This window comes from Myotis yumanensis, unplaced genomic scaffold, assembly GCF_028538775.1.
Source record: "Myotis yumanensis isolate MYYU_CA2020_CCGP unplaced genomic scaffold, mMyoYum1.0.hap1 SCAF_18, whole genome shotgun sequence".
NCBI classification, from domain to species: Eukaryota; Metazoa; Chordata; class Mammalia; order Chiroptera; family Vespertilionidae; genus Myotis; species Myotis yumanensis.
This window is the reverse complement of record NW_027223769.1, coordinates 823,986-896,074: the sequence shown is the minus strand read 5'-3', so window position 1 is coordinate 896,074 and position 72,089 is coordinate 823,986. Positions and strand designations below refer to the sequence as shown.

Here is a 72,089-nt window from a genome sequence, read left to right as displayed (position 1 = left end):
ACCTCAGATCCTGAGTTCTCCCGTCCCATCCTGCTGAGGAAGTTCCCCTTGCTCCCCAGGACATCATGGGGGGTGAGATGTTCAGGGACTACAGGCAGGTGTCCAACAGACCAGGGACCGTGGGTTTGGGAGTCATCCTCTGATTCCTCTGAGGTCAGTGTGAGCTCTCTTTTCCCATGGTAGTACCTCTACCTGGTCTGAAAGATCCAGAGTTCCCTCCAGGTCAGTGCTTTGTGAGAAGACAAAGGTCAGAGGCTGCTGTCCAGGCCCCAGGAATATGAGACATCACTCACAAGTTGGAAATGGGGAGGCCTGTGATTTTCTGGGAATGAAGAAAGGTCTGACTCTTCACTTTTAGTTGGTCCTATCTCCCTCCACCCTGATTGTGTGATGGGGTCATACCCTCACACTTGTGGCCTCCTTCCATGCTGATACAAATGTCTTCGTGCATATAAGGAACATAGTTTGACCACTAGTGTCACACAGGGTGACAGGCTTCCATTGGGTGGTTTCCCTCATCCATTTAATGAGTGTCTACTGAACATCTGTGATGTGTCAGACCTGGGATGGGCCCTGGGAACTGAGAGAACAGGACATAGGTGGGACCTGTGCTCATGGAGTTTACCTTGTAACAAAGACAGGGTCTCAGAGAAATCACACCACTAAGGAGTTAATTATAATCCAGAGAAGAGCCACCAAGAAAGAGTTGTATGTACTTGACTCTCAGCTTGTCTAGGGATCACAGAGGTCACTTCTGAGAAAGTGACCTCTTGCTGGACATGAAGCATGAGTGGCCATTCACCCTTTGGACAGAGGGTCATGGGGAAGAGCTGCCTGCAGAGGACTGGACATTGGTGGGCAGAAGCCTGGCTGGATGGAGGAGCTTTTAAAGTCCAGTGTGGGCAGTGTGAAGAGTGAGAAGGAATGTGGACTGTGTAATGCTGGTGAGGTTGGAACCTGCTGGGCTGTGGGTGCTGCTGAGGTGGGGTCAGCAGACACCTGAGGAGGCTGCAGGCTGTGGAGTAGCTCACCCCCATTTGATAGAAACGTGTAAGAAAAAAAGTCACGATACAGTTTTGAATTTTCTATTCAACTTATACTTTAAGCAATATTTCAAATGTGTATAGTAAAATTTTAACATATTTACTCAGGTTTAGTTGGCATGAAATAACCTTACCATATTGAAAGTATACAATTTATTAAGCTATGCCGAATGCATGCACCAGAGAAGTTGTTACAATGAAGAAAATGAGCATGTTCTTCACTCTTAAAGCCTACTCGGGCCTTTTATAACCTCCTCACTTTGTCCCTTCTCCACTCCTTCCAACTCATATCTGCTTTCAGTCATTATTGATGACTTTGCATTTTCTGCAGTTTTAATAATTTGAACCATAGAATATGTAACTCTGGGCAAATGTTGGCTTCTAGAATCAATGCCATCATCATGAAATAGTTCTTTCCTTTTTAATCCCTCAGATCTATTCCATTGTAGGATGCACCAAACTTCTTTAGCCATTCGCTCATTCATGGACATTTGTGTTGGTTCCCATTTTGGGCTATTACAAGTAAACCAGGCACTAACATTTGTGCAGCAAGTCTTTAGCACAGAAATAGGTGCATGTAAAAGCAATGCAGGGGCAGAAAATGGAAGTCAGGGACGTGACACAGGAAGTCTGGTTTCAAGGTCCCACTGCCATAGCCCCACCCAGAGGGAAAGAAACACCGGCTTCTTCACATAAAGCTCTGTCTGCAGAGCCCTCCCACCAGGAGCAGGAATCACAACCCCTTCTCCCTCCCAGAGTCCTAACTACACACAAGTGCATGTCAGAGGCTGAAATTAATTCACACCTGTCTTCCCAGTCATTAGAAGGGGGAAGGGTGGTATTTAAACTTTCAATCCCTCTGGTATAGGAGGAAATATAGAAAGGGGTGGAGCATAGATATCAAGTGCCAATAGACAATATATGGCATGGTTTTGTCCACTTGCAGGCTCTGTGACTCTGGGCAAGTGATCTCACCTCAAAACGCCTCATTTTCCTCATGTGATTTCATAGAAAGATATTTCCTGGTTCTTAGAATAGAGGATTTTAAATTCTTGAAATTTTCTGAGTGATATGTGCAACAAGAGTGTCTTTTGTCCCGATGAGGCAACTCCTGACAGGCCTCTGGATTGTTGCAGGGTGAGGACCAGTTGCCATAAAGGCCAAATCTTGATTAGAATCCTGGAATTTTCAGCTGCCAATGTAAGAAACATTTAAACCTGTAGAGAATTTTTATGAGTTTGAGTCAAACTGACGACAATTGCCAGGAAACAAAATCTCAACGAAATGTGGCAGTTTTCCACCTCATGTTATACATTATAATCAAAGCAGGAGACATAAGGGGTCAAATAAAATCCATTGGTGATAGATTAGGAAGGTGGGAGAAAGCAAAACAGGGAAATCTCTGAGATTGGATAATAAGTAAAACAAATAGACACATACTTCTTTTACATTGGTTGATAGAGGATAGTTAACAGTTAACATTTAACATGATGACAATAGCAATTAGGGGTTCTGTCACTTCTCCTCTGTGCAGTGAGGGTCCGGAAAAATGAAAAAATTTTCCTGATATTACAAAAGTAAGTTATCACGAATGCAAAAAGACAATAGACATGTTCCATTAATGTAAAGATTCAGCTTTGTCAGGACAAAACCCCTAAAACAAAATTACCTACCATGACTCACTTTTAGTTAGAAATTTATCATGTCAGGCCATCCTATGTGCTTGCTTTAGGTCTCAAATTTTGCAAATCACACTATGCAGGCCTCCTCTAAGCTTGTCAGCTTTAGTATGTGGCCCCTTTTTCATCCACACCTTCCTCTTTGGGTCATAAATCAAATGGAATGATTTACTGATGACCAACCTTTTGGTTGGAAAATGTGGTCCCATGTTGCTAGAAAGGCTTTTCGCTAGGAAGTCTTAGTTTATCTAGCTGAACAAAGGACCATTGGGGATAGGACAAGACTGTAACCCTGGATGGAAGTCAAGGTCAAATTTTCTCAAAAGTGAAAAGCAGGTCAATGGGAGCCAGTCAGGTTCCACTGGTCTTCATTAAGAAAAATACTTTGGCCCTGACCAGTGTCTCTAAGTGATTAGAGTATCAGCCTGCAGTTCATTGTTAAGGTCATGTGTCTGGGTTGTAGGTTCAATCCTTGGTCCCAAACAGGATGCATGCAGGAAACAGCCAATCATGTTTCTCTCATATCGATGTTCCTCTTTCTCTCTTTTATTCTCTCCCCCTCCCTCCCTACTCTCTCCCTTCTACTCTCTCTAAAAATCAATGGAAACAATATCCTTAGGTTAGAAATTAAATTAAAAAAAACAATAAAAAATAAGGAAAAACATGTTGGGTCATTCCTAACCTATAAGCTATCCTGATCCAAATTTTGCTGTCTGTCTCATTTCTATGTATTTTGCATCTAGTATAACATTTGCTAATAGTTTGATGGAACACTATACACCTCTTCAGTTTTCACAATCTGATCATAAGATGCGTTCCCATTTATAATGGTCCACTTATTTCCCATTGAAAAGACTCAAGGGTCATTCATTATTAATCTGATTCCTGCTGGTTGTGCAATTTGGAACTGTAATCATATTTGGGGACAAGGCTGTAAGAACCCAATGGTGTATATTACAATTACCATCTAAAAATTTCATAGACCAGGAAGACAGTAAGATTGTCATAAGTAAATTTCTTGTGCTTCAGCTGCAGTTATAGAGGACCATGTTTTTATAGTTACTTCAGCTTCATTTGAATTAATATGGTTAGTAGTCTTTGTTGGGTTAGGGTGTAAGCATATCTCCATAATTAGGTTCTGACATTTCTACATAAAATTTCTCAATATTTCTTTTCCAGTAACCTATAAAGCTTCCCTTGTTTTCCGTTAGCCTCTTTTACTCTTTCAAAAATAATGAACTTGTTAGGTCAAACTACTTACTTTTAACTTCTCTTAAAAACACCCAGTCCATACATCAAAATAAAAAGCTTTTGCACAGCAAAGGAAACCATCAACAAAACAAAAAGAACACCCACTACATGGGAGAACATATTTACCAATGATATCACCTGATAAGGGTTTAATCTCCAACATTTACAGGGAACTCACGAAACTTAACAGTAGGAAGATAATCAATCCAATCAAAAAATGGGCAACGGACATAGTTAAACACTTTTCGAAAGAGGACATACAGAAAGCCAAAGTCATTAATTATACGAGAGATGCAAATCAAAACGACAATGTGGTATCATCTCACACCTGTCAGAATGGCTATCATCAACAAATCAACAAACAACAAGTGTTGGAGAGGATGTGGAGAAAAACGAACCCTTCTGCACTGCTGATGGGAATGCAGAATGGTGAAGCCACTGTGGAGAACAGTATGGAGCTTCCTCAAAAAAACTAAAAATGGAACTCCCATTTGACCCAGTGATCCCACTTCTAGGAATACATCCCAAGAAATGAGAAACACCAATTAGAAAAGATATATGCACCCCTATGTTCATAGTATCACAATTCCCCATAGCTAAGATTTGGAAACAGCCTAAGTGCCCATCAGCAGATGAGTGGATTAGAAAACTGTGGTATATCTACACAGTGAAATACCATGCTGTCATAAAAAGAAGGACCTCTTGCCTTTTGAAACAGCATGGATGGAACTGGAGAGCATTATGCTAAGTGAAATAAGCCAGTCAGAGTAAGATAAATACCACATGATGTCACTCATTTGTGGATTATAGAGAACTACATAGACTGATGTACAGAGACAGGCCCAAAGACAGAGAAACAGCAATTAGACTATCAATCCCCAGAGGGAAAGTAGGGGAGGGAGGGGCTAAGGGGAAGAGATCAACCAAAGGACTTGTATCCATACATATAAGCCAAACCAATTGACATGACAACAGGGGGATGAGAGCATGACTAGGGAGGAGAGGATGGGGTTTAATAGTAAGGACACATTTGTAATACCTTAACTAATAAAGAATTTAAAAAAATAAAAACACCCAGTCCAGCTGGCATGGCTCAGTGGTTGAGTGTCAACCTTTGAACCAAGAGATCACTGTTCAATTCCCAATCAGGGCAGTTGCCTAGGTTGTGGGCTCAACCCCCAGTGTAGGGTGTGCAAAGGATAGCCAATCAATGATTCTCTCTCATCATTGATGTTTCTATCTCTCTCTCCCCTTCCCTTCCTCTCTGAAATCAATAAATATATTTTTAAAGAACACTCCCAGATCCCTTTCCTTCTTTTTGCAATAGCATTCTCTCTACATTTCAAAATGTTATCAAAAATAAAAGCCAGGCCCTGAGCGAATTTGCAAAAGACCAGCTGGTAGTGTACATGTACTTTACTTCATGCAGGAAAGATTTCAGAATATGAGTCCAGGTGATTTTGAGACTACGTTTATTATTGCTGGGGACAGTAAAACAAGGAAGGGCCTGGGATACAAGAAGCAGAGGGAGAGAGACAAGGTGTGGCAGCTTCAGCTCTCTAGAAACTTTATGGGAGAGAAGGGAGCCTATACAGGGCTGCTGTCAGCTCACTGGAGAGTCAGAGGCAAGGTGAATTGGGAACAAGTTCAGGGGGTTAGCCCAAGATGAGCTATTGTTTCCCTGCTTGCAAATCTCCTGGGTACCACTTAGAGATTAGGTGAAAAAAAAATCACTGGAAAATGAGATTTGAGTGGATGTGCTCCAAGAGGGGCACATGCTGGCTTCTTTGTCTTGAGGGGTTCTATCTACTTCTCAAAGGTGGGGACTTAGGGGAGGTCTCAGGGAATATCTCAATAAGATATTTATAAGCATTTCCAGGTTTGCAATTTCAGATCATGGTCTCTACTGATTGGTCAACAGCAGAACAGGGTATGACCAATGGTAGGCCACCCTGAAGGCAAAGTCTAGGAACAGTTTTGCCCATTGCTAGGTACCCGAGGATTTCTGCCCTGGTGACCTTCTTCATCTGGCTGTAAATTGCTAGGCCAGGTTACTCAGCTATCTGTCTCAGTTTCCCCATTCCACATGCCAAGGAATATTCCTAGCTTCTTACTACAATTTGACTACATTTTTTGTGAATGACTTTCAAATATTTCTGACAGACTAGTGATGTGTCAAATGAACCAGTCACTAATATTCTTAAAACGGAAGGCTTCTAGTAAATAAGGTTCTTATTTGTTTTTGTTTTTGTTTTTTTTTTTTTGAAAGGTTCTTATTTATACAGGACAAAATTTTTCCAGTTGAGCTACAGGTGGCAGAAAAAAAGGGATGTTCAACAGAATAGAGTCACCATGGGGTTAACAGCCACTTACACCAGAGGGGGGAAATGGAAGGATCAGGGAAAGACTTCAGCTTCCTTAATACCCTCACATACGCCCTGGATCTGAAATTCTGGAATTCTTCTCTTGTCCTCACCTCAGGGAGTTCTGGGCTAGGAGAGGTTTGTGAACTTCCTCAGAAGGATGAGTACAAAAAGATTGAAGGAAAAAGCAACAAAGAAATTGCTTCTTTAAAATCCATCCTCATGAACAACAGCACCAAAATTAGAAGATTTAATTTTGTTAACTGTCCATACTACTCCAAGCAATCTGCATTTTCAATAAAATATATTGTAATCCCAAAGGCATTTTTAAATAAATAAAAATATCATTCTTAATTCATATGATACCCTGAGAGTCAAAACAATCTTAAAAAATCTCCAAGTTTCCTGATTTCAAAACACACTTCAAAGCTAAAGTAAGAGTAGAGTGATACTGACATAAAGATAGACATACAGACCAATGGAACAGAATAGAGAGCCTGAAATAAACACCCATTATATTATCAAATAATCCTCAAGGAAGGTGCCAAGACCACCCAAAGGGGAAAAGACAGACTTCCACAAAAGGTATTGGGAAGATTGGATATTCTCAAGTAAAAGAATCTTATACGGCATATAAAAATTAATTCAAAATGTATTAAAGATCGCCTGAACCAGTTTGTCTCAGTGGATAGAGCATCAGCCTGCAGACTGAATGGTCCCAGGTTTTATTCCGGTCAAGGGCATTTACCTTGGTTGCAGGCACATCCCCAGTAGGGGGTGTGCAGGAGGCAGCTGATTAATGTTTCTCTCTCATAGATGTTTCCAACTATCCCTCTCCTTTCCTCTCTGTAAAAAATAAATAAAATATATTTTTTAAAAAATATATTAAAGATCTAAATGTAATACCAAAAACCATAACACTCACAGAATAGTCAGGGGAAAAAGTTCCTGACATTGTAGTTTACAATAGTATCTTGTATATGATATCAAAAGCTCAGGGAACAAAGAAAAATAGAAAATGAGCTACAGCCCACCCAGCATGGCTCAGTGGTTGAGCATCAAACTATTAATCAGGAGATTGACTTTAACTCCCAGTCAGGGCACATGCCAGGTTGTGGGCTCCATCCCCAGTAGGGAACTTGCAAGAGGAAGCTGATCAATGATTCTCTCTCATCATTGATGTTTCTATCTCTCTTTCCCTCTTCCTTGCTATCTAATATCAATAAAAATATATTTCAAAAGAATATGGGGCTACATTAAACTTAAAAACTATTGGCCATCCAAAAAACAATCATCTGAGTGAAAAATAAACCTTGAGCATAAGAAAAAGTATTTGAAAATTTATATATATATATATCTTATTTAATAAAGGGGGAATATGCAAATTGACCATCAACCCGTAACTGTCAAGATGGCTGAGCCCACAGCTGAGCCAGGGATTCCATAATACAAGATGGCTGCACCCACAGCAGAGGCCGAGTTCCTGTGATGAGCCTTAAGGAGCAATCAGCAGGGACCTGAGGCTGCGTGGCACTGGGCCAGGGGCAGGGGCACTGAGTCCGTACCTCCTGCCAAGCAGGGCTTGATGGGAACTCAGGCCACGTCCCCCATCTGACAGGGCTTGACAGGGGACCTCAGGCCTTGCACCAGCACCAGGTTGAGTTACCTGAGGCCATGCCCCCCCCCATCCAGCAGGGCTTGATGGGGATTGGGCCAGCTGGATTTGTATCTAGCCCAATGGGGGTGGGGCTGGCCAGGTCTGGGTCTTCTGCGATTTTGAGACACATGTGAGTGGGCAGGGACTTGACTCTGGTTCCTGTGGCGAGCCCCAGGCTCTTACAGGAGGAAGATTTTTACATACATTTTAATAATTTTTTTTATCTCTGACACTTCTATTATAAAGGCAAATATCATATTAAAATATTTTCTCTAATTAATTCCCTTTTAATATGCACAAATTTTGTGCACTGGTTCACTAGTACATATATCTCTTAAGAGGTACATCTAGGGTATATAAGAAACCCTACAATTCAACAATAATAAAGAGACCAACTTGCCTGATTAAAAAATGGTCAAAACACTATCATAGACATTTTTCTAAAGACATACAAATGGTCAAAAAGCTTATTAAAAGATGCCCAACATCATTTTTCATTAAAGAAATCAAATCCAAACAAAAATGCTATGGAAGACAGTATGGAGTTTCCTCAAAAAGCTGGAAATGGAACTTCCATTTGACCCTGTGATCCCACTTCTAGGAATATATCCCAAGAAAACAGAAACACCAATCAGAAAGGATATATGCACCCATATGTTCATAGCAGCACAATTCACCATAGCTATGATCTGGAAACAGCCTAAGTGCCCATCAGTAGATGAATGGATTAGAAAACAGTGGTACATCTACACGATGGAATACTATGCTGCTGTAAAAAAGAAGGAACTCTTACCATTTGCAACAGCATGGATGGAACTGGAGAGCATTATGCTAAGTGAAATAAGCCAGTCAATGAAGGAAAAATACCACATGATCTCACTCATTCATGGATAATAAAGACCATTACAAACTTTTGAACAATAATAGATACAGAGGCAGAGCTGCCTCAAACTGATTGTCAAACTGCAGTGGGAAGGCCAGAGAGGGTTGGGGGGCAGAAGGGAGGGGAGTAAGAGATCAACCGAAGGACTTGTATGCATGCATATAAGCATAACTAATGGACATAAGACACTGGGGGGTAAGGGCACGGGATTGTCAAGGGCGGGGGGTGGGGGAAGGACACATATGTAATACCGTTTGTAATACTTATTATAATATTTTTTAAAAGAATAAAAAAATAAAAAATAAAAAATAAATAAGATAAAATAAAAAAAGAGAGAAAGGAGAGATGAGATTAGAATTGTGCCTGGGTTGGGGCAGCCTAAGGAAGGCCTGGAAAAACAGGTCAGACAACTGGATCTCTGTAGAAAATAAAAAGGTGTTAAAAGAAAATAAATAAATAAATAAATAAGATAAAACAAAAGCAAAAAAAAAATCCAAACAAAAATGAAATATCCCTTCATACCCATTAGGATGGTCTTGCAACTTTGCCAAATTCATTTATTAGATTTAGCTTTTTGGTTGAATCCTGTGGGTTCTCTATGTACCATATCATTCATCTGTAAATAATGACAGCTTTACTTATTCCCTTTCAATTTGAGTGCCTGTTATTTCTTCTTGTTGTCTGATCACTGTAGCTAGAAATTCCAGTGCTGTGCTGAATAAGAGTGGTGAAAGCAGATATCCCTGTCTTTTTTCTGATCATAAGGGAAACACTTTAAATTTTTGCCCATTCAGTATAAAGTGATGGTGGGTTTTTCAAATATGGCCTTTATTATATTGATGTATGTTCTCTTTATTCCCACTTTGTTGAGAGTTTTTATCATAACTTGGTTCTGGATTTTATTGAATGGCTTTTTGGCATCTATTGATATGATCATGTGATTTTTATACTTTATTTTGTTTATGTTATGTAACACATTTATTGAATTGCAAAGTTTATATAGACCTTGCATCTCCAGAATAAATCTCACTTTATCATGGCTTTTTATTTTAAAATGTATTACTGGATTTGATATGTTAATATTTTGTTGAGTATGTTAGCATGTCTGTTCATCAGGGATATTAACCTATAATTTTCTTTCTTTGTTGTGTTTTTACCTTGTTTTGATACTAGGATAATTTTGGCCTCATGAAAGAGCTTGGGAATCTTCCCTCTTCAATATTTTGTAATTGCTTTAGGAGGCTTTTTTTTCTTGAATGTTCAGTAAAACTCATCTATGAAAGCTTCTGATCTCAGGATATTTTCTTCTTGGAATTTTTTTAGAAAAATTGAATTACTGTTTTGCTTTCATTAGTTGTTAGTGGTGCTTTCAGGTGTCTATTTCCTCCTGATTCAATTTTAAAAGATTGTATGCTTCTAGGAAGTTTTCCATTTTGCCAAGGTGGACTATTTTGTTGGCACATAGTTGTTAATGATATTCTCTTACAATCATTGGTATTTCTGTGATGTTAGTGGTTGCCTCCCCCCTTTCATTTCGGATTGGACTTATTTGGATCCTCTCTCTTTGTTTTGTGATGAGTCTGGTTAAAGGTCAATCAATCTTGTTTATCCTTTCAAAGATCCAGCTTTTGTTTTCATTGTCTTTTGTTCTTTTTAGAGTCTATGTAGTTTATTTCTGTTCTGATCTTTATTATTTTCTTCCTTCTATTTACTCTGGAGTTTTTCTGCTGTACTTTTTCCAGCTGTTTTAGGTGTAGGGTAATATTCTTTATGGGAGATTTTTCTTGCTTCTTGAGGTAGGCCTGTAATGCCATGCAGCACAGGTTTTGCTGTGTCCCATAGATTTTGGGTCATTATGTGTTCATTTTTGTTTGTTTCCAGAAAATTTTTGACTTCTTCCTGGATCTCTTGGTTATCCATTCATTATTTAATAATATGCTATTTAGCCTGCATGTGCTTGAATATTTTTGAAATTTTAAATAATTTATTTTTTATTTTTCCATCACCTTTTATCTCCTCTGTGCCTTCTTCCACCTCCACTCATTCGCCTCTACCCCACAATCACCACATTGTTGTCTATATCAAGGAGTTCTTCCTCCCCCCCCCCTTTTTCCTTTATTGATCAATCCCTCTCCCACCCCCTGAGCTGTCTGCCTGCTCTCTATTTATGAGTCACAGTTTTTTTTTCTATTTTGTAATTGTTTTATTGCTTAAAGTATTATAAAGAGTGTTACACATGTCTCCTTTTATTCCTGCCCTTTTCAATCCCCTGGCCTTTCCTACCCCCCAGTGTCTTACGTCCATTGGTTATGCTTATATGCATGCATACAAGTCCTTCGGTTGATCTCTTACTCCCCTCCCTTCTGCCCCCCAACCCTCCCTGTCCTTCCTGCTGTAGTTGGACAGTCAGTTAGAGGCTGCTCTACCTCTGTATCTATTTTTGTTCATTTGGTTATAATGTTCTTTATTATCCATAAATGAGTGAGATCATGTGGTATTTTTCCTTCATTGACAGGCTTATTTCACTTAGCATAATGCTCTCCAGTTCCATCCATGCTGTTTCAAATGGTAAGAATTCCTTCTTTTTTAAAGAAGCATAGTATTCCATCATGTGGATGTACCACAGTTTTGTGATCCATTCATCTACTGATGGGCACTTAGGTTGTTTCCAGATCTTAGCTATGGTGAATTGTGCTGCTATCAACATAGGGTGCATATATCCTGTCAGATTGGGGTTTCTGTTTTCTTGGGATATATTCCTAGAAGTGGGATCCCAGAGTCAAATGGGAGTTCCATTTTTAGTGTTTTGAGGAAACTCCATACTGTCTTCCATAGTGGCTGCACCAGTCTGCATTCCCACCAGCAATGCACGAGTGTTCCTTTTTCTCTACATCCTCTCCAGCACTTGTCATTTGTGGATATGTTGATGATGGCCATTCTGACAGGTGTGAGATGGTACCTAATTGTTGTTTTGATTTGCATCTCTCAGATGATTAGTGACTTGGAGCAAGTTTTCATATGTCTCTTGGCTTTCTGAATGTCCTCTTTTGAAAGGTGTCTATTTAGGTCCTTTGCCCATTTTTTGATTAGATTGTTTATCTTCCTTTTTTTAAGTTGTATGAGTTCCCTATAAATTTTGGAGATTAGGCCCTTATCAGATATAACATTGACAAATATGTTTTCCCACCCAGTGGGCTTTCTTCTTGTTTTGTTGATGGTTTCTTTTGCTGTGCAGAAGCTTTTTATTTTGATGTAGTCCCATTTGTTTATTTTCTCTTTAGTTTCCAATGCCCTAGGATCTGTATCACTGAAGAAATTGCTTCGGCATATGTCTGAAATTTTGTTGCCTTTGGATTATTCTAGAATTTTTATGGTTTCCCGTCATACATTTAATTCCATTATCCATTTTGAGTTTATTTTTGTGTATGGTGTAAGTTGGTGGTCTAGTTTCATTTTTTGCATGTATCATCCAATTTTCCCAACACCATTTATTAAAGAGACTATCTTGGTTCCATTGTATGTTCTTGCCTCCTTTGTCAAATATTAATTGAGCATATTGGTTTGGGTCGATTTCTGGGCTCTCTATTCTATTCCATTGATCTATATGTCTGTCCTTGTGCCAATACCAAGCAGTTTTGAGAACAGTGGCTTTGTAATACAGCTTGATATCTGGTATTAAGATCCCACCTACTTTGTTCTCTCTCAGGATTCCTGCAAATATTCGGGGTCTTTTTACATTCCAGATGAATTTTTGGAGAGTTTGTTATAGGCCTGTGCAGTATGCTGTTGGTATTTTCATGGGAAGTGCATTGAATTTACAGATTGCTTTGGGTAGAATGGACATTTTAATGATGTTGATTCTACCAATCCAAGAACATGGTATGTTCTTCCATCTCTTTATGTCTTCCTCTATCTCTTTTTTCAATGTCCTGTAGTTTTCTGAGTAGAGGTCTTTTACCTCCTTAGTTAAGTTTATTCCTAGTTATCTTAATTTTTTTGGTGCAATGGTAAATGGGATTGCTTATTAGTCTTTCTTTCTGTAAGTTCACTATTGGTGTATAGAAATGCCATAGAATTCTTGGTGTTAATTTTGTATCCTGCTACATTGCCAAATTCATTTATTAAGTCTAATAGTTTTGTGATGGAGTCTTTAGGGTTTTTTATGTATAATATCATGTAATCTGCAAATAAAGACAGTTTTACTTCTTCTTTTCCAATTTGGATGCCTTTTATTTCTTCTTCTTGTCTAATTGCAATGGCTAATACTTCCAGGACTATGTTGAACAGGAGTGGTGAGAGTGGGCATCCCTGTGTTTTTCCTTTTCTTAGTGGAAATGGTGTTAGTTTTTGTCCATTGAGTATGATGTTGGCTGTGGGTTTATCATATATAGCTTTGATTATGTTGAGGTATGATCCTTCTATTCCCACCTTGCTGAGAGTTTTTATCAAAAATGGGTGTTGGATTTTGTCAAATTCTTTTTCTGCATCAACTGATATGACTATGTGTTTTTTTCTTTCAATTTGTTTTTGTGATGTATCACGATTATTGATTTGTGGATATTGTACCATCCTTGCATCCCTGGGATAAATCCTACTTGGTCATAGTGTATGATCTTTCTGATGTACTGCTGGATCCGATTTGGTAAGATTTTGTTGAGGATTTTGGCATCTATGTTCATGAGGGATATTGGCCTGTAATTCTCTTTCTTTGTGTTGTCTTTACCTAGTTTTGGTATTAGGGTGATGATGGCTTCATAGAATGAGCTTGAAAGTATTCCTTCCTCTTGAATTTTTTGTAGTAGTCTGAGGAGGATAGGTTTTAGTTCTTCCTTCAATATTTGGTAAAACTCCCCTGTGAAGCTTTTGTTTGCTGGAAGGTTTTGATGACCGCTTCAATTTCTTCCATAGTTATTGGCCTGTTGAGATTTTTAGATTCTTCCTGATTGAGTTTTGGAATGTTGTATTTTTCTAGAAATATGTCCATTTCCTCCAGGTTGTCAAATTTGTTGGAGTAGAGTTGTCCGTACTATTGTTTAACAATCTTTTGTATTTCTGTGGGTCTGTTGTTATTTCATCTACATCATTCCTTAGTTTGTTTATTTGGGTCTTCTCCTTTGATTCTTGGTAAGCCAGGCTAGAGGTTCATCAATCTTGTTTATCCTTTCAAAGAACCAGCTCTTGGTTTTCATTTATTTTATGTATTGTTTTTTTTTGTTGTTGTTTTTTTTTTGTCTCTATGTCATTTATTTCTGCTCTAATCTTTATTATCTCCTTCCTTCTACTCACTCTTGGTTTTCTTGTTGGTCTCTTTCTAATTCTTTGAGTTGTAGAGTTGGATGACTTATTATTATTTTTTGTTTTTTTGAGATAAACCTGTAGATCTATAATCTTCCCTCTCAGGATTGCTTTCATTGTGTCCCATAGATTTTGGATTGATGTTTTTTCATTGTCATTACTTTCCAGGATGTTTTTAATTTCTTCTTTGATCTCATTGGTAACCCAATCAATATTTAATAACATGCTATTCAACTTCCAAGTGTTTTTGGTATTTTGGATTGTTTTTATTGTAGTTTATTTCTAATATTATGCCATCGTGGTCTGAGAAGATGCTTGGTATAATTTCAAACATCTTGAATTTGGAGAGACTTTGTTTGTGACCCAATATGTGGTCTATTTTTGAATATGTCCAATGATCCCTTGAGAAAAATAAATATTCCGTGGCTTTGGGGTGAAGTGTTCTGAAGATGTCAATTAAGTCCATCTGATCTAGTGAGTCATTTAGGATTGCTGTTTCTTTGCTGATTGTTTGTCTAGAGAATCTATCCAGTGATGTCAGTGGTGTATTAAAGTCCCCTACTATGATTGTATTGTTGTCAATTTCTCCTTTGATATCCTTGAGGAGTTTTTTTTTATGTGTTTGGGTGTTCCTGCATTGGGTGCATATATGTTTATCCGGGATATATCTTCTTGTTGTATTGACCCCTTTATTATTATGAAGTGGCCTTCCTTATTTCTTGTTATGGCCTTCACTTTGAAGTCTATTTTGTCCGATATAAGTATTGCTACCCCAGCTTTTATTTTCATTTCCATTTGCCTGAAAGATATTTTTCCATTCCTTTACTTTCAGTCTGTGTGAGTCCCTTCTTCTGAGGTGGTTCTCTTGTAGACAGTAAATGTATGGGTCATGTTTTTTTTTTATCCATTGAGCCACTCGAAGTCTTTTGATTGGAGCATTTAGTCCATTTATGTTTAAAGTTATTATTGAAAGGTACTTTTTTGTAGCCATTTCTACTTTTTGTGCCTCTTTTCTTTCTTAGCTTTTTATTTCTTCTTTTTACACCAGTTCCTTTAGCATTTCTTGCATTGCCGGCTTGGTAGTGATAAACTCCCTTAACCTTTTTTTGTATGTGAAGCTTCTTATTTTCCCATCAATTTTGAACGATAGTCTTGCTGGATAGAGTATTCTTGGATTCAGTCCTTTGAAAATTCATCACTTTGTAAATTTTCATCCATTCTTTTCAGGCCTGATGTGTTTCTGTTGAGAAATCATTTGATAATCTAATGGGAGATCCCTTGTATGTAACTTTCCGTCACTCTTCTTGCAGCCTGTAAGATTCTCTCTTTGTCCTGAACATTTTTTTAAATATATTTTATTGATTTTTCACAGAGAGGAAGGGAGAGAGATAGAGAGCTAGAAGCATCGATGAGAGAGAAACATCGACCAGCTGCCTCCTGCATATCTCCTCCTGGGGATGTGCCCGCAACCCAGGTACATGCCCTTGACTGGAATTGAACCTGGGACCTTTCAGTCCACAAGCCGACGCTCTATCCACTGAGCCAAACTGGTTTAGGCTGTCCTGAACATTTGCCATGGTAATTATGATGTGTGTTGGTGTGGGTCTTTTTTGGTTCACCTTGTTTGGGACTCTCTGTGCTTGTGTGACTTTTTTCTTCCCTACCTCAGGGAAGTTTTCTGATATTATTTCTTCAAATAGGTTTTCTAACCCTTGTTCCTCTTTCTGTTGTTCTGGTTCCCCTATTATTCGTATGTTGTTTCATTTCATGTTGTCCCATAGCTCCCTTAGGCTCTCCTCCTGTCTTTTCATTTTTTTCTCCAATTGCAGTTCAGTTTGGCTGTGTTTTGCTTCCCTGTCTTCTAATTCACTAATTCGGTCCTCCGCGCCTCCTAGTCTACTGTTGAAACTTTCAATGGTGTTTTTTATTGCAGCTATATCACTCTTCATTTCTTCTTGGTTCTTACCTAAGTTATTGATTTTTTCAATCATTTCAGTTTGATTCTTCCATAAGTTGTTGATTTTTTTTCATCTGTTTCTTCTTGATTCATGCATAAGTTGTTGAATTTTTCCTCCATCCAGTTTATGCACTGTAGGACCCTTAATCTGAATTCTTTTTCTGTCATGTTTCATGCCTCTGTTTCACTTAGCTGCTTTTCAGATGAGTCCTTTTCTTTCCTTTGGGGGTTTATTTGTCTACCCATGTTTGATCTCACCGACATATCTAGACATTGAGTCATTCAGTGGCTGCTCCTTGGGTGGCATTGCCTCCTCGGGCTGCGGTTTCTCCTCGGGCGGTTGTGGTAGCAGCTCCTCCTCATTTGGCAGCAGCTCCTCTGGTGGGTGCTGTTCACAGCTCTGGTGGCTTCTCAGCTTTTTTTTTTTTTTTTTTTTACTATACTTGATTTCTACTTTCATGCCTTTGTGATCCAGTAAGATGCTTGATATGATTTCTATCTTCTTGAATTTGTGAAGACTTGCCCTAACAAAGTGGTTCTCAACCTGTGGGTCGCAACTCCTTTGGGGGTCAAACGACCCTTTCATAGCAGTCACCTAAGACTATCGAAAAACACATATATAATTACATATTGTTTTTGTGATTAATCACTATGTTTTAATTATCTCCAATTTGTAACAAGAAATTGGGGGTCACCACATCATGAGGAAATGTATTAAAGGGTCACGGCATTAGTAAGATTGAGAACCACTGCCTAACATGTAGTCTATCTATAAGAATTTTCCATGTGCACTTCAGCAAAATATACATTTTTCTGCTTTGGGATGAAATGTTCTGTAAATATTGATTTAATCTATCTGATCTAGTGTATCAGTTAAGGTCTCAGGTTTCCTTTTGATTGTTTGTTTGGAAGATCTATCTATCGACAGTGGGGTGTTTAAGTCTCCTACCTTCCCTGTATTGCTGTTGATCTCTCCTTTAAAGTCTACTAAAATTTTAAAAGATATTTAGGTGTTCCTATATTGGGAGGATATATATTTATAATGGTTCACCTCTTGTTGGATCAATCCCTTTAGAATTATGTAGTGACTTCTTTCTCTCTTTTATGGTCTATGTTTTGAAGTCTACTTTGTGAGATATAAGTATTGCTTCACCAGCTATATTTTTTGTTTTTATTTGCATGGAATATTTTTCCATCCCTTAACTTTTAGCCTATGCATAATTTTTATGATGAGGTGGGTATCTTGTATACAGCATATAAATATGGGCCATATTTCCTTATCCATTCAGCTACCCTTCATCTTTTTATTGGAGCCTCTAATCCATTTACATTTAAGGTTATTACTGATAGGTACTTATTGCAACATTTTTTATGATTATGTTCCTTTCTCTCTCTCTCTCTCTCTCTCTCTCTCTCTCTCTCTCTATATATATATATATATATATATATATATATAAATATATATATAATTTCTTGGAATGTCTCCAGTGTGGATTGTTTGGCTGTTCCTATTGTAACTGGGACTTCATTGATGTTGGCACTTTCATGGGTGAGATTCACCCTTAGGCTGGTTGACTATGAGGCTCAACCTTGACCAATGTGTGCAAACTGCCATGCATGTGCAGTCTCAAGGTGTCTTGATGGACTCAGTGACACGATCATTAACCCTTCAGGCTGTGTGTTTAAAGGGGTCAAACTTTATCGCCATGTATGAGCTGCTGTGCAGGGGATGGCCATTCAAGGTGGAGTTATTCCCAGCAGGGTCTGGAACCTGGCAGAATCCACCTTTGTGTGCGCCATTTGTGGGCCTAGTTGAATTGAACTCTGGTGTGGTCCTTCTGGGTGGGTTTCAGATGCAAGAGGCTCTCAGACATTGGTGTACATGTGTGTAGTTACTTCTCTGATAGCTGTTTGTGTCTATGGCTACTAGTGGACCCCCTCCTTGGGGTTTACACAGTCAGGCACTCAAAGATGGGAAATTAGTCTCTGCTTCAAAGCTAAACTTCTCAGTCTCCACCAGAGACACCAACTCTTGTTTCCTGTAAGGGGGCTTGCTGCTGCTTCAGTTTGGATAGGGCCTTCAGTCTCCTCTGCAGGAGCAGGTTCACCAGCCTGGTCTCAGGGGGATAGATCAGAAGAGTCTTTGGTTGAAGATGTTGTGGTCCCAGCCCACAGGAGGGGGCTAAGAACTTCCACTCAGCCCCTGGGGGTGTCACATATTGAATGTCTCTCTCTGAGCCATTCTCCCATCCCCCATAGGACTGCACCCAGTAGACCTATCTAGGAATTCACAAGGCTGAACTAAACACTTTCTTGTTGAGGGTGTTGTCTGCAGGCTGCAGGATTGAAGGTGGTGGACTCTATTTCTTCTTGGGCTGCCTGGCAATACTTACAAGGAGCTCAGATAAGCCTCCCCAAAATGCATCACAAAGCCAAGCACAGGCCACCTGTCTCCCCAATAAAAGCCTACCTAGGGAATATAGCCCCCAAATCCCAAAGTTGTGTGGCACTGATGCCTTTATGCCACCAGACCAAGCTGGAAGGGGTGGAAAATCAGCCCTGCACGAGACTCCAATCTCTCCTCACAGCAGGTCCCAGCAAGGTGGGGGCCAACATTCCCATCTCCACTAGAGCTCTGAACTCTGCAGTGTGGGCCAAAAATCCCAGACCTGCACTGATCCCCCAGGCTATCAACCCAACAGTCCGAGTAGCTCCACAGGTGGGGGGAGGGTTTCTAACCCTGTGCTGGAGGTGGGAGTGACCTTTCCTCTTTCCCCAAGCAAACAATTTAGTCATTCACTGGGCCTCTGCACAATGTCTTCCATGAATGTAGAGGGTCCCTCAAAGTCACTGCTGGGTGCAGCCTGCAGACCCTTCCACTGAACTCAAACATGGCAGTACAGCCTCTCCAATAGTCAGAGCCCAGAGCAAACTTCTCAGACTGGGGCTGCTAACAATAGGAGCACCCCTTCACTGGGAAGGTGCAGTCCATGTCCCCCAGGCAGACAGAGTCCCCCTGTCTCCCCGTGTCTGATGCTACATGGGCTCTTTTTTCCATCTCTGCTGCTCTGGTTTGGGGATCCCCACACTGCCAGCAGGAGGGAGCTTTGCAGCTGTTATATCCCTCTGATGAGGGAGAAGCAATCAACAAATGAACAAGCAGCATTTCTAAAGGGGTGTGAAGGAGAGAGGGAGTGTTTGGATTGGGATTTATTTTCTTATATAAAATTAGAGATCAGGTGCATAAAATCCATGCTCTCAGGGTGGAGGGGTCCCTCAGCTCGGATTGCCAAGCGGCGCAGGCCAGGCCAACTGACCTCACTGGTGCATGATCAGGGCCTGGGAGGGACACTGGAGATTGGCCAGCCCAGGAGGGACTGAGGGAGGGCTCCAGGGCATGTCTGGCCCATCTCACTCAACCCCAATCAGCTGGACCCCAGCAGCAAGCTAACCTACCAGTCAGAGCATCTGCCCCCCTGGTGGTCAGTGCATGTCATACCGAGTGATTGAGTGGCCTTAGGATATCATTAGCATATTAAGCTTTGATTGGTTGAACAGATGACCAGAGGATTGGACAGTTAGCATATTATCCTTTATTATATAGGATGGTCAAGGAAATGCTCAAAGACTATGTGACATTTGAACAAGACCTAGAAGAGGGATAAAGGGGTCATGTAGGTCTTTGGAGAAAGATTATTTTAGAGAGAGAAAATGGCCAAGGCACAGACTCTGAGCCAGGAGGATGCTTGCTATCTTTGAAGGTCAGAACGCCACTGTGGCCAGAATAGATGAGATGAGGCAAATGGCATGAGAAGTGTAGACAGGGACCAGACGTTTTAGGGCTCCACTAACAAAGGGTGATCTGCAAGGAGATAAAGAGCCTGGGACAGAAAGTAGACCAACCACATCGCTCAGTGTCCTGTTTATTTCACCTGATATGTTCTTCATTGCAAAACTTTCTCAAATAAAGAACTGAGTTGTTTGATCTTCTGGTGCAAACTCCCTGTCTTTTGCTGACCAGCCTTTTGAGCAGCACTAATGTGGGACCTTGTGGGCTGTGATTGAGCTGTGAGTGACAGGAGGGCTTTGGGAAGAAAAGGGATGACTTGACTTGGGTTTTTAAATAATTCAACTCTAAGAATTCACAGATTCTACTCTGGGGAAATGACTATAAGGTGGGTTAAGAAAGCAGCATTAAAACCAGTTAGAAGACTGTTACAATAACTTCTAGTAGGAGTGATGGTGGCTTGGACCTGAGTGTTCATGGTCTATCTATACTGTGTAGACTGACTGCATGTGTACTGATGGACTAGAGATTGCTGTGAGAGCAAGGGAGGCATCAAGAATAATGCCAATATTTCTGAGCCGAGCACCTGGAAGGATGGCATTGATCTTGACTGAGAAGTGGAAGGTTCAAGGAGGATAAGGTTGGGAGCTGGGGAGAATAAAGATCTTGGTTGTGCACATGTTACATTAAAGGTACCCCAATGCTGTGTAGGAGAGATGCCCCAGATTGGCTTAACTCATTCTTTCCTAAACCCCTTGGAAAACACACAGAAAACAGAGAAACTGAAGGCAGTAATTTCCTGAATCTCTGAAAACAGATTCTGTGTGTGAGTCTGGAAGAAGGAAGTGGTTTTGTGAGATGTAAGTTGTTCCTCTCTCAGCACTGAGGCCTTCGGGCTGGTGGGTCCTATAGGCTACAGGGGGCTAAGGCCTGAGGCCAATGCATTCCATTTCCCAGTGTTTTCACCTGGGAAATAACAGGTATTCGCTGGAAAATCTCCAGTCCTGCCCTTGGAGACCACTCTCGAAGCTACAACTTCAGTCAGCTCTCGTATATATAAATAAATAAGTAAAATTTAACTTAAATAAGTAATACTTTTCTTTTTTTTAATTTTTACTTTTATTTTTATTCTTTTAAAAAATATTATAATAAGTATAACAAAGGGTATTACATATGTGTCCTTCCCCCACCCCCTGCCCTTGACAATCCCCTGCCCTCCCTTACCCCCCAGTGTCTTATGTCCATTAGTTATGCTTATATGCATGCATACAAGTCCTTCGGTTAATCTCTTACTCCCTTCCCTTCTGCCCCCCAACATTGACTGGCTTATTTCACTTAGCATAATGCTCTCCAGTTCCATCCATGCTGTTGCAAATGGTAAGAGTTCCTTCTTTTTTACAGCAGCATAGTATTCCATCATGTAGATGTACCACAGTTTTCTAATCCATTCATCTACTGATGGGCACTTAGGCTGTTTCCAGATCTTAGCTATGGTGAATTGTGCTGCTATGAACATATGGGTGCACATAACCTTTCTGATTGGTGTTTCTGGTTTCTTGGGATATATTCCTAGAAGTGGGATCACAGGGTCAAATGGGAGTTCCATTTCCAGTTTTTTGAGGAAACTCCATATGGTCTTCTATAGTGGCTGCACCAGTCTGCATTCCCACCAGCAGTGCACAAGTGTTCCTTTTTCTCCACATCCTCTCCAGCACTTGTTTTTTTGTTGATTTGTTGATGAGAGCTATTCTGACAGGTGTGAGATGGTACCTCATTGTTGTTTTGATTTACATCTCTCAGATGATTAGTGAGTTTGAGCAAGTTTTCATATGTCTCTTGGCTTTCTGAATGTCCTCTTTTGAAAGGTGTCTATTTAGATCCTTTGCCCATTTTTTGATTGGATTGTTTATCTTCTTTTTGTTAAGTTGTATGAGTTCCCTATAAATTTTGGAGATTAAGCCCTTATCAGATATGACGTTGGCAAATATCTTTTCCCACGCAGTGGGTTTTTATTGTTGTTTTGTTGATGGTTTCTTTTGCTGTGCAGAAGCTTTTTATTTTGATGTAGTCCCATTTGTTCATTTTCTCTTTAGTTTCAACTGCCCTAGGAGCTGTATCAGTGAAAAATTGCTTCGGCATATGTCTGAGATTTTTTTGCCTTTCAATTCTTCTAGAATTTTTTATGGTTTCCTGTCGTACATTTAAGTCCTTTATCCATTTTGAGTTTATTCTTGTGTATGGTGTAATTTGGTGGTCTAGTTTCATTTTCTTGCATATATCTGTCCAATTTTCCCAACACCATTTATTGAAGAGACTATCCTGGCTCCATTTTTTGTTCTTGCCTCCTTTGTCAAATATTAATTAAGCATATTGGGTTGAGTTAATTTCTGGACTTTCTATTCTATTCCACTGATCTATATGTCTGTTCTTGTGCCAGTACCAGGCAGTTTTGAGAACAGTGGCTTTGTAATACAGCTGTATATCTGGCATTGAGATCCCACCTACTTTGTTCTTTCTCAGGATCGCCACAGCCATTCGGGGTCTTTTTTATTCCAGATGAATTTTTGGAGAGTTCATTCTAGATCTTTGAAGTAGGCTATTGGTATTTTAATAGGAAGTGCGTTGAATTTATAGATTACTTTGGGTAGTATGGACATTTTAATGATGTTGATTCTACCAATCCAAGGACATGGTATGTTCTTCCATCTCTTTATGTCTTCCTCTATCTCTTTTTTCAACGTCCTGTAGTTTTCTGAGTAGAGGTCTTTTACCTATTTAGTTAAGTTTATTCCTAGGTATCTTAATTTTTTTGGTGCAATGGTAAATGGGATTGTTTTTCTAATCTCTCTTTCTGAAAGTTCACTATTGGTGTATAGAAATGCCTCGGATTTCTTGGGGTTAATTTTGTATCCTGCTACATTGCCAAATTCATGTATTAAGTGTAGTAGTTTTTTGATGGAGTCTCTAGGGTTTTGTATGTATAATATCATGTCTTCTGCAAATAAGGACAGTTTTACTTCTTCTTTTCCAATTTGGATGCCTTTTATTTCTTCTTCTTGTCTAATTGCAATGGCTAATACTTCCAGTACTATGTTGAACAGGAGTGGTGAGAGTGGGCATCCTTGTCTTGATCCTGTTCTTAGGGGAAATGGTGTTAGTTTTTGTCCATTGAGTATGATGTTGGCTGTGGGCCTGTCATATATGGCTTTTATTATGTTGAGGTATGATCCTTCTACTCCCACCTTGCTGAGAGTTTTTATCAAAAATGGGTGTTGGATTTTGTCGAATGCTTTTTCTTCATCAATTGATATGACCATGTGTTTTTTTTCTTTCAATTTGTTTATGTGATGTATTACGTTTATTGATTTACGGATGTTGTACCATCCTTGCATTCCTGGGATAAATCTTACCTGGTCATGGTGTATGATCCTTCTGATGTACTGTTAGATCCAATTTGCTAAGATTTTGTTGAGGATTTTGGTATCTATGTTCATGAGGGATATTGGCCTGTAATTCTCTTTCATTGTGTTGTCTTTACCTGGTTTTGGTATTAGGGTGATGCTGGCTTCATAGAATGAGCTTGGAAGTGTTCCTTCCTCTTGAATTTTTTGTAGTAGTCTGAGGAGGATAGGTTTTAGTTCTTCCTTGAAAGTTTGGTAAAACTCCCCTGAGAAGCCATCTGGTACTGGGCTTTTGTTTGCTGGGAGCTTTTTGATGACTGCTTCAACTTCTTCCATAGTTATTGGCCTATTGAGATTTTTAGATCCTTCCTGATTGAGTTTTGGAATGTTGTATTTTTCTAGGAATTTGTCCATTTCCTCCAGGTTGTCTAGTTTGTTGGAGTAGAGTTGTCCGTAGTATTGTTTAACAATCATTTGTATTTCTGTGGGGTCTGTTGTTATTTCGCCTCTATCATTTCTGATTTGGTTTATTTGGGACCTCTCTCTTTGCTTCTTGGTGATCCTGGCTAGAGGTTCATCAATCTTGTTTATCCTTTCAAAGAACCAGCTCTTGGTTTCATTGATTTTCTGTATTGTTTTTTTGTCTCTATGTCATTTATTTCTGCTCTAATCTTTATTATCTCCTTCCTTCTGCTCACTCTGGGGTTTTCTTGTTGCTCTATTTCTAATTGTTTGAGTTGAAGAGTTAGATGATTTACTACCATTTTTTCTTGTTTTTTGAGATAGGCCTGCAGAGCTATAAACTTCCCTCTCAGGCCTGCTTTCATTGTGTCACATAGGTTTTGGATTGTTGTGGTTTCATTGTCATTAGTGTCCAGGATGTTTTTAATTTCTTCTTTGATCTCATTGTTAACCCAATCAATATTTAATAACATGCTATTCAGCTTCCAAGTGTTTGAGTATTTTGGGTTGTGGTTTTTTTTTTTGTTTTTTTTTTTTGTTTTTTGTAGTTCATTTCTAATATTATGCCATCGTAGTCTGAGAAGATGTTTGGTATGATTTCAATCTTCTTGAATTTGGTCAGACTTTGTTTGTGACCCAATATGTGGTCTATTTTTGAATGTGTCTTATGAGCACTTGAGTAGAATGTATATTCCGTGGCTTTGGGGTGAAGTGTTCTGAAGATGTCAATTAAGTCCTTCTGATCTAGTGAGTCATTTAGGGTTGCTGTTTCTTTGCTGATTTTTTGTCTAGAGGATTTACCCAGTGATGTCAGTGGTGTATTAAAGTCCCCTACTATGATTGTATTGTTGTTGATCTCTCCTTTGATATCTTCCAGGAGTTGTTTTTTTTTTATGAATTTGGGTGCTCCTGCATTGGGTGCATATATGATTACCAGGGTTATATCTTCTTGTATTGATCCCTTTAGTATTATGAAGTGGCCTTCCTTATCTTTTGTTATGGCCTTCACTTTGAGATGTATTTTGTCTGATATATGTATCGCTACCCCAGCTTTCTTTTCCTTTCCATTTGCGTGAAAGATATCTTTCCATCCCTTCACTTTCAGTCTGTGTGAGTCCCTTCTAATGAGGTGGGTCTCTTGTAGACAGCAGATGTATGGGTCGTGTTTTTTTATCCATTCAGCCACTTGATGTCTTTTGGTTGGAGCATTTAGTCCGTTTACATTTAAAGTTATTATTGAAAGGTACTTGTTTGTAGCCATTTCTTTTTTTGTGTGTGGCTGTTTTCTTTCTGAGCTTTTTATTTCTTCGTTTTACACCAGTCCCTTTAGCATTTCTTGCATTGCTGGCTTGTTGGTGATAAACTCCCTTAGCCCTTTTTTGTCTGTGAAGCTTCTTATTTCCCCTTCAATTTTGAATGATAGCCTTGCTGGATAGAGTATTCTTGGATTCAGTCCTTTGCTTTGCATCACTTTATAGATTTCCGTCCATTCTTTTCAGGCCTGATGTGTTTCTGTTGAGAAATCATTTGATAATCTAATGGGAGATCACTTGTATGTAACTTTCCGTCTCTCTCTTGCAGCCTATAAGATTCTCTCTTTGTCGTGAGCATTTGCCATGGTAATTATGATGTGTCTTGGTGTGGGTCTTTTCGGGTTCACCTTGTTTGGGACTCTGTGCTTGTGTGACTTTTTTCTTCCCCACCTCAGGGAAGTTTTCTGATATTATTTCTTCGAATAGGTTTTCTAATCCATGTTCATCTTTCTGTTGTTCTGTCACCCCTATTATTCGTATGTTGCTTCGTTTCATGTTGTCCCAAAGCTCCCTTAGGCTCTCCTCCTGTCTTTTCATTTTTTTCTCCAAGTGCAGTATAGTTTTAGTGTGTTTTGCTTCCTTGTCTTCTAATTCACTAATTTGGTCCTCCGCTTCTCCCAGTCTACTGTTGATACTTTCAATGGTGTTTTTTATTGCAGCTATGTTGCTCTTCATTTCTTCTTGGGACTTACTTAAGTTGTTGATTTTTTCATCTGTTTCTTCTAGCTTCTTGCATAAGTAGTTGATTTTTTCATCTGTTTCTTCTTGCTTCCTGCACATCCGGTGCATGTACTCTAGGAACCTTATTCTGAATTCTTTTTCCATCATGTTGCATATCTCTGTCTCACTTGGCTGCTTTTATGGCGAGTCCTCCTTTTCTTTCCTTTGGGGGTTTCTTTGTCTCCCCATGTTTGATCTCACTGACATATCTCGTTGTTGAGTCGTTCAGTAGCTGCTCCCTGGGTGGCAGTGGCTGCTCCCTGGGTGGCAGTGGCTCCTCGGGCTGTGGTTGCTCCTTGGGTGGTTGTGGTAGCAGCGGCTCCTCCGTTGATAGCAGGGCCTCTGGTGGGTGCTGTTCACAGCTCTGGTGGCTCTTCTGGCTGATAGAGGGAGGCTTCACACACAGCAACTGTTCCCCAGACAGAGCGTGTGGTGATCAAGAGGCCGCTGTTGCTTGAATCTGCTGTGTTGATTTAAAGGCACAAAATACAACACAACAAGGCACAATGTACGAGGTACTGAACACGAATGTATTTATGATATTACTAACCCCAAATAAAGGTGGCCACCTGAGCTAAGAGAGTTAGGAGATAAGGAGGAAAGAAGAGAAAAAGGTTGAAGAGAAAAAGAAAGAAAGAAAAAAAGAAAAAAAAGGAGTGCAAAAATGAAATTGGAAAAAGGGAGGGGGAAAAAGAAGAGGGGAAAAAAAGAAAAGAAAAAAAAGTAAGAGAGAAAAGAGAAGGAAGTATAAAAGGGCAAGAGACTATTTATATGAGGAGAAAACTTCTATAGATCCGCCACTAATACCAACAAATTACAGCAACAGATTCCTGGAGATGAATACAAACTACAAACAACCAATAATATCAAGTGACACAAGGGAAAACAGAAGCACAGAAATTACCGGGGAGGAGGGGCAGAAAAATAAAAAGAATAAGCAGACTAACCTCACAAACAATCCTAAAAAAAACCCCAATATACTCGTCAATCAAGCAAACAACAATAAAACAATAGAGAGAGAAAAGAAGAAGAAGAAGAAAAAAATTTGGATAGTGAAGGAAGATAAGGGAAAGGTGTATAAGGATTTAGAGCAGGGGATTGGACATAGGAGATATAATTAGGGTGAAATTTTGACAGGGGGTAAAAAGAATAGGGAAAATCTAAAGCTGGAGTAGGGTAAGAGAAACAGGACAACAAAAGAGGAAAAGTGGGGAAGAGGGTATAGCACAGAGGCTAATTGAGGTAGAGAAAAATGTTGCTAAGGGAACGATGAAAATAGAATGGAGAACATTAGTCCCAAAATAAAATAAAGACAAAATAAAATGACACTTTAAAAAATGGTATAATGGTAGCGGTAATAATACTAGTTAAAAATAAAAATGTAGTAGTTGAAAGGGTAAAATCAGGTGATGGGGAAAAAAAGAAATGAAAAAAATGTTTTCTTAGTTAAAAGGTGAAAAAGTAATTTAAAATAATGAAAATAAAAATGTGCAGTAATGCAGGTGCTTCAGATCTTCTACTCTTCTTTTTGGCACGCCCGGAATTCAGGAGAATGTTGAATTTCCCTCTGATACACTGTTCCTCCGTGTTGTAAGCCACAGTCCTGATTTTAAGGCAGGCCGTATTTGTTCCCCTTACTGCCTTATCTGTATTTACAGAAGAGTCAGTTCGTGGCTCTGCCTCTGGGTGGCAGTGTGTCTGGATTGACCTCCGAGGCTATAAGTTCTCTCTGACCAGGATTTCTCTATTGTACCTGAACCAGCTCTGCCCAGAGCTGGTTCCCCAGGGGCCACTCCCAGCTCTGTTTCCCAGGCTCCCCAAAAACAATCTTCCCCTACAAGTTCCACTAGCGACCCCTACTGGGCAATCACATGTATTGGGATCAACAATCAAACTCACAGATTTAAGAGGAAGTGTGTAAACAAGAGCCTGGGAAGCTGTGAGAACTAGCAGGGCTCCACCTTCCAGAACTACGCGGAGTCTCTGTGCGCGCTCTGGCCCCTGGCACCAAGTAGCCGGCCACCTAGGAGAATCTGAGGTTGCATCTTTGCATCCAGTCCAACTATGGGCTTATTTATAGTGTTACCTTCTGCCAGCATCCCTGCGGGAGCCCTCCCCACTTGCGGGTCACGCTGGCCTCGATGGGCACGGATTTTGGGGGGCGTTCCTTGCTCCAACCTGAATTGCAAACCACACCTTTGGGGGAGGTCTAACCTTTCCGTGGAGGGAAGCAGGTCTCCTCTGAGTTCATGTAGTCGCGCTGCTTGAGAGCCTTTGCCTCCAGGTTAGTAGCCGATCTCTGGATGCAGATAACAGCTACTCAAGATGGCGTGGTTTCGCCTCGCGGCTGAGCTGGTGCCCAGGGGGAGGTTTCAGCCTCAATCTCTAACCATCCCCATTTACTAGGAGTTCTCTGTCTTTCCTGGCTGCAGACTGTCTCTCAGCTGAATCTCCTCTGCTTGTTCGGGCTGTTTGTTACCTGTTTCAGCTGCTCGCCCTTATCTGCTCTGGGACAAAGCACCAACACGTCCATCTAAGCCTCCGCCATTTTTCTTCCCAGTAATACTTTTCTTAAAAAGAAGGCAGATCATTTATGGACTGGTTCATAAACCAAAGATTATAGTTTTTCAATTCTATTTTCCTGATATCAAAAACAAAACAACCACATTGAACATGTCATTGCCTATCATATGTCATTCGGACAAAGAATCAAGAAGTTTGGGTTTCTCAGACAAAACTTAATCAGTATGTAAGACCCAGAGGGAGCATATTGTGTTGATTTGGTCACTTAAAACCTTAAAGAGATTTTAACTTTTCCTGCAGGTGAAACATGAAATTGTTATCCTGTGTCTGATATTCATACTATGAAGAAACCTCATTCCAGGCTCCCTCTCCTTGGATGTTCTCTCCTGTATGTATGTGTGACAACACTGGATGTTGCTGTGATAAGCTCTGTGTCTCAATGTTCAGTCCAAAGTGATCACAGAAAGGTCCCGGCTTCTCTGTCTGGGCCATGCTGAGAACATTGTCCCAAACAATGACAGCTCCCCCAGATGGAACCAAAGTTTTCTCTAAACAATGTGCTTTGATGCTACTTACAGTCCCTCCCCCCTTTAGGCATTATCTAATCCAAGTTCTTCCCTCTTTGAAGATAAGAACTCAGGTGATTTCTGTCCCATCATCATCATCATCAACACACACACACACACACACACACACACACACACGGTCTTCTTATCCTGTCTCCCCAGTACTTTCTTGAAGACCAGTATTTAGTGCAGACTTTATTGTATCTGTTTAATGCTACTCACATTTAAGCCAACCTTCTGTGATTTCTTTAAATTCAAATCTTAGAAATACATCATAGATGGAGAACCTTCCTACTGTGAGCTACAGGGGTGGGAGAGGGGTTGTCCTGCTCATGAGAGTAGAGAAAGACAAAAGCCCTTCACATTCCTTCTCAGCTCCTTTAGGTTACTTTGTTGTGGTGCCGCCTTCTGGTCATCCCATTACAACTTGCACCTCCCAAATAGGGACAAACAACTTTTTCTTAAAAAAAAAAAAAACCTGAGCATGTGCCCTGAGTGGGAATGGAACCATGAACTCCTGGTTCATAGGTAGAGTCTCATCCACTGAGCCACACTGGCCAGGCTCAAACCATTTTTTCCAGCCCGGGGTCTCTGCTAGGGATGTAAGCAAGTAAACTGAGTGTCATTAAGAATTTCAGAGAAAACCAAGATGGCGGCATAGGTAAACACCGGAGTTTGCTGCCTCGAACAACCACTTCAAAAATACAACTAAAAGACGGAACAGACATCATCCAGAACCGCAGGACAGCTGGCTGAGTGGAAGTTCTACAACTAGGAGGGAAGAGAAAAGCATACCGTGACTCAGAGGAGGCGCAGTGCTGAAGTGAAATACTAAAGTGCGGAGTGCATGCGGATCGGGCTGGTGGCTGAGGGCGAGGTTGTCATTTTCAATCAGGAGGGAGACTCAGGCTCTGAGCTCCAGGTCCGGGCGAGTCTCTAGGGACCCAGACTCATATGGAAGAAGAGGGGCTGTCTGGCATTGGTCAGAACCCTAGGGCAGCTTTCTCTACGAGGGGCTTGCAACGATTACTGGGACACTGAGAAGCAGAGCCTCTGAGGGCAAGACTGAGAGCAGCCATAATTGCTAACCCCACCCTGTTGATCCCGTGGGACCCGCCCGGCCCAAGCCCTGAAGGGAGGCTTTTGCTGGATAGCCTCAGGAAAAGGCTAGATTAGCACCTCCCTAGAGATCCAGGAGCCAGGAAGCCCAGAGGTCAGAGTGGGACCATCCAGTTTTCAGCTCTGTGGAACCATAAAAGACACACTCAGGGAGCAGACTCAGTGAGCACCAAAGCCCCATCGAAGCAAGTCTAACCCCAGAGGGGTGTCTCCAACACAGAAGTTCTCCCACTGCAGACACAGCTGATTCTTACAGCCAACTGGCCTGGAGGTCAATTCCTCACAGTGATAACTACAACAATCAAGGCTTAACTACAACAAGACTGTGCACAAAGCCCACAAGGGAGTGTACCAAGAGTGTCTACCTCAGGTAATTGGGACACTTAGTACAGAAAGGCACTCTATCGACACAGCGAAGCATAAAAAATGCCGAGACATAATAACAGGACACAAATGACAGAATTGGAGGGAAGCAAACTGTTGGATATAGAGTTCAAAACCATACTTTTAAGGTCTTTAAAGAACTGTCTAGAAGCCGCCGATAAATTTAATAAGGCCCTTGAAAAGACTGGTGAGACCGCCGATAAATGTAGTGAGATCCTCAAGAAATCTAATGAGACCCACGATGTTGTGATAAAGAACCAACTAGAAATTAATCATACACTGACTGAAATAAAGAATATTATACAGACTCCCAACAGCAGACCAGAGGGTCGCAACAATTAAGTCAAAGATTTGAAATATGAAGAAGCAAAAAACACCTAACCGGAAACGCAAAATGAAAAAAGAATCCAAAAATACGAAGATAGTGTAAGGAGCCTCTGGGACAGCTTCAAGCATACCAACATCCGAATTATAGGGGTGCCAGAAGAAAAGAGAGAGCAAGATATTGAAAACCTATTTGAAGAAATAATGACAGAAAACTTTCCCTACCTGGTGAAAGAAATAGACTTACAAGTCCAGGAGGTGCAGAGAACCCCAAACAAAAGGAATCCAACCAGGACCACACCAAGACACATCATAATTAAAATGCCAAGAGCAAAAGACAAAGAGAGAATCCTAAAAGCAGCAAGAAAGAGAAAATCAGTTATCTACAAGGGAATACCCATACAACTGTCAGCTGATTTCTCAACAGAAACTTTGCAGGCCAGAAGGGAGTGGGAAGAAATATTTAAAGTGATGAGTACCAAGAACCTACGACCAAGGCTACTTTATCCAGCAAAGCTATCATTCAGAAGTGAAGGCCAGATAAAGAGCTTCACAGATAAGAAAAAGCTAAAGAAGTTCATCACCACTAAACCAGTATTATATGAAATGCTGAAAAGTATCCTTTAAAAAGAGGAAGAAGAAGAAAAAGATAGAAATTATGAACAACAAATACACATCTATCAACAAGTGAATCTAAAAATCAAGTGAATAAATAATCTGATGAACAGTATGAACTGGTGATTGTAATAGAATCAGGGACATAGAAAGGGAATCGACTGACTATTCTTGGGGGGGGGGGAAGGGGTGTGGGGGTGCGGGAAGAGATTGGACAATAATCGTGCACCTATGGATGAGGACAGTGGGTGGGGAGTGAGGCGGAGGGTGGGGTGGGAACTGGGTGGAGGGGAGTTATGGTGCAAAAAAAGAGTAACTAATGTAATAATCTGAACAATAAAGATTTAATTAAAATTTAAAAAAAAGAATTTCAACAATGGGGGGAGTGTCAGGACACATATGTAATACCTTAACCAATAAAGAAAAAAATAGAATTTCAAAATGTCAAAAGCAATGTATTAAACCAACAACAGGCCCTTATAAGTAACTTCTCAGATTGGAATCCAATGAAGTTGGCCCTCCCTAGAAGGGCAAACGGATGTGTTTATCCTCTAAGTTAATTTCATCCCAAATTTAAGTCATAAAATACCTAGAGACCTACAGTCATCCTCAATGTGAGAACTAGATACTCTCCCTGTAAAGATGAACAAAACAATAAGATTTCTAAGTGCCTTAGTAAGACACGTGTGCTTTGAAGGGTGGAAGTAGATGCCTGCTGAAGTTGATGCTCTATGACAATAACATCAGTGATGACACTGACAGCAGTGTCAGAGTCAGTTCTAATAATCAGCAGTTTAAGCAAAATATGAACTGTAAGGACCACCACGACTCTGACCATTCAGGTGTCTGACAAATCTACGAGGCTTTCATGGCTCCAATAGTCTGGGCCATGCTGGACGGTACCCTCCAGAGTAAAGGAGAAATTTCTGTGCTTGTACCTTCAACTAATTGATGTTATAAGAATGAAAGGCGCTTTGTTAAGCCTCTTGTATTACCTCATAGAGAATGACATGCACATTCCTGGAGTTTGGTTCTATTCTAACGCAAGAGAACAAGAGCCATTGACCAGCTTCTAGGCCTCAGGAGAGACAGAGAGTCTGAACATGGGCTTTAAGGTGACCCAGAAGCCAGAACTCCTCATCATGATCTAGGTTCTATCACACCCACCAACATAAGTTCAGGTGGGGAGAGAAGCATCCATCACAGATGGAAGTGACACATCTTGCATTAGATGAGAACAGGTGGCCAAGACCATGAGCACCTACCACTCCTGCCCTGTGACATGTCACAGAACTTTCACCTGTGAAATCACAACCGGTTCACTTTGACTGGTCAAGAAAGAAGGAAAAGGCTCCACTCACTCCAGTTTATGCTGGCCCTCAATTCCTCCTTCCCCAAAACACACCATCAGCTACTCACTTGCCTGTCCCTAGGCTCCTAGTCAGACTTTCTCACTGACACACAAATGCCCTGGGACATGGCTAACTTGTTGACTTTGCTGAGCCATGTCTAGTGGTATGAGAATTAAATTTGTCTTTTCATGGCACTCCCAGGACATGTGGAAACTGCTGCCTCTGGGCAATGCTTTGAGATCCAGCTGCACATTTCTCTACTGGGTCAAAACTGGAGACTGGACACCTCAGGCCCCCAATTTTTACTTCTACTCCAAGCCTTCCCTGCATTCCCCACCTTAACCCAGTTCCATGCAACCCCTTTTCTAGGCTGACTACCCTGCACTACAACTCCCTTCCTGATACAAATCCCGAACTCCCAGGAATCATCTTCAATGTCCATAGTGTCCCTATTCTACAATTCCTCATTTCTCTTCAGACACCTAGTCAACAATTGGATGCTCATCTCCTTCTCCCCCTTGCCCCTATCACATGTCCTCTAACAGCCTGGTGCTGCCTCTTGTCCCAATGTCAGGGCATTATACGGAGTCTTCAACTACCTTGTAATTTCCCTTACCCTGTGTCTCAACCTTCATGCCCATCCAAGTCTAGGGGAATTGGATTCCCCCCACATTTTGCTGCACCAGCTCCAGTGGTTTCTTACTGCATAGCTAAGTCAGCCTCTCACTCATTATTCTAAACTCCATTCTGAGTCCCCAAAAAGCCCTCTTCCATGTCACCCTAGGTCACTTTGAACCCACATAATGGGTAACATCCAAACCTTCCCAGGCTTTATAATTTCTCTTCCTGACTCTGATAAGACACCATCCCTCCATGCCCCCATCATACCCACCTTTTCTTACCCACAATGCTTCTCTGGCCAGGTCTCCAAGTATTTCAGCTAAATACCACAGAGGCCACATGGAGCAGAAAAGGAAATAGAACCAGAAGAGATATTTATTTCTGATTTCCCTGGTTCTGGTTATGGACTCTGTAAGAACAGGCACATGGAGTTTGTAAAAACAACAAAGAATGAGTACAGTGATGTCTGGCCTGAGCTCCAGGTCACAGAGTGCCCAAAATAAGGTCGTTGACTACAGGCCTGCGCGTGACTGACATGACAAAGATCCTGCGTATTTACTGGAGTTCTTGAGTTTTATGACATAATATTTTTTAAAATCTCTGTGACCTTTCCCTTGAAATTTCAGTTAAAATGCATGTGGAATGAGAATACTCTTAATGGTTAGGCTGCTGTGCAGGTGCACTCAGATTCTGGGACAAAGGCCACTCCAAGGCAACCTGGGGCCACGGAATGATCTGGGCAGTTAGGTCATCTGTTTTGGAGGGTAAGTCAGAAGTGAGGGTGGCAAGTAAGAATCATTTATTTGGAGGGTTATAGCCAGATAATGAAATATTGGAAAATTTGAAAATAAGGTAAGATGACCAAGATGACAGGATCAGCTAATTACAGGTAAGTGATGTCAAAAGAAAACATACATTGGGCACATTGAAAGAGTCAAGAAACACTTTATTGAAGACCGATCATGCAATAGGACAGTGAGACTGAGCTCAACACCTTCAAAATAAAAGGCTGGGGAGATTTTAAGAATGGCAGCAGGAATCATAGGCATCTGTGTTTGCTAGTTGGCTTTACACAAAAGAAAAGTAAAACTTCTCATGAAATCCGGACAGGAGGTCCTTTCACCTCTCAGCTGCAAATGTCTTCACTCAAGTTAGGCTGCAACCCTCTCTCAGAGACTGGGACACAGGAACACCACGAGGATTAAATTTCAAAAGGGTGGGCCCAGGATCTTGAGACAGATATTCTATGGGACATAATACTGGCAGGAAGTTTTTAAGGAGACTTACGTATATTTCAAAAGGGCAGAGAAAAAATCTGCAATTGCAAATTGCCATTATATTTTTGAAGAAAATGCCCTCAAACAATGGAGGTCAGAGGCCTGCAGTCAGGAAGAACCCATCTAAACATAAGTGACTCTGAGGTAACATGAAAGCACCCTTGGTCATAACAAAACAGCTTTCTGCACAGTGGAGGGAAACACCATTAAATATCTTTCAGAAAAGATCCAGTTTGCATCTTCATCAGTTCTTGCATTTATAAGCAGGTGAAAAATAGCTGAGAGTCCCTGAGCAGAGCCAGGATATGACCTCTCAGAAGGCTGTGCAATTGGAGTTTTCCATGGAGACATTACATTTCCCTCTATAGTCACCTTCCCTTTGATCAAAGGAAATCTCCAAGAAAGAAGAATATTTTTGATCCTACATCATGGCTGGTGTCACTCAATTTGGCTGATTAGTGACCTAAGAGCAGAGGAATGACATTCACACATAGTTTGCTCTGTTGCACATGTTTCTATGTAACCTAAAATGGGAGTTCTTACAGCCTCTTGAGGCTAGGAAGCCTCACCTTTACACTTCACCTGCACTCTCTCTAGCTTTGGGAGATGCCCTCTTCCCAAGAGACACCCAAATATCCATCAGGAGGAACTTAGCTCCATAAAGAGTGAAGTCATTTCTAATTCTCAGTATATCTATGTGAACTTGGACATTGAGCTAAAGCCTTGGTTGTTTTACCAGCATTTTCATTATATCCTATTAACAAGGAAGACAGTGTCCTACTGAACTTATGGAAATTGATCCACAGACACAGAAATAAAAACTATTTAAGAGGGCCTTAGAAATATTTTGGGAGAAGCAAAACAGGAAGAAAAACATCAGTGTTGATACCCACATGGGAGTCTTCCTGTACATTCTTGCTGTCCAAAACAGTGTCCAGGTACCTTCCACAGGACCCATTGGAGAAGGGAAATAGCTTGGACTGCTGGAAGCTTATCACATGCTCCCACTGGTCATCACATGAACAATGCCCTTGCTGGGAGGGACTCGGTGTCACCTTCACTGTGGAGATGGTTCAAATGGGACCAATCAGAGGTGGGATCTGGTGTGGAATGTTAGCTTCAGTCAACAATAACCTCAATGCTAGCTCTCATTTTTGAGCATTTATTGACTCAGTTAAAGTCTTCTAAGGCCTTTCTACCTTCACAACAAATTTATTTCAAGGGTGAAAAAAATTTATTCAGGGTTAAATAACATAGAGGCAGAAATCAAGGTCACTAATATTTTACATCCAGCTCATCTGCTTCAGTTTCAGCAGAACTGATGGGGTTGGACTCTTCACACTGGTAGTTCCCAGCATCCTCCCTCCTATGGTGAGGGTTCTGTTGCTCCAGGACAGCTTCATGCTCTTACAGACTCATGTTATTGAAGAACCACTGGGTGAGGATCACAGTTGAGTAGCATGTCAAGGACCATAGCATTCTCATGCTCTGTGACTGTGGTGTTGCTCTCTAGGAGGGTGGGCACTCTTGTGGGCTCTGCGAAAAGACCTAGGACTGATTGAGAGTGGGCTTGGGACTTGGGGTCCTGCTACATTCTGAGACATCTCAGCCACTCACAGTCCCCAGTGAACTTTGTAAAGGTCACCAGATGATGGTCCTGACCTCTGCATAAGAACAATTGTCTTTTTTCAGGTGACAATGTGTAAGGAGAGGGCTACACTTCTTCTCTGACCCCATGTAACTCCCGAGTGACTCCTGACCTGTTCCCCAGACATCTCTGTAATATCAGCATAGGGAACACCTTCCCAGCTGATGTTTCCTATAACCTCATAATCAGGTAGTATTTTCCACTCATGAGCTTTTATTAAAAAGATGAGGTCCCACTCTTTAAGTAAAATTCCAGGTATGTTTTGGAAGGCAGGCTACCACCTCTGTCCATCTCTGGGGGCAAGGTAACTTTATAGAAAGTGAAAAGGCATTTACCTCTTTTTAAATAATTTCTTACGCAATAAAGATGGCCCAACCCAGTCTTCATGATCTTGGAAGTGGAGAAGTTCCAGCTAAATTTCTTTTCAGTCTAAAAGGACTTTATTTCCTGACCTGAAAATTGAATATCATGGTAAAATAAGTGTCTAGAGAGAAGTGGTTATAGTTTTAACAAAAGACAGGAGCTGTAGGAATAGAAGGAAACTATTCAATATGATAAAGGCTACATGTGAAAGCCCACAGCTAACCCAACATTCCATGGAGAAACTTGGAAAAAGTTACTAACATCCTGAACAAGACTAGGATGCTGTTTTTCTTTTTTAAAAAAATATTTTTTATTTATTTTTTACAGAGAGGAAGGGAAAGTAATAGAGAGTTAGAAACATCGATGAGAGAGAAACATAGATCAGCTGTCTCCTGCACACCCCCTACTGGGGATGTTCCCGTAGCCCAGGTACATGCCCTTGACCAGAATTGATCCTGGGACCCTTCAGTCCACAGGCCAATGCTCTATCCACTGAGCCAAACCAGTTAGCGTGAGGATGCTCTTTTTCCTACTTATAAACTATAGTAGTGGAAGAACTGGCTGGAAAAATCAGGCAAGGTGATAAAATAAGACGTATCCAAATTGGAAAGGAAGAAGAAAAATTATATTTTAAAAAAAGACAACATAATCATATATAGAAAACCCTAAAAACTTCACCACACATACACACACACACCAAAAAGTTTTTAAGACCTAAAAAAAAGGCAAAGTTGTTGGAGACAAAATCAACACTCAGCATCATTTCCATTTTTTCAACAAAAATGAACAATGCCAAAATACAATTAAGAAAACTGTTTCATTTAAAATAGCATCAGAGAGACTAGAATACTTAAAATTAAGTTTATTAATAAGATGAAGATACATACACTGAAAACTACCAAATGTCTCTGAAAGAAAGTAAAGAAGAAACAAAATACCTTGAAAAACATCCATGTTCATGGGTTGGAAGACCCCCAAATATCTTCCTATTTGATATGATCCTTATCTAATTCTCTATGACTTTTTTCAGAAATAGGAAAATCCACTTTAAAATTCATAACAAATGTCAATGGACCCACAAATTGTTTCAATAATCTTAGAAAAAAAGAACAAAATTGCACATCTTACACTTACTAATTTCAAATACAAAGCTGAAGTAACTAAAATATGGTGACACTAGCATAAAGACTTCTATTTGTCAAAAGACACAATCAAATGGTTTTGATAAAGGAGCCAAGACTGTTCAGTGGAAAAAGAAGAGTCTTTTCAACAAATGGTGTTGAACAGCAGCATCCACATGCAAACAAATGGAGTGGACCATCGCTTATACCATAAACAACAGTTAAGTCAAAATGGGATTGAATCCTAAATGTGAAACCCAAAACTATAAAACGCATTAAAGAAATTATAGAGTGAAGCATCATGACATTGAATTGGAAATGATTTCTTGAATATGACTCTAAAAATACAGGTAAAAAAAGAAAAATAGTTAAATTGGATATTATCAAAATGAAAAAATCTGTTCATCAAAGACACAATCAAGAGAGTGAAAGGTGACCTATGAAATGGTATAAAATACTTTGCAAGTCATATATAAGATGAGGGGTTAATATCTAGAATATTCAAAGAACTCATACAACTCAACAACAAAATCAAATAACCTGATTTAAAAATGGTCAAAACACTTGAACACATATTTCTTCAAAGATGATATATAAATGGCCAGCATGGTTATTCTATATAATAAAGAGCTAATATGCTAATTAGACTGGTCTGTGGATTGACCTTCCAGAATAATCAGTGGGCCGAGGGTGAGACCGCAAGGCTGCCAACTGTGCAGCCCGGGCTGAGAGGGCGGAGGCAGCAGGGGCTGGCAGGAACAAGCCCCATTTGTGTATCGGGCCCCTATTGAAAAGATATCCAACATCACTGATCCTTAGAGAAATCTAATCCAAACAACAATGAGATATCATTGTATACCCATTAGGATGGTCACTATTGGAAACATAGAAAATAACCTGTTTTGGCACAAAATGGAAAAATTGGAGCCGGGCCAAGTGTGGGTGAAAACGCAAAATGTTGCAGCTAATACAGAAAACAATTTGGAGGCAAATAAGAAATAAACTTATCATGTACCATGTGGTCCAGCAACCTCACTTCTGCTTTTATATCCAAAGGAATGGAAAGCAGGACTTTGAAGAGATATTTACACATCCATTTTGATTGCAGAATTATTCACCATAGCCAAGAGGTGGAAGCAACTCTATTTTTCATAGAGTAACATAAAAAATGTAGCACGGGAACAGTGTGTTTCACTTATATGTCTCAAGTATTCAAATTTACCGAAACAAAGAATGTTGGTCATTGAGAGCAAGAGATGCAGCAAGGATAACGCCAAGATTTCCTGGAAGGATGGATGTGACCTTCACTGAGAAGAGCAGGATTTGGGGAGGATCAGGTTTGGAGGTGGGGAGGATAAAGATCTTTGTTTTGCACACGTTACAATAGAGGTGCCCCAATTATGTCTAGGAAAGTTTCCCCAGATTGGCTGAATTCATTCTCTCCTAAACCCCTTGGAAAAAAAATTCAGAAGGTGGAGACAGCAGTTCGTAGAATCTCTGACAAAAGAATCAATGTGTGAGTTTTGGGGAAGAAAAGCGGTTTTGTACTCTGTGGGTTGTGACTCTCCCACACTCTCCCACACTCTGGCTATGGAGACTACAGAGGGACTGTTGCTTGATACCAATGCAGCATGTCCATTTCCCAGTGTTTCCATCCAGGAAGTAACAGCAATGTTTTATTTTTTATTTATTTTTTTTTTTCGCTTACAGTATTACAAAGGGTATTACATAAGTGTCCTTTTTCCCCCCCCCGCCCTTGACAAACCCCTACCCTCCCTTACCCCCCAGTGTCTTATGTCCATTAGTTATGCTTATATGCATGCATACAAGTCCTTCGGTTGAACTCTTACTCCCCTCCCTCCTGCCCCCCAACTCTCTCTGGCCTTCCCACTGCAGTTTGACAATCAGTTTGAGGCAGCTCTGCCTCTGTATCTATTATTGTTCAAAAGTTTGTAATGGTCTTTATTATCCATGAATGAGTGAGATAATGTGGTATTTTTCCTTCATTGACTGGCTTGTTTCACTTAGCATAATGCTCTCCAGTTCCATCCATGATGTTGCAAATGGTAGGAGTTCCTTCTTTTTAACAGCAGCATAGTATTCCATCGTGTAGATGTACCACGGTTTTCTAATCCATTCATCTACTGATGGGCACTTAGGCTGTTTCCAGATCTTAGCTATGGTGAATTGTGCTGCTATGAACATCTGGTTACATATATCCTTTCTGATTGGTGTTTCTGGTTTCTTGGGATATATTCCTAGTAGTGGGATCACAGGGTCAAATGGGAGTTCCATTTCCAATTTTTTGAGGAACCTCCATACTGCCTTCCATAGTGGCTGCACCAGTCTGCATTCCCACCAGCAGTGCACAAGTGTTCCTTTTTCTCCACATCCTCTCCAGCACTTGTCGTTTGTTGATTTGTTGATGGTGGCCATTCTGACAGGTGTGAGATGGTACCTCATTGTTGTTTTGATTTGCATCTCTCGGATGATTAGTGACTTTGAGCATGTTTTCATATGTCTCTTGGCTTTCTGAATGTCCTCTTTTGAAAGGTGTCTATTTAGATCCTTTGCCCATTTTTTGATTGGATTGTTTATCTTCTTTTTGATAAGTTGTATGAGTTCCCTATAAATTTTGGAGATTAAGCCCTTATCAGATATGACGTTGGCAAATATGTTTTCCCAAGAGGTGGGTTTTCTTGTTGTTTTGTTGATGGTTTCTTTTGCTGTGCAGAAGCTTTTTATTTTGATGTAGTCCCATTTGTTCAGTTTCTCTTTAGTTTCAACTGCCCTAGGAGCTGTATCAGTGAAGAAATTGTTTTGGCATAAGTCTGAGATTTTGTTGCCTTTGTATTCTTCTAGAATTTTTATGGTTTCCTGTCGTACATTTAAGTCCTTTATCCATTTTGAGTTTATTCTTGTGTATGGTGTAAGTTGGTGGTCTAGTTTCATTTTCTTGCATATATCTGTCCAATTTTCCCAACACCATTTATTGAAGAGACTATCTTGGCTCCATTGTATGTTCTTGCCTCCTTTGTCAAAAATTAATTGAGCATATTGGTTCGGGCTAATTTCTGGACTCTCTATTCTATTCCACTGGTCTATATGTCTGTTCTTGTGCCAGTACCAGGCAGTTTTGAGAACAGTGGCTTTGTAATACAGTTTGATATCTGGCATTGAGATCCCACCTACTTTGTTCTTTCTCAGGATCGCTGCAGCTATTCGGGGTCTTTTTTTATTCCAGATGAATTTTTGGAGAGTTCGTTCTAGATCTTTGAAGAAGGGCATTGGTATTTTAATGGGAAGTGCGTTGAATTTATAGATTGCTTTGGGTAGTATGGACATTTTAATGATGTTGATTCTACCAATCCAAGAACATGGTATGTTCTTCCATCTGTTTATGTCTTCCTCTATCTCTTTTTTCAACGTCCTGTAGTTTTCTGAGTAGAGGTCTTTAACCTCTTTAGTTAAGTTTATTCCTAGGTATCTTAATTTTTTTGGTGCGATGGTAAATGGGATTGTTTTTCTAATCTCTCTTTCTGAAAGTTCACTCTTGGTGTATAGAAATGCCTCAGATTTCTTGGGGTTAATTTTGTATCCTGCTACATTGCCAAATTCATGTATTAAGTCTAGTAGCTTTTTGATGGAGTCTCTAGGGTTTTGTATGTATAATATCATGTCATCTGCAAATAAGGACAGTTTTACTTCCTCTTTTCCAATTTGGATGCCTTTTATTTCTTCTTCTTGCCTAATTGCAATGGCTAATACTTCCAGTACTATGTTGAACAGGAGTGGTGAGAGTGGGCATCCCTGTCTTGTTCCTGTTCTTAGGGGAAATGGTGTTAGTTTTTGTCCATTGAGTATGATGTTGGCTGTGGGGCTGTCATATATGGCTTTTATTATGTTGAGGTATGATCCTTCTATTCCCACCTTTCTGAGAGTTTTTATCAAAAATGGGTGTTGGATTTTGTCGAATGCTTTTTCTGCATCAATTGATATGACCATGTGGTTTTTTTCTTTCAATTTGTTTATGTGATGTATCACATTTATTGATTTACGGATGTTGTACCATCCTTGCATCTCTGGGATAAATCCTACTTGGTCATGGTGTATGATCCTTCTGATGTGCTGCTGGATCCGATTTGCTAAGATTTTGTTGAGGATTTTGGCATCTATGTTCATGAGGGATATTGGCCTGTAATTCTCTTTCATTGTGATGTCTTTACCTGGTTTTGGTATTAGGGTGATGCTGGCTTCATAGAATGAGCTTGGAAGTGTTCCTTCCTCTTGAATTTTTTGTAGTAGTCTGAGGAGGGTAGGTTTTAGTTCTTCCTTGAATGTTTGGTAGAACTCCCCTGTGAAGCCGTCTGGCCCTGGGCTTTTGTTTGCTGGAAGCTTTCTGATGACTGCTTCAATTTCTTCCATAGTTATTGGCCTATTGAGGTTTTTAGATTCTTCCTGATTGAGTTTTGGAATGTTGTATTTTTCTAGGAATTTGTCCATTTCCTCCAGGTTGTCTAGTTTGTTGGAGTAGAGTTGCCCGTAGTATTGTTTAACAATCATTTGTATTTCTGTGGGGTCTGTTGTTATTTCGCCTCTATCATTTCTGATTTGGTTTATTGGGACCTTTCTCTTTGCTTCTTGGTGAGCCTGGCGAGGGGTTTGTCAATCTTGTTTATCCTTTCAAAGAACCAGCTCTTGGTTTCATTGATTTTCTGTATTGTTTTTTTGGTCTCTATGTCATTGATTTCTGCTCTAATCTTTATTATCTCCTTCCTTCTGCTCACTCTGGGGTTTTCTTGTTGCTCTCTTTCTAATTCTTTGAGTTGTAGAGTTAGATGATTAACTACCAGTTTTTCTTGTTTTTTGAGATAGGCCTGTAGAGCTATAAACTTCCCTCTCAAGACTGCTTTCATTGTGTCCCAGAGGTTTTGGATTGTTGTGTTTTCATTGTCATTAGTGTCCAGGATGTTTTTAATTTCTTCTTTGATGTCATCGGTAACCCAATCAATATTTAATAACATGCTATTCAGCTTCCAAGTGTTTGAGTATTTTGGGTTGTTTTTATTGTAGTTTATTTCTAACATTATGCCATCGTGGTCTGAGAAGATGCTTTTTATGATCTCAATCTTCTTGAATTTGTGGAGACTTTGCTTGTGGCCCAATATGTGGTCTATTTTTGAATATGTCCCATGAGCACCTGAGAGGAATGTATATTCCGCAGCTGTGGGGTGTAGTGTTCTGAAGATGTCAATTAAGTCCATCTGATCTAGTGAGTCATTTAGGATTGCTGTTTCTTTGCTGATTGTTTGTCTAGCGGATTTATCCAGTGATGTCAGTGGTGTATTAAAGTCCCCTACTATGATTGTGTTATTGTCGATATCTCCCCTGATATCTTCCAGAAGTTTTCTTATGTATGTGGGTGCTCCTGCATTGGGTGCATATATGTTTACCAGGGTTATATCTTCTTGTTGTATTGATCCCTTTAGTATTATGAAGTGGCCTTCCTTATCTCTGGTTATGGCCTTCACTTTGAGATGTATTTTGTCAGATATAAGTATTGCTACCCCAGCTTTCTTTTCCTTTCCATTTGCGTGAAAGATATTTTTCCATCCCTTCACTTTCAGTCTGTGTGAGTCCTTTCCAATGAGGTGGGTCTCTTGTAGACAGCAGATGTATGGGTCATGTTTTTTTATCCATTCAGCCACTCGATGTCTTTTATTTGGAGCATTTAGTCCATTTACATTTAAAGTTATTATTGAAAGGTACTTGTTTGTAGCCATTTCTTTTTTTTGTGTGTGTGTGGCTGTTTTCTTTCTGAGCTTGATATTTCTTCTTTTACACCAGTCCCTTTAGCATTTCTTGCATGGCTGGCTTGGTGGTGATAAACTCCCTTAGCCCTTTTTTGTCTGTGAAGCTTCTTATTTCCCCTTCAATTTTGAATGATGGCCTTGCTGGATAGAGTATTCTTGGATTCAGTCCTTTGCTTTGCATCACTTTGTAGATTTCCGTCCATTCTTTTCTGGCCTGATGTGTTTCTGTTGAGAAATCATTTGATAATCTAATGGGAGATCCCTTGTATGTTACTTTCCGTCTCTCTCTTGCAGCCTGTAAGATTCTCTCTTTATCCTGAACATTTGCCATGGTAATTATGATGTGTCTTGGTGTGGGTCTTTTCGGGTTCACCTTGTTTGGGACTCTCTGGGCTTGTGTGACTTTTTTCTTCCCCACCTCAGGGAAGTTTTCTGATATTATTTCTTCGAATAGGTTTTCTAATCCATGTTCATCTTTCTGTTGTTCTGGCACCCCTATTATTCGTATGTTGCTTCGTTTCATGTTGTCCCAAAGCTCCCTTAGGCTCTCCTCCTGTCTTTTAATTTTTTTCTCCATTTGCAGTACAGTTTGAGTGTGTTTTGCTTCCTTGTCTTCTAATTCACTGATTCGGTCCTCCGCTTCTCCCAGTCTACTATTGATACTTTCAATGGTGTTTTTTATTGCAGCTAAGTCGCTCTTCATTTCTTCTTGGGACTTACTTAAGTTGTTGATTTTTTCATCTGTTTCTTCTAGCTTCTTGCATACGTAGTTGAGTTTTTCATCTGTTTCTTTTTGCTTCTTGAACATCCGGTGCATGTACTCTAGGAACCTTATTCTGAATTCTTTTTCCGTCATGTTGCATATCTCTGTCTCACTTAGCTGCTTTTCTGGCGAGTCCTCCTTTTCTTTCCTTTGGGGGTTTCTTTGTCTACCCATGTTTGATCTCACTGACATTACTAGTTGTTGAATCGTTCAGTGGCTGGACCCTGGGTGGCAGTGGCTGCTCCCTGGGTGGCAGTGGCTCCTCGGTCTGTGGTTGCTCCTTGGGCGGTTGTGGTAGCAGCGGCTCCTCTGTTGATAGCAGGGCCTCTGATGGGTGCTGTTCACAGTTGTGGTGGCTCTTCTGGCTGGTGGAGGGAGGCTTCAGATGCAGCAACTGTTCCCCAGGCAGAGCGTGTGGTGATCAGGAGGCCGCTGTTGCTTGAATCTGTTGCGTTGATTTAGAGGCACAAAATACAACACAACAAGGCACAACGTACCAGGCACTGAACACTATTGTATTTACGATATTACTAACCCCAAATAAAGGTGGCCACCCGAGGTAAGAGGGTTGGGAGATAAGGGGGAGAGAAGAGAAAAAGGTAGAAGAGAAAAAAGAAAGAAAGAAAAAAAAGGAGTGCAAAAATGAGATTGGAAAAGGGAGGGGAAAAAGAGGAGGAAAAAAAGAAAGAAAAAAAAAGAAGAAGAAAAAAAGTAAGAGAGAAAAGAGAGTGAAGTGTAGAAGGGGGAGAGACTATTTATGTGAGGAGAAAACTCCTATAGGTCCGCCACTAATAACAACAAATTGCAGCAACAGATTCCTGGAGATGAATACAAACTACAAACAACCAATAATATCAAGCGACGCAAGGGGACAGAGAAGCGCAGAAATAACCGGGGGGGGCGGGGGGGGAGAGGGAGGGGCAGGAAAATAAAAATAAAAAGAATAAGCAGTCTAACCTCACAAACAATCAAAAAAAAGAAAAAAAAAAGAAAAACAATATACTCGTCAATCAGGCAAACAACGATAAAACAATAGAGAGAGAAAAAAAGAAGAAGAGAGAGAAAAAAAATGGATAGTGAAGGAAGATAAGGGAAAGGTGTATAAGGATTTAGAACAGGGGATTGGACATAGGATATTTAAGCAGGGTTAAATTTTGACAGAGGGTAAAAAGAATAGGGAAGATCTAAAGCTGGAGTAGGGTAAGAGAAACAGGACAGCAAAAGGGAAAAAGTGGGGAAGATTGTTTAGCACAGAGGCAAATTGAGGTAGAGAAAAATGTTGCTAAAGGAACGATGAAAATAGAATGGAGAACATTAGTCCCAAAATAAAATAAAGACAAGATAAGATGACACTTTAAAAACTGGTAAAATGGTAGCAGTAATAATACTAGTTAAAAATAAAAATGTAGTAGCTGAAAGGGCAAAATCGGGTGATGGAGAAAAAGAAAAAAGAAAAAAAAAAGAAAAAAAGAAAAAAAAAAAAGAAAAAGAAAAATGTTTTCTTAGTTAAAAGGAGAAAAAGTAATTTAAAAAAATAAAAATAAAAATGTGCATTAATGCAGGTGCTTCAGATCTTCTACTCTTCTTATTGGCATGCCCGGAATTCAGGAGAATGTTGACTTTCCCTCTGATACACTGCTCCTCCTTGTTGCAAGCCACAGTCCTTAATGCCTTATCTGTATTTATAGAGGAGTCAGTTCGTGGCTCTGCCTCTGGGTGGCAGTGTGTCTGGGTTGACCTCTGAGGCTATAAGTTCTCTCCAACCAGTTCTCTATTGTACCTGAACCAGCTCCGCCCAGAGGTGGTTCCCCCGGCGCCACTCCCAGCTCTGTTTCCCAGGCTCCCCAAAATCAATCTTCCCCTACAAGCTCTGCTAGTGACCCCAACTGGGCACTCACATGCACTGGGCTCAACAATCAAACTCACAGAAGTAAGAGGAAGTATGTAAACTAGAGCCTGGGAAGCTGTTCGAACTCGCAGGGTTCCACCCTCCAGAACCGCGCGGAGTGTCTGCGCGCGCTCAAGCCCCTGGCCACAACAAGTAGCCGGCTATCAGGGAAACTCTGAGGCAGCCCTTTTGTCCAGTCCAACTATGGGCTCATTTATAGTGTTACCTTCTGGCAGCAGCCCTGCGGGAGCCCTCCCCCCTTGCGAGACACGCTGGCCTCTATAGGCACGGATTTTGGAGAGCGCGGATTTTGGCGGACGCAGATTTCCCCCTGCGCCCGCGCGCGCGTTCCTCGCTCCAACCTGAACTGCGAACCGCACCTTTGAGGTAAGTCTAACCTTTCCGTGGAGGGGTGCCGGTCTCCCCTTGGCTCTTGCAGTCGCGCTGTTTGTGAATCGTTGCCTCCGGGTTAGTAGCCGATCTCTGGATGCTGGTAAACGCTGCCTGAGATGGCGCGGTCTCGCCGCTGCGCTGGCGCCCAGAGGGAGGTTTCAGCCTCAATCTCTAACCATCTGCATTTTTTAGGAGTTTTCTGTCTTTCCTGGCTGCAGACTGTCTCTCAGCTGAACCTCCCCAGCTTGATCGGGCTGATTGTTACCCGTTTCAGCTGCTCGCCCCTATCTGGTCCGGGACGAAGCACCAACACGTCCGTCTAAGCCTCCGCCATTTTCTCCTCCGTAACAGCAATGTTTTAGCAAATCAATTCTCCAGTCCTGCCCTTAGAGATCATTCGGGAAACTGCAACTTTAGTCTCCTTCCCAATACATAAAAGTTAACTTAAGTAAGTAATACTTTTCTTTAAAAGTAAGGCAGACCAGTTATGGTCTGGTTAATGAACTGAGAATTGTAATTTTTATTCTTTTACATTTTATATTATTTTATTTTATTTCTATCACCATTTATTTTAATTTTATCCTCCTGATATAAAAATATAACAAAACAAGTACAATGAATATGCCAGTGCCCATTATATATCATTTGGACAAAGAGCCAAGTCGTTTGGGCTTCAAGGACCAATCTTAATCAGTTTGAAGGCCCAGAGAAGGTAAATTGTTTTGAGGTGACCCTCTACAACCCAAGGAGATTTTAACTCCTGCAGGTGGAACATGAAAAAGTTATTCCATGTCTGATATTCACACTGTAAGCAAAGCCAGGTCGCATCTCTCTCCTGTTGGATATTCTTCATAGTATTTGTGACAACACTGAATGTTGCCTGATAAGCCCTGTGTCTCTGTGTGTTCTGTTAAAAGTTATCACCGAAGGTGCTGGTTTCTATGGGCCATACTGAGGATATCTGCCCCAAACAATGAGAACTCCCCTGGATGGAAGCAAAGTTTTTTAAATGACATTCTTTGAGTTTATTTACTAATTTTTTGAATTATCTACTGCAAAGTCTTTCCTCTTGGTAGATGAAAACTCACCTGATTTCTTTCTCATCACCAATTCTCTCTCTCTCTCTCTCTCTCTCTCTCTCTCTCTCTCCCCTCTCCATCCTGTCTCTCCAGTATTTTTCTAAAGACCAATATTTAATGTAGACTTATTGTGTCTTTTTAATGCCATTCACATTTGAGCCAACTACCTGAGATTTCTTTTAATTTGAATCTCCAGAGAACATCATAGACAGAGAACCTTCCTTTCGTGAGCTACAGAGGTGGGCGTGGGATGGTCCTGCTCATTAGACACTGGAAATGCCATAAACAGAGTAGAAAAAGGCAAATACTTCTCTACATTCCTTCACAGCTTCTCCAGGTTTCCTTGCTGCTGTACTGCTCTCTGGTGGTCACATTACAGAATTTTCCCAACCAATGGTCAGGTGTAGGGGCAGGACTATGAAAAGTAACCTGAAAGTTCTGGGCTCTTTGTTCAAATTAAGAATTTCAGGATGACAAAAGCAGACTAATAAACCCGCCACAGGCCCTTCTAAGTGGCTGCACGAATTATGATCCCATGAATCGCCCCTACCTACCAGGGCAAATGGAAGTGTTCATTCTCCAAGTTAATTCAATGCCAAACTCAAGTCATAAAAATGGCGGCTGGAAGCCGGTCCATCCTTGCTGCTTGACACAGTCGCTGCAGGAAAGAAACATCTGCACAGCATATGTTTCAATGGACCTGCCGTATATAGCATACTGTTCTTAATATGTTTGCTCCCTTTAGCGCCATGTGTTTTAACCAAGGTCACCTCTCCGAGAAAGGTTGTTTCCCCAGGTGGGGATCTTTCCCTGAGGTTAGGGAGGGGATACAACCCTTTAATTAAGTGCCAGGCGGGTAGTTAAGCTACATAATCTTTACTCCCTGGAATGGAGATAAGAAACGCCCTAACCTTTGTAATAGAAATTTACAGGAATAAAATCGGCTGGTATAAATACGGATGTAACAAGACAATAAAGATCAGATCCTCATTAGATCCTCATCAGTTCCTAACCAGAGCTCCGACCAGAACTTTGGCTGGAGATCCTGGCTAGAGGTCCTGACTAGGCTGCTGATCAACTGAAGGCTGTCTTCGTGTCATTCCTTCTTCGCCGACTCCGTCCACACCTTTGGGGACCCCTGGACCTGCTGGGGTTGAACTCCAGCAAATGGCGAGAACTAGAGGCTTTCCTGCTAAAGAAAAAACAAAACTGTAAGTTTCTAAATGCTTTAGTAAGACACGTGTGCTCCAAAGAGTGGAAGTGATGCCTGTTAACGTTGATGCTCTAAGACAATGACATCAGTGATGACAGTGACGCCAGAATCAGGATCAACTCTTGTGATCAGCAGTTTAAGCAAAGCATAAGCTATAAGGCCATCCACATCTGTGACCATTCAGGGATATGCCACAGATGGCTCCACTAGTCTGGGCCATGCTGGATGTACCCTCCAGAAAAAAAGGACAAGTTGCTAATTGATGTTAGAAGAATGACAGGTGCTTTGTGAAACCTCTGGTGAGACCTAATAAAGTAATTACTCCTGGGCACACTCCTTGCGAATGAGGCCATATCTTCTACAGCAATATAACAACAGCTCCCAAGAGGCTCTTAGGCCTGACGAGAGATGGAGAGTCTGAATGTGGTCTGTAATGTGACCAGGTTGGCAGAACTGCCCATAATAACCTGGGTTCTACCACACCCACCAACATAAGTTCAGTTGAGGAGAGAAGCATGCATCACTGATGGAAGTGACACATCCTGGACTAGACAAGGACAGGTGGGTAGCTACCACTCCATCCCTGTGATCTACAACAGAGCTCTTAACTGTGGAATCACAGAAAGTTACTCTCCTAGTCAACAAAGAAGGAAAATACTCCACACATTCCAAGTTCTAGCCTGCCCTCAATTTCTTCTCCCCAACATACACATACCGTCAGCCTTTTCCTTGCCTGTCCCCAGGCTCCTAGTCAGACTTACCCACTGACACACAAATACCCAGGGACATGGCTAACATGTTTACTCAGTTGAGGCACATCTTGCTGTATAGAGGGGAGATTGGCCTTTCATGGCTCTCCCAGGTAGTGGGGAAACTGCTTTGAGAGCCAAATGCAGACATCTCTCCTGGGTTGAAGCTGGAAGATGGACACCTCTGGCCCACAATTTGGTCCTCACCCCCAAGCCTGCCTTGCATTCCCCACTTTCCCCAGGCTCCATGCCAAGCCCTGTTCTATTCTGACTACCCTGGACTTCAAGTAATTTCCTGGCTCAAAAACCACATTCCTAGTCTCATCTTCTGCATTCAAGGTGTCCCCATCCTCCTCACTTTTCAGACTCCTAAATCTCTACAAGATTATCATTTGCATTTTCTTCTTGATTCTTGTTTTATGTATATTCCATAACTCCTGCCAGCCAGTATATTTGGTGCTCTCTTCTTGTCACAAATGTCAGGACACTAATATGAATCTTCAAGAATCTTATTCTTTCCCCCAACCCGGTGTCTCACCCCTTTCGCCTATCCAAGTTTGGGAGAACGGCATTCCCACTTCACTGCACCAGCTCCAGTGGCTTCTCACTCAACATGTAGAAAGTAGCCCCTCACTCATATCCCTCAGCCCCAGAATAAGCCCTCCCAAAAAGAGCCCACCTGCAGGGCACCTTTAGTTCCCCATGAACTCATATAATGCCTAATATCTCCAAATCCTCCAGGCTTTACAATTTATCATCCTGGCTCTGAACAGATCCTATGACTCAACAGCTCCCCTTCAAGCCCACTTCTGCTAACCCACAATCCACCTCTGGCTAGCTCTCACAGGAGTATAACTAAATACCCCAGAGGCCTCAAGGCACAGGAAAGATTTATTTCCATTTCCCAGATTCTGGATGTGGATTCTCTAAGAATCGGCACCTGGCGATTGTAAAAACAATGAAGAAAACAATGTATGAGGACACCTGTCTGGCCTGAGCTCAAGGTGTCCTGGTGTCCCTGGGTATTTGTATATTTTTATCACGGGGGATAAAAAACAGCATCTTTTAGTGACAGCCTGTGGGTGGCTGATATGTCCGGGACCAGCATGTTTACTAGAGTTACTAAAGTTCAAGACAGAATATTTGTTAAAATCTCTGTGATCTTGTTCCTTGAAGGTGCAGTGGAAATAAATGTGAACACTCTTGATTGCTTGGTCCCTGTGGACGTGTGCCCTTTCAGGCCTGCATGTCTTCTCAGATTCTGGTGCAAAGGCCATCCTGAGGCAACTTGGAGCCTCAAAAGCATCTACAAAGTCATGTCAGATGCTGCTGTGGATGCCAAGTCAGAAGAAAGGCAGGAGAACTGGAGACATTTATGTGGAGGATTTTAGCCTGATAAGGAAGGAAATTGGAAGATTTGAAAATAAGGTTAGGGTGGACAATGTGAGCAAAATGACAGGATCAGCTAGTTACAGGTAGATGATGACAAAGTAAAACAGGTGTCCAACACCTTTAAAGAGGTAAGGAAGACATTCTTCAGAACCATGCAATAGGGCAGTGAAATGAAACTCAACACCCCTGAAAGAAAAACCTGGGGAGATTTTAAGAAGAGGGAATTATAGGCATCTGTGTTTGCTAATCGGCTTTACAGAAAGGAAATGTAAACCATCTCCTGAAGACCTGGCAGGAGGTCTTTTCACATCTTGGTTGTAAATGTCCCCACCCAAGTTAGGCTCCTACTCTCCCTCAGAGACTGGGACACAGGGACACCAGGAGGATCACATTTCAAATGGATGGGGCCAGGTCCTTGAGACAGTTATTCTCTGGGTCATAACACTGGCAAGAAGCTTTTGAGGAGACTTATGTATATTTCAAAAGTGCAGAGAAAGAACCTGCAATTACTAATTACATTTATGAAAGAGATGGTCTAAGGATGGAAGACAAAGGCATGTTGTCAGGAAGAAACTGTGTAAAGATTAGTGACTCTGAGGGAACACTAAGGCCTCTAGTTCAGAACAAAACTGCTTTCTGCACAGTGGAGGGAAACACAACTAAACCTCCTTTAGCCAAGACCCAGTTGACATCTTTATCATTTCCAGCAATGTATAAAGAGGTGCAATTCCCCAGCAATTTAAAAACAGTTGCAAAGTACCTGAGAGATGCTGAACACAGCCAGGATCTGATCCCCCAGAATACTGTAGTTCTAGAGTTCTCCACGGAGACATTACATTGCTCTCTACAGTCACCTTTGTTTTGACCACAAGTCACCTCCAAGGAAGAAGAGTATTCTCCATCCTACAACATGGCTGGTCCCACTGGATTTGGCCTGATTAGTGACCGAAGTGCAGAGGAACTGACATTTACCACATACTTCGCTCTGATGCTTCTATGAAACTGAAGATGGGAGTTCTAACAGCCTCTTGAGGTTAGGAAGCCTCACCCTCGAGCTTTGGGTAATGCCCTCATCTCCAAGAGATTCCAAAAAACCCCGCAGGTCAAATTTAACTCCATGAAAGGTGAGGTCATTTCTAATTCTGTGGGCATCAGTCTGAACTAGGACATTTGAGCCAAAGCCTTGGTTGTATTACTAAGGTTTCCAATTATACCCTATTAACAAGGAAGACAGAGTCCTATTTACTTTATGCAAATAAGTCTATAGCCATATAATTAAAAATACTCAAAAAGACTTAAGAAATTTTTTGAAATAAGTCAAACAGGGAGAAAAAAAGATCAGTGTTGTTACCCACATGTGTGTCCTCCTGTCCATTCTCATTGCCAACAACAGTGGCTGGGCATCCACTACATGTCCCCCTGGAGGAGGGACAGAGATTGGATTTATGCAAACCCATCACTTGCACCCAGGGTAATCACACAGCCACTGCCATTCTCTTGAAGACTTGGTTTCACCTCCACTGTGGAGAAGGTACAACTTAGACCACAAAGAAGTGGGATCTGGTATAGACTGTCAGCTTAAGTCAACAATAATGACAATGTCAGCTCTCTTTTTTGAGCATTTATTGACTCAATGCAAATCTTCTAAGGACTTTCCACTCTCACAACAAATCCATTTAAAGGGCACAAAAGAATATTTAGAGTTTATTAACATATAGGAGAGGAGGAGGGTCACTAATATTTTACATCCAGCTTAACCGGCGCACTGTAAGCGGAACTAATGGGGTTGGACACTTCACACTGGTAATTCCCAGCATCCTCCCTCCTGACAGGGTCGATGGTGAGGGTTCTGTCATTCCAGGACAGCTTCATCCTCTCCGTCAGCTCCAGATCCATGTCATTGAAGAACCACTGGGTGGAGACTGCATTTGTGTAGCAGGTGAGGACCACGGAATCCTTATGCTCCATGACTGTGGTGTTGCTGGCTAGGAGGGTGGGCACTCTCAATGGCTCTGTGGAGAAATAGAAGGCATGGGTAATTGAGAGTAGCTTGGGACATGGGCCATGCTAGCTCCTCAGACGTCTTACCCACTCAGAGTCCACTGTGAGCTCTGTAAAGTCACCAGAGGATGGTTCTCATCTCTGCAGAAGGACAATTGTCTTTGTTTTGGGACGATGTGTAAGACAAGTGTTGGAACTCTTCTCTGAACCCAGATCAACCCTGACCTGTTCCCATAGACATCTTTGTAGTATCAACACAGGGAACCATTTCGCGGCCCACGTGTCCTATATCCTCACTGTAAGGTGGAGTTTTCCTCTCATGAGCTTTTACTGACGCTTTCCTAGAAGTTCTTTTGACTTAATTCCATGTATGTTGGGAAAGGCAATCTTACCACTTCTGCCTACTACTGGGGCCAAGGGGACTTTACAGAAAGTGAACCGGTATTTAACTATTTTGTTAAATAACTCATTAGGCAATAAAGATGGCCCAACCCAGTCTTCATGACCTTGGTTCTGGATAAGTTCCATCTATAGGACTCCTCAGTCTGAACAGGACTTTATTTGCAGGCCTGCTGATTGCATATAATGGTAAAATAAATGACTAAAGAGAAATGGTTATGATTTTAAAAAAGATTGAAACTGTAGGAATAAGAGGAAATTATTTAATATGGTAAAGACCACACATGAGTGTCCACAGCTAATACATTACTCCACGGAGAACCTCTGAAAACAGTACTAAGATCATTAATAAGACATGGATTCTGTTTTTCCCCTAATTCAACTAGTCAGAAAAATCAAGCAAGAAGATAGATAATTTAGAGAGGGGTAAGAAAATATCTTTTTAAAAGAGAAAACATAACCTTATTGTAGAACACCCTGAAGATTTCACCACATACATACCTAAAACAACTATTATAACTAATAAAAAAGATGAAGTCGCCAGAGACAAAATCAACACTCAGCATCATTTCCATTCTTTAAACAAAAATGAACAATCCTCAAATAAAATAAAGAAAATAGTTCCATTTACAATAGCATCAAAAAGACTAGATGCTTAGGGTTAAACATAATAAGGTGGAAGATGAATACACTGAATACTACCAAACATTTCTAAAAGTAAAGAAGAAACAAATAACTGGAAAGGCATCCATGTTCATTGATTCCAAGACCACCATCTATCTACATATTTGAAACAATCCCTATCAAAATCCCAATTACTTTTTTTCAGAAATAAAAAAAAAATCCATCCCAGAATTTATGTGGAATTTTAGTGGATCCCAAATGTTTGCAAAAATCTTAAAAAGGATGAATTGAAATTGGAGCTCTCAAAGTTACTAATTTAAAATCCTACGACAAAAGGAAAGTAATCAAAATAGTTACACTGGCATAAAGACTTCTATTTGTCAAAAGACAAGATCAAATGGTTTTGATAAGGGAGCCAAGACTATTCAATGGGAAAGGACAGTATTTTGAACAAATGCCGTTGGACAGAAATGTCTACACGCAAACAAATAAAGGGGTCCATTGCTTATACCATACACAACAATTCAGTCAAAATGGATTGAATCCTAAAGGTAAGAACTAAAATTATAAAACTCTTAGAAGAAAGCATAGGGGTAAGCAGTATGGCATTGTATTTGGCAGTGATATCTTGAATATGAAACTAGAAACTCAGGCAAGAAAAGATTAGATAATTTAGATTTTTGTCAAAATGGAAAACTTCTGTTCATCCAAGGACACAATCAACAGAGTGAAAGGTGATGTGTGGAATGGTAGAAAATCCTTTGCAAATCATTAATAGGATGAGGGGTTAATATGCAGAATATATAAAGATATCCTACAACACAACAACAGCAACACCAAATAAACTGATTTAAAAAATGGGCAAACCTCATGAATACACATTTCTCTAAAGAAGATATATAAATGGACAGTAAGCCCAGGAAAAGATGCTCAAAATCGCTATCATTAGTAAAATATAAATCAAATCTCTCAAAGTTGATGCTTGTGAAATTGAGTGTGGGTAACTGCACTGAGCAGGTAACAGGAGAACACTGCCCTGTGGGACATTTGAGTCCTCCAAGCCTTCTTCAATCAGTGTTGGCACCTCTCACCTCTCAGTCAACTTAAGGGAATAAGGCAGGTCTATGTATCACAAGACAAATGCCTGGGGCTCTGAGCCCTCAGAGAACTTAAATCCTCTATATCTGGGAGAAAGCACAGCCTTTGTCAGAAGCCAAGACTGTTCAATGTAGAAAGGACAGTCTTTTCAACAAATGAAGGGAACCATTCAATTGATTAGCCACATTTGGTTGTGAAAAAACAGAGAACCTAGAGTTAGAGACACCTCTCTCCCCCTAATCCTCCCACACCCCTCCTAGTTCTTCACTGACCAGCTGACTGCAATTTTTTCCAGCTGCACAGACCTTCATTACCCAGCCGAGGTGTTTTTCTAAGAGGCACCATATCCCAGGACATCATAGAGACTCATATTGGAGCAGAAATAAAAGAGGGGACCAGGATCAAACCTGTGGTTAGTTGACTACTCAGGCCCCGGGGCCAAGAGCAGGGTCAGGCCTTCCAAGGTTAGTGTGACTGACATGAGCCAGTGAGCCAATAAATGATAGAGCAGAGCCCAAGGAATGAGCGAGAAAGGAGTGAAGGGACAGGCAGGATCTGATTGTGGCAGCAGAAACATATGCTTTGCCCTTCATCATTAGCAGAAGGGGTGACAAATGCAAGAGGGGAACATGGATTGCTGCCATTCGGACACTTGTGGACCATTTGCGTTTGGTGGTTATGAGATTGAAATTTGGAAAGATCTTAAAATTCCACCATATGCAAAAATTACTATTAATACCCCAGGGCCTAAGAGCAATAGCAAGAAGGACTATTTCTAGAAAACAGCAAAGGGTCTGAGAAATGGGTCTCAAACCCTGGAGTGACAGGGAGCCTTTCCCATGTGGCCAGAATTCCAAGGACTGCATCCAGGTTTCAGCCTCTGAAGAGGTTTTAGCTCATTCCTTCCTTCAGGAGCCATTTATTTCTTCCTAATTCATCAAAACAACCGAGTGTTACATCTTGATCCCTTAGCTGGTTACAAGTGTAAAATGGGGAGCGAGCAGGCAAAGTCCTTTCCTTTATATCCAGTGGGAATGACACCAACGCATCAGGAAACAAATCAGTGGTTTTACCTCCAGTGCAGGGAGGGGTGGATCATCCAGCTGAGTGGAAGGTCTGGGTGTTCCCAGCACTGACTGATTGTTACTGCAGTTAATTTTGTTCTAGAGTACAAATAAATTAATTCTCCATTTGGTGTTATTTTCTAGACCACAGTTTCTCTCTCTGAACTGGGGGTGCCTAAGGGAAGATCTAGCAATGTTTGCTTTAGGGATCGCTCTGGGATGGAGGAGAGGTAATCGCTGCAGACAGACCTTCAGTCACTCCCATTGTCTGTGTGGCTCTGCTTTAGTGACTATATCTCCCTGTGCCTTGGTTTCCTCTCAGTGCAGTACGATGAACATTTGACTGCCAAGGTGTCAGTGTATTAACAATAAAATATTCACAGTATCTGACTAAACATTGGATAAAGGGGAGCTGCTCAAATGAGGGATATCTGTTATTGATCAACTCCAACAGAGAATCTCCTGGGCTGAACCCTGGTGGATGAGGAGCTGCCAGGATCATCTTTCCTCTTTTTTGTTCCATGTGATTCTGAGCTTTCTCTGAGCTCTCCTAAATGTTTCAGTGTAGTTCACAAATGGCCTGGGGACCTTGTCCATCTGTGCTAGCCACACTCAGTCTCAGGTGAAGCACCACCCCTATCCAGATGTGGCTCATGGGCCTGAGCTCTGGCTTCTGAGCAGCTCAAAATCCTTGTGACTCAGTCACCTGAGAAACCATTGTGCCCACTCAGCCATTCCCAGGAGGTTAACCCCAAAATGACACAGGATCCTCAGGCACCCTGGAGTCAGAAGCCCTGGGACTGGAGTCTGGGCAGGGCTGCCAAAGCTGAGCTTCTTTATGAGGATTGCAGGGGGCTCCTCAGGATGGGCCCTGGCCGAGCCCTGCCGGGTCTTTCTCAGGGTCATGGTCATGGGGAGGGGCCGAGGGAACTGGACTGAGACTGGTCTGTCTCTGCTGAGAGGCTCCCATAAGACTGGCCCTTCTCTCGGGAGAATGTCTGCAGGGCTAGAATCCTGAAAGGGAACTCTGATCTTAGAAAGTTTGTCTCCACTGCGTGTCCTGCACTAAATGCCCAAACCCAACCTGGGAGATGATGCAGAGGGGGACGGAGGCAGAGTTGAGGGCTGTCAGCCCTGTGTGTTCACCCACCCAACATCCAGAGGTCAGAGAGCAATCACTCACCGTACACATTGAGGCGTCCAAATCCTATTTCTTTTATTGAGCCTGGAAGGTAGACTACTACGGTGTAGATTCCTGTGTCCTTCTGGGTGACCTGCTTTAATTGCAAGGTTCCATCATAGTTTATTTTCTCTCGACCGCTGTATGCATACCCTGTTTTATAAATTTTTACGTGTGTTGTGAGAGTTGCAATATGATGATAGTAGTTTGCCCCTTCCCCCCGGTACCACGTGAAGCCTATAGCATCGGGAGGCATATTGCGGATACGAAGAATCACATCCTTCCCTTCGGCAGCATTGGTTGACACAATAGCGAGTTGGGCAGTGGTGGGCAGGCTCCAGAAATTTAAGAGTGAAACTAGGAGGGAAGAGAGAAATTGATCAATATTTGGATCTATGTGTTGGGATGGAAAGATGAGGCCCTGGATTTGGAACAGGTCTCTTCATCTCAGCTTTGGTGTGTGTGAGTTTGTGTGTGTGTGAGTGTGGTCAAGGTCAACAGCATGACCACCAATACTTCAGCACCTGTGAACCTGTTACTTTTTCTGTTTCTCAGTCTCTTTTCCAGGTATCTGTTCAGCTCACCCACTCACTGCCCTCAGATCCCTGCTGACACTTAGGGGTGTCCATGGGAGGCACCTTCATGGAACACTTCCCTAAAGACTCTCTGTTAATCACTTTATGACCTGTCTCTGCTCTATTCTTTTTATAACACTTATGGGTACCTGACATCACATGTAGATATTTTCTTATCTCTCTCCACCCACAGAACGTGAGCTCCATGGGGACAGGGACTTGTCAGACCTTGCATCCCCAGTGCCTGCAACAGGCTGCAAATACCTGTGGGTGAATGAATGTTCCCAGAGTCCTGCTCCTCTTGGGGTGGATTTCCCCTGAGGCTGGTGGTAACGATGGTGTTTAGCACCCCTGATTAAGTTTTTCTCTGATGCCACCTGGCATAAATTTTTCTTTTTACGGTCACTTTCCAAAATTCAATACTCAGTGACGAATAACTTAGGAATTAACAGCAACTGAAGTTTACCTACCCCACACCACTTCCAGATCATGAGATTTCCCAGTTATCTGTTACCCATCTCCCTTACCCATCCTACTCTGCCCTCCTGTGCTCTCCCCTCAGGTCCACACAGAAGCCCTCCCTCCACTCTCAGGGCGCTGTTCTCCCCAGGAGACCTCAGGAAGTCCCTGTCTTTACCCCTTCAGTCCACCCCCCAGGGATTGTTCCTTCCTTACCGGCCAACAGGAGCCCCTGCCAGGTTACAGGTCCTCTGCAGATAGGGGTTGAGAGTGACTCCATGGTGTCCGCTGCCTGCAATGTCCCTCCCTCTGCGAGAAGAGCTTGGATTCCAGGAAAGCTCAAAGGCACCACTGTAGAAGCAGGTGGGATCTGCTGTTCCTCTACACTGTGCACTTGGCCTCCTCCTGGTGCAAGATAACTTACCTGGTCACGTGGACCAGGACGGAGTGTGTGCCAAAGACCCACCTCTTCCTTCCCTCATTTTTGCCACACTTTCCCCCACCTTCAAGCTTACCGTCCCTCTAAATTTTGGTTTCCTTGGAGGTGGTGAGGTATCAGAACATACACACACAGACACACACACACACTTACATGCTCTGTTTGGAAAAACAACAGCCTGAGGCATACGGGTCATATGCCTTCCCCATGGCTCCCATTCAAGTGCACAGTAGCCTCCCCCACAGCCCTCTCTCTCTCACATTTGACTTTTTCCTTCAAAGCAGGAGTTCTGGGGCCACCTCAGGACCTCTTGTCACCGGGATATCACCACCACTGTGCATCGGATCACCTGTGAAACTTTGTAAAGATTGTGATGCCCAGGTGACACCATAGTCAGGGTTGGGCAAACTTTTTGACTCGAGGGTCACAATTGGTTCTCAAACTGGACCGGAGGGCCGGAACAAAAGCATGGATGGAGTGTTTGTGTGAACTAATATAAATTCAAAGTAAACATCATTACATAAAAGGGCACGGTCTTTTTTTTTTTTTTAAGTTTTATTCATTTCAAACGGGCTGGATCCGGCCCGCCGGCCGTAGTTTACCCACGGCTGCCATAGATGTTGCTTCAGCAGCTGTCCAGCTAATGTGGATGCCCAACCAGGATGAGATCTGGTGATGTGGTGATGGGACACCCCTGCCCCTCTCCTGTGCACAGGGAGGGTCTCCACATCCTATTAAAATGCAGATTCTCAATCTGCAGGTGTGCGGTGGACCAGAGAATCTGAATCTGATGAGTTCTAAGGGAAGTTGGGTCTTACTGGCCTGTGGAGCCCTCTTGCAACAGAAAGGTTCATGGGGGCACCTGTCCCCTGAGAGGATGACCCTCTCACCCCAGCATTGGCCTCTGCTGTGTCTTGGTATTGGGTCTGTCAGCACCACACAGAGATCCTCACAGGCCCCAAACTGGGGATTATTTCTGTTTGTAACACAGAAACCCAGCTGGGCACCTCGTGTGTCCTGTGTTCTCAAATGCACTGGGAAGGTTAAATTTCCCCCCAACAGAAAGACCACAGAGGTGACTATGGGTGTGAGAAGGGGTCAAGCTGGGTGACTACTCCAGAGGCGACCCTCCCTCTATCTCAGGTTGTCACCAGCCTGGCCTTTGCTTCCAGAGACAGAGACCCAGGACCTGGAGTCTAAGGAGGCCCTGCAGTTCCTGGGAGTGAATGGGAAGGTGTCCTGCATGTCGTGGGAAGATAGGACTGTGGTGGGAGCTCAGGTGGCTGTGGGTTCCCTGGTCGTCAGGGGCGTTTCTGGGAGACCCTCCCTCTCCGTTGGCTCAGCCTGTCCTTGTGCTCCCTGACCTTATGGCGGTGTCTGTCCTCTGCCTGGAGGAGTTTCCTTTCATTACCCCACCTTATTCATGGGTGGTGCCAGACATGGGACAGGGAGCAGCAAATAGAGCCCTGAGAAAGCAGGTGCTCTTGGGCCTGTTAAAGTAAGAAACTTCCTAACCTGTGAAGAATTTCATGAGTTTATTTGAACCAAGCTAAAGTTATATGTCTGGAACAAGATATCAAATCCTGAGTTTGGCAGTTGTGCAACTTATTTTATACATTATAATAAAAAGTTAGATGGAAAAATTAGTGTGAAATCCACTTGGAAGTGAAGAAATCTCTAGAGTTGATAAATAGCAAAAAGGAGAAACACATTTTTATTTTACTTTGATGGGTCCAGGATAATTAACATTTACAGCACATAGAGAGGTTGTGCAAGGGACCAGGTGACCTAAGAAGTATGTTGTCTCATATGCTGGTCCCAGAGTCAGTTCCTTCAAATCATCTTGCAAAAAAAAAACAACTACTCCGATGTGTCAACGGTATGGTATCCATGATGCATAAGAACAGGGAACAAGGCTCACTTAACGTAATATCTGACCTTTGCTAAGGAAGCTGTAGGCCTGGGACATGACTCCCTGCCATCACCTGCCCTGTTAGGAATTCGTGATCAGACCATCCTGTGCAGTTATTTTTAGTCACTGAGCTCCTCAGGACTGCCTTGTGACCCGCTGGGCTTGTCAGGCTTATTTTACAGCCCATTTTTTTTGTTGTTGTTGTTTTCTTCACAGTCACTAGAAGTAGCAGGGGGGATAAAGCAGTCATGAGGGTCTGGTCCAAAAGCATCTGTGGGAGCAGGGAATGGAAATCAGGCTCCTTCTGCAGCTTCTCAGGCAAAGCCAGGTTCATGTGTGAATTTCATGTGTTGTCTGTGTGTTTAAATATTGCCCCCTGGAGAGCACAAGGAGACCTGCAGCCAATGTCCAGTTGCTGCAACAGGAATGCTGACCAAATAATGAGAGCTGACCCTGACACCTGGGCAGAGGTGGGCTCTGGCCTTCAAACTGAAAGGCCCGTCAGTCGGGGTCTAGTCACTGTGGGTCCCAGGCCTCCAGACTCCATCCCAGAGCAGGGTGAGCCCAGTAAGAGGACAGGATCTGGGGCTGTTCCATCTCAGAGGGGCTGAGTGTCCAGAGGATTATGTGTCCAGTGTCACGAGAATGTCCCCTCTGGTGGATGTGCTGTTTCAGGAGGAACTCTCTGTCCCAAAGTTTTCAACAGCACAACAGGACCTGGTGATGTCTCTTCTGAGGCTTGTAGTAGAGTGTGCCAAACTGGAGGGCTGATCCCCCAAATGCCCTGTGAGTCTCCAGCATTGCCTTGGGTTGTTGCATCCAAGTCACCTGTGTCCCTGTCCATCCTCTGCTGTAGTCCTCCCACAGGGCCCAGGATCTGAAGCAGCTCCACTCGGCATGTCAATCACAGGAGCTGTGGGTCACTCTCTTAGGGGAGGGGAGGCCCCTGTGGGACCCTCACTCCTCTGAGGTGGAAGCAAACCCAGATCCTGGGTTCTCCTGTCCCATCCTGCTGAGGAAGTTCCCCTTGCTCCCCAGGACATCATGGGCAGGTGAGATGTTCAGGGATTATAGGAAGGTGTCCCACAGACCAAGAACCGTGGGTTTGGGATTCATCCCCACATTCCTTTGAGGTCAGTGTGAGCTCTCTTTTCCCATGGTAATACCTCTACCTGGGGTGAAAGATCCAGAGTGTCTTCCAGGTCAGGGCTCTGTGAGAAGACAAAGAAAACAAGCTGCTGTCCAGGTCCCAGGAATATGAGACATCACTCACAAGGTGGAAATGGTGAGGGCTGTGATTTTCTGGGAATGAAGAACGGTCTGACTCTACACTGTTATTTGGTCCTATTTCCCGCCCCCCTGATTGTGTGAGGGGAAAAAACCCATCCCTGGGTCATCCCCACACACTTGTGGCCTCCTCCCATGCTAACAACAATGTCTCCGTGCATGCCGAAACCGGTTTGGCTCAGTGGATAGAGCGTCGGCCTGCGGACTGAAAGGTCCCAGGTTCGATTCCGGTCAAGGGCATGTACCTGGGTTGCGGGCACATCCCCAGTGGGAGATGTGCAGGAGGCAGCTGGTCGATGTTTCTCTCTCATCGATGTTTCTAACTCTCTATCTCTCTCCCTTCCTCTCTGTAAAAAATCAATAAAATATATTAAAAAAAAAAAAACAATGTCTCCGTGCATATAAGGAACATAGCATGACAACTAGTGTCACACAGGGTGACAGGCTTCCATTGGGTGGTTTCCCTCATCCATTTAATGAGTGTTTACTGAGCATCTGTGATATGACAGACCTGGATGGGCTCTGGGACCTGAGAGAACAGGTCATAGGTGTGACCTGTGCTCATGGAGTTTACCTTGTAACAAAGACAGGCTCTCAGAAATATCACAGCACTAAGGAGTTAATTATAATCCAGAAAAGGACCATGAAGAAAGAGTTGTATGTACTTGAGTCTCAGATTGTCTGGGGATCACAGAGAGTACTTCTGAGAAAGTGACCTCTTGCTGAGACCTGCAGCATGAGTGGCCATTCACCCGTTGGACCGAGGGTCATGGGGAAGAGCTGCCTGCAGAGGACGGGACTTTAGTGGGTAGATTCCTGGCTGGATGGAGGAGCTTTCAAAGTCCAATGTCGGCAGTGTGAAGAGTGAGAATGAATGTGGACTGAGTAATGCTGGTGAGGTTGGACCCTGCTGGGCTGTGGGTGCTGCTGAGGTGGGGTCAGCAGACATCTGAGGAGGCTGCAAGCTGTGGAATAGCTCACCCCCATTTGGTGGAAATATGTGTAAGAAAAAAAGTCACGTTACAGTTATGAATTTTCTATTCTACTTATACTTTAAGCCATATTCCATACGTGTATAGTGAAATTTTAACATATTTAATGAGTTTTAGTTGTCATGAGATAACCTTACCATATTGAAAGTATACAATTTATTAAGCTTTGCCAAATGCATGCACCAGAGAAGTTGTTACAGTGAAGAAAATGAACATGTTCTTCACTCTTAAGCCTCCTGGGGCCCTCTTATTATCTCTTCACTCTGTCCCTCTCCCACTTCCTCCAACTCATATCTGCTTTCAGTCATTATAGATGTGTTTGCATTTTCTGCAATTTTCATAATTTCAACCATATAATATGTAATTTTGGGCGAATGTTGGCATCTAGAATCCACACCATTATCTTGAAATTGTACTTTCCTTTTAATCCCTCAGGTCTATTCCATTGTAGGATGCACCAAGCTTGTTTAGGCATTCGCCCATTCATGGACATTTGTGTTGATTCCCATTTTGGGCTATTCCAAGAAAACCAGGCTTTAACATTTGTGCAGCAAGGTCTTTAGCACAGAAATAGGTTCATGTAAAACCAATGCATTACCAGAAAAATGGAAGTGAGGGAGTTGACACAGGAAGTCTGGTTTCAATGTCCCAGGGCCACAGCCCCACCCAGAGGGAAAGAAACACCTGCTTCTTCACATAAACCTCTGTCTGCAGAGCCCACCCACCAGGAGCAGGAATCACAGCCCCTTCTCCCTTCCAGAGTCCAAACTACATACAAGTGCATCTCAGAGGCTGAAATTAATTCACACCTGTCTTCCCAGTCATTAGAAGTGGGAAGGGTGGTATTTAACCTTTCAGCCCCTCTGGTATAGGAGGAAATATAGAAAGGGGTGGAGTATAGATGTCAAATGCCAATAGACAATACATGGCATGGCTGAGTCCACTTGCAGGCTGTGTGACTCTGGGCAAGTGATCTCACCTCAAAAAGCCTCAGTTTCCTCATGTGATTTCATAGAAAGATATTTCCTGGTTCTTAGAATAGAGCAGTTTAAATTCTTGAAATTTTCTGAGTGATATGGGCAATAAGAGTGTCTTTTGTCCCAATGAGGCAACTCCTGACAGGCCTCTAGATAGTTGCAGGGTGAGGACAGGTTGCCATAAAGGCCAAATCTTGATTAGAAGCCTGGATTTTTCAGCTGCCAACTTAAGAAACATTTAAACCTGTAGAGAATTTTTATGAGTTTATTTGAGTCAAACTGACGACAATTGCCAGGAAGCAAAATCTCAAGGAAAAGTGGCAGTTTTGCACCATATGTTATACATTACAATCAAAGCAGGGGGCCTAAGGGGGTAAATAAAATCCATTGGTGATAGGTTAGGAAGGTGGGAGAAAGCAAAACAGGGAAATCTCTGAGATTGGATAAAATGTAAAACAAATAGACACATACTTCTTTTGCATTGGTTGATAGAAGATAGTTAGCAGCTAACAATTAACATGATGACAATAGCAATGAGGAGTTTTGTGGCTTCTCCTCTGGTGCAGTGAGGGTCTGGACAAAAAGAAAAATTTTTCCTGATATTCCAAAAGTAAGTTATCATGAATTCAAAAAGACAATAGACATGTTCAGTTAACATAAAATTCAGCTTTATTAGCAAAAAATACCTAACACATAGTTACCCACCATGACTCACTTTTAATTAGAAAGTTGTCATTTCAGGTCATCCTATGTGGTTGCTTTAAGTCTCAGATTTTGCAAATCATACTATGCAGGCCTCCTCTGAGCTTGTCAGCTTTAGTACGTGGCCCCATTTTCATCCACACCTCCCCCTTTGGGTCATAAATCAAAGAGAATGATTCACTGACTACCAACCTTTTGGTTGGAAAATGTGGTTTCATGGTGCTAGAAAGGCTCATCGCTGGGAAGTCTTAGTTTATCTAGCTGAACTATGGACCATTGGGGATAGGGCAAGACTATAACCTTGGATGGCAGTCAAGGCCAAATTTTCTCAAGAGTAAAAAGCAGGTAAATGGGAGCCAGTCAGGTTCCACCGGTCTTCATTAAGAAAAAACACTTTGTCACTGACCAGTGTTGCTAAGTGATTAGAGTATCAGCCTGCAGTTCATTTTCAAGGTCATGTGTCTGGGTTGTAGGTTCAATCCCTAGTCCCAATCATGATGCATGCAGGAGACAGCCAGTTGTGTTCCTCTCACATTGATGTTCCTCTCCCTCTCTCTTTTTCTCTCTCCCTCCCTCCCTCCTCTCTCCCTTGTACTCTTTCTAAAAATCAGTGGAAACAATATCCTTAGGTTAGGATTTAAATTAAAAAACAAAAAAAATAAAAATATTTTTGTCATTCCTAACATATAAGCTATCATGATCCAAATTTTGCTGTCTGTCTCATTTCTCTGTATTTTGCATCTAGTATAACATTTGCTTATAGTTTGAGGGCACACTATAAACCTCTTCAGTTTTCACAATCTGATCATGAGATGGGTTCTCATTTACAATGGTCCACTTATTTCCCATTGGAAACACTCAAGGGTCATTCATTATTAATTTGATTCCGTCCAGTTGTGCAATTGGAACTGTAATCATATTTGGGGACAAGGCTGTAAGAACCCAATGGTGTATATTACAATTACCATCTAAAAATTTCTTATACCAGGAAGACAATAAGATTATCATAAGTAAATTTCCTGTGCCTCAGCTGCAGTTATAAAGAAACATGTTTTTATACCTGCTTCAGCTTCATGTGAATTAATATGGTTAGTAGTCTTTGTTGGGTTAGGGTATAAGCTTATCCCCATAATTAGGTTCTGGCTTTTTTACATAAAATTTCTCAATATTCCTTTTCCACTAACCTCTACAGCTTCCCTTGTTTTCAGTTTGCCTCTTTTTACTCATTCAGAAATAATTAACTTGTTAGGTCAAACTACTTATTTTTAATTCTCTTAAAAACACCCAGTCCATACATCAAAATAAAAAGCTTTTGCACAGCAAAGGAAACCATCAACAAAACAGCAAGAAGACCCACTACATGGCAGAACATATTTACCAATGATATCACCGATAAGGGTTTAAACTCCAACATTTACAGGGAACTCATGGAACTTAACAATAGCAAGATAATCAATCCAATCAAAAAATGGGCAACAGACCTAGATAGACACTTTTCGAAAGAGGACGTACAGAAGGCCGAAAGACATGTGAAAACATGCTCAAAGTCACTAATTATAGGAGAGGTGCAAATCAAAACGACAATGAGGTATCATCTCACACCTGTCAGAATGGCTCTCATCAACAAATCAACAAACAACAAGTGTTGGAGAGGATTTGGAGAAAATTGAACCCTTCTGCACTGCTGATGGGAATGCAGACTGGTGCAGCCACTATGGAAGACAGTATGGAGCTTCCTCAAAAAACTAAAAATGGAACTCCCATTTGACCCAGTGATCCCACTTCTAGGAATATATCCCAAGAAATGAGAAAAACCAATCAGAAAGTATATATGCACCCCTATGTTCATAGCAGTGCAATTCACCGTAGCTAAGATCTGGAAACAGCCTAAGTGCCCATCAGCAGATGAGTGGATTAGAAAACTGTGGTACATCTACACAATGGAATACTATGCTGTGGTAAAAAAGAAGGACCTCTTGCCTTTCGCAACAGCATGGATGGAACTGGAGAGCATTATGCTAAGTGAAATCAGCCAGTCAGAGAAATATAAATACCGCATGATATCACTCATTTGTGGATTATAGAGAACAACATAGACTGATGAACAGGGTCAGATAAAAAGACAGAGAAACAACGATCAGAGTATCAATCCCTAGAGGGAAAGTAAGGGAGGGAGGGGGTAAGGGGAAGAGAACAACCAAAGAACATGTATGCATGCATATAAGCCAAACCAATGGACATGGACAACAGGGGGATGAGAGCATGAGTAGGGGGGGACTGGGGGTTAATCGGCGGGATAAGCACACATTTGTAATACCTTAACTAATAAAGAATTTAAAAAATAATAAAAAATAAAAACACCCAGTCCAGCTGGCATGGCTCACTTGTTGAGCGTCAACCTATGAATCAAGAGGTCACAGTTCAATTCCCAGTCAGGGTAGTTGCCTAGGTTGTGGGCTCGACCCCCCAGTGTAGGGTGTGCAAGGGGTAGCCAATCAGTGATTCTCTCTCATCATTGATGTTTCTATCTTTCTCTCCCCTTCCCTTCCTCTCTGAAATCAATAAAAATATTTTTAAACAACACTCCCAGATCCCTTTCCTTCCTTTTGCAATAGCATTCTGTCTACTTTTCAAAATGTTATCAGAAATAAAAGCTATGCCCTGAGCGAATTTGCTTAAGACCAGCTGGTAGTGTGCATGCACTTTACTTCATGCAGGAAAGATTTCAGAATATGAATCCAGGTGATTTTGAGACTACATTTATTAAAGATGGGGACAATGAAACAAGGAAGGGCCTGAGATACAAGAAGCAGTGAGAGAGAAAGGTGTGGTTGCTTAGGCTCTCTAGAAACTTTATGGGAGAGAAGTCTGCTGTCAGCTGACTGGAAAGTCAGAGGCAAGGAGACTTGGGGACAAGTTCAGGGGGTTAGCCCAACATGAGTTATTGTTTCCCTGGTTGCAAGTCTCCTGGGTACCACTTAGAGTTTAGGTGAAAGAAAATTCATTGGAAAAGGAGATTTGAGTGGGTGTGCCCCAATATGGGCACATGCTGGCTTTTTTTTTTCTTGATGGGTTTTATCTACTTTTCAAAGGTGGGGACTTAGGGGAGGTCTCAAGGAAGATCTCAATAGAATATTTATCAGCATTTCCAGGTTTGCCCTTTCAGATCGAGGTCTCCACTCATTGGTCAACAGCAGGACAGGGTATGACCAATGGTATGCCAGGAGAGGTAAGGCCACGCTGAAGGCAAGGTCTAGGAACAGTTTTGCCCATTGCTAGGTACCCAAGGCTTTCTGCCCTGGTGACCTTCTATATCTGGCTGTAAATTGCTAGGCCAGGTTATTCAGCTATCTGTCTCAGTTTCTCCATTCCACATGCCAAGGAATATTCATAGCTTCTTACTACAATTTGACTGCATTTCTTGTGAATGACTTTCAAATATTTCTGACAGACTAGTGATGTGTCAAATGAACCAGTCACTAATATTCTTAAAATGGAAGGCTTCACCGAAACCGGTTTGGCTCAGTGGATAGAGCGTTGGCCTGCGGACTGAAAGGTCCCGGGTTCGATTCCGGTCAAGGGCATGTACCTGGGTTGCGCGCACATCCCCAGTAGGAGATGTGCAGGAGGCAGCTGGTCGATATTTCTCTCTCATTGATGTTTCTAACTATCTCTCTCTCTCCCTTCCTCTCTGTAAAAAATCAATAAAAAAATATATTAAAATAAACAACAACAACAAAAAAAAACAGAAGGCTTCTAGTAAATAAGGTTTCTATTTGTTTTGTTTTTTAAGGTTCTTATTTATATAGGACAAAATTGTTCCAGTTGAGCTAGTGTTGGCAAAATAAAAAAGGTATGTTCAAAAGAATAGAGTCATCCATGGAGTTAACAGCCAGTTACACCAGAGGGGGAAAATGGAAGGATCAGGGAAAGACTCCAGCTTCCTTAATACCCTCACATAGGCCCTGGATCTAAAGTTCTGGAACCCTTTGTCCTGTCATCACCTCAGGGAGTCCTGGGCTAGGAGAGGTTTGTGAACTCCCTCAGAAGAATGAGTACAAAGAGATTGAAGAAAAAATGAACAAAGCACTTGCTTCTTAAAAAATCCATCCTCATTAACAACAACACCAAAATTAGAAGATTTAATATGGTTAACTGTCCATACTACTCAAAGCAGTCTGCAGATTCAATGAAATATATTGTAATCCCAAAGGCATTTTTAAATAAATAAAAATATCATTCTTAATTCACATGATATCTCAAGGAAGACAAAACAATCTTGAAAAATCGCCAAGTTTCCTTATTTCAAAACACACTTCAAAGCTAAAGTTAGAGTAGAGTGATACTGACATAAAGATAGACATACAGCCCAATGGAACAGAATAGAGAGCCCAAAATAAACACCATTTATATTATCAAGTAATCCTCAAGGAAGGTGCTAAGACCACACAATGGGGAAAAGACAGACTTCCACAAAAGGTATTGGCAAAATTGGATATTCTTAAGTAAAAGAATCTTATACGACATATAAAAATTAATTCAAAATGTATTAAAGATCGCCCTAACCAGTTCGGCTCAGAGGATAGAGTGTCGGCCTGCAAACTGAAGTGTCCCAGGTTCGATTCTTGTCAAGGGCATGTACCTTGGTTGCAGGCACATCCCCAGTAGGGGGTGTGCAGGAGGCAGCTGATTAATGTTTCTCTCTCATCAATGTTTCTAACTATCCCTCTCGTTTCCTCCCTGTAAAAAAGCAATAAAATATATATATATATATTTTTTTTAAAATGTATTAAATACCTAAATATAATACCAAATACCATAACACTGACAGAATAGTCAGGGGGAAAACTTCCTGACATTTTAGTTGACAATAGTTTATTGGATATGATAACAAAAGCTCAAGGAACAACACAAAATAAATAATGGGTTACAGCCTGGCCAGCGTGGCTTAGTGGTTGAGCATCGAACTATGAATCAGGAGATTGAGTTTCAACTCCCAGTCAGGGCACATGCCAGGTTTTGGGCTCCATCCCCTGTAGGGAACTTGCAGGAGGAAGGTGATCAATGATTCTCTCTCATCATTGAAGTTTCTATCTCTCTTTTCCTCTTCCTTGCTATCTGAAATCAATAAAAACGTATTTAAAAAGAATATGGGGCTACATTAAACTTAAAAAATATTGGCCATCACCGAAACCGGTTTGGCTCAGTGGATAGAGCAACGGCCTGCGGACTCAAGGGTCCCGGGTTCGATTCTGGTCAAGGGCATATACATGGGTTGCAGGCACATCCCCAGTGGGGGATGTGCAGGAGGCAGCTGATCAATGTTTCTCTCTCATTGATGTTTCTGACTCTATCTCTCTCCCTTCCTCTCTGTAAAAAATCAATAAAATATATTTTTAAAAAAATATTGGCCATCAAAAAAACAATCAACTGAGTGAAAAATATACCTTCAGAATGAGAAAAAGTATTTATAAATTATATATGTATATACTAGAGGCCCGGTGCACAAGAATTTGTGCACCCGGGGGGGGGGGGGGAAGGGGGGGTCCCTCAGCCTGGCCTGTGCCCTCTCGCAGTCTGGGACCCCTTGGGAGATAACGACCTGCTGGCTGAGGCCTGCTCCCGGGTGGCAGAGGGCAGGCCCAATCCCTAGGTGCAGCCCCTGGTCAGGCTCAGAGCAGGGCCAATTGGGGAGTTGGGGCACCGCCCCCTGTCATGCACAGAGCAGGGCGGATTGGGAGGTTGCAATGCCACCCTCAGTCATGCTCAGGGTGGGGCCGATTGGGGGGTTAGGGCACCGCCCCCTGTCGCACTCAAGGCAGGGTCGATGGGGAGGTTGTGGCGCCACCCCCTGTCATGCACAGAGCAGGGTCCATCAGGGGGTTGAGGAGCTCCCTCCTGTCACTCACAGAGTAGGGCCAATAGGGGAGTTAGGGCACTGCCCCCTGTCACACACAGCAGGGCGGATCAGGGGGTTGGGGGGACGCCACTGTCACACTCAGGGCAGGGCCAATGGGGAGGTTATGGATCTACCCTGTCATACACAGAGCAGGGCCTGTGGAGGGGTGGGGTGGGTTGGGGCACCACACCCTGTCACACACAGAGCAGGGCTGATCAGGGGGTTGGGACACCACACCATGTCATGCTGATCCAGTGCCAGGAGGCCTCGAGGCTCCGCTGATCCCAGTGCTGGGAGGCATATTACCCTTTTACTATATAGGATAGAAGCCTGGGGGCAGGCTGGTTTGCCCTGAAGGGTGTCCTGGATCAGGGTGGGGGTCCCCACTGAGGTGCCTGGCCAGCCTGGATGAGGGGATGATGGCTGTTTGCAGCTGGTCACACACCTTTCAGGGTGGGGGTCCCCACTGGGGTGCCTGGCCAGTCTGGGTGAGGGGCTGAGGGCTGCCTTAAGGCTGGCGATTGACTGAAGCTCCCCACCGCTCCTTTTTTTCTTCTTCTTTTTTTTTTTTTTAATTCTGGGCCAGCTTTAGCTCTGGCTCTAGCTCTGAGGCTTCCGCTACTGGTTTGTTTGCGTTCTATAATCGAAACAATGTATAACTCCAGCTCTGAGATCCCAGCTGTTTGTTTAGCTTCTATATTTGTTAGAATGTTTCAAACTGCCGGCTCAGAGGCCGGCAAGTCAGGTGGGGAATGTTGCAGTCTGCAGTCACTGAAGCAAGCAAGCCTCATGTTCGCTTCCAGCTGCCTGGCTGCCAGCCGCCATCTTGGATGACAGTTAATTTGCATATACTCACTGAGTAGCCAATGAAAAGGGTAGCAGTCGTACGCTAATTACCATGTTTCTCTTTTATTAGTGTAGATATATATCTTATCTAATAAAGGGGGAATATGAAAATTGGCCATCACCCCATAACCATCAAGATTGCTGTGCCCACAGCAGAGCCAGGGATTCCATAAGACAAGATGGCTGCACCCACAGCAGAGGCCAAGTTCCTGTAATGAGCCTTAATGAGCAATCAGCAGGGACCTGAGACTGCGTGGCGCTGGGCCGGGGGCAGGGGCACTGAGGCCGTACCTCCTGTCAAGCAAGGCTTGATGGGAACTCAGGCCACGTCCCCCATCTGGCAGGGCTTGACAGGGGACCTCAGGCCTTGCCCCAGCACTGGGTTGAGCGACCTGAGGCCATCTCCCCCCCTCCCCCCGCGCCCATCCAGCAGGGCTTGACGGGGATGGGACCAGCTGGATCTGGATCTAGCCCAATGTGGGTGGGGCTGGCCAGGTCTGTGTCTCGTGTGATTTTGAGACACATGTGAGTGGGCAGGGACTTGACTCTGGTTCCTGTGGCGCGACCCAGGTTCTTACAGGAGGAAGATTTTTATATACATTTTACTAGTTTTCTTTTATC

The 72,089-nt window shown here is 42.0% G+C and overlaps 1 protein-coding gene across 1 annotated transcript; it reads right to left on the bottom strand.

Moving 5' to 3' along the window:
• Window positions 1-52,748: 52,748 nt before the first annotated feature.
• LOC138997291 (cell adhesion molecule CEACAM21-like) lies at window positions 52,749-57,636 on the bottom strand. The gene is made up of 2 exons (XM_070398896.1): window positions 57,384-57,636; window positions 52,749-53,026 (listed from the first exon to the last, which is right to left on the bottom strand). Exons 1-2 carry the CDS (start codon window positions 57,634-57,636, stop codon window positions 52,749-52,751), a joined length of 531 nt encoding a protein of 176 aa, XP_070254997.1.
• Between the last annotated feature and the right edge of the window lie 14,453 nt (window positions 57,637-72,089).

Bases quoted from the DNA above. Each gene is read 5' to 3' on its own strand.
- LOC138997291 (XM_070398896.1), bottom strand. From the start codon at position 57,636: ATGCCTCCCGATGCTATAGGCTTCACGTGGTACCGGGGGGAAGGGGCA. The intron at 53,027-57,383 runs GTGAGTGATTGC...ATTTCTCCACAG, and splicing joins TGGACGCCTCAATGTGTACG to AGCCATTGAGAGTGCCCACC.